This window comes from Thermobia domestica, unplaced genomic scaffold, assembly GCF_964235325.1.
Source record: "Thermobia domestica unplaced genomic scaffold, izTheDome1.hap1.1 HAP1_SCAFFOLD_194, whole genome shotgun sequence".
NCBI lineage: Eukaryota > Metazoa > Arthropoda > Insecta > Zygentoma > Lepismatidae > Thermobia > Thermobia domestica.
The window spans coordinates 202,869-274,957 of NW_027655922.1; the positions used below are offsets into that span (position 1 = coordinate 202,869).

Genomic DNA, 72,089 nt, shown 5'->3' on the forward strand with positions numbered 1-72,089 from the left:
AAAGCACATCTGATAGTGGTGCACGAGTAAACAGAGTAGCTTTGCTAAAGTACGTGTCCAACACCAAAGCGCCACCACGGGCAACTCGTCGTCATGAACTACATCTCCTCGTCCGTAAGAGTAGCAGTTCGACAGTAGCGCAATGGTAAAGTGTTGATTCAGTACACGTGCGGTCCGGGGTTCGAGCCTTGGAGGGTTCAGATTTTTCAATAATATTATGGTACTCTCTTTTCTATCGGTTTCAGTTTAATCTGCATGTTTTGTATTTGCAATACTGTTATAGTGCTAGTTGTGTGGTATGTGTATTGTGCATTCGTTCCGAACTAGGTTAGACTTCAGAGTTTGTTGTGGACACGGTCTGGTATCTATACGCGATTACTTTTCCAGCGAGGTACCACACGATAGGGGTTGCTATTCAAAATTTTTGAGTTACCCCCAGTAACCCCCTTTAGCCCCCCTTGTGGGGGATTCTCCTTCTCAACATAATGTTGCCTTTAAAATTCCTTGAAGGTTTCAGGTTTCTATCTGCCTTCGTTTCTTCTGGAGATGAGCTTTAGTGTTACTCGTTGAACGCACTTCGACCGTCCTTTACGGATGGCCGCCATGTTGGCTACGGACATGCTAGCGACTTAAGATTTTCACAAGTGGTCTTTACTCGTGATTACCTTTCAAACGAGGTACCACACGATGGGGGTTGCTATTTAAAATTTTTGAGTTACCCCCAGTAACCCCCTTTCGCCCCCCTTGTGGGGGATTCTCCTTCACAGCATAATGTTGCCTTTTATGTCCCTTGAAGGTTCCAAAAGGTTTCATGTTTCTATCTGCCTTGGTTTCTTCAGGAGGTGGACCTTAGTGTTATTCGTGGAACGCACTGTGTATGTATATATATATATATATATATATATATATATGTGTGTGTGTGTGTGTGTGTGTGTGTGTGTGTGTGTGTGTGTAATAGTTCAATATGTGTTACGAATATTGGCAAAGTATATGATTTGTGAGAGAATGGTACGTGATATGACGTTTTAAGTGCTATTTTCGAACTCAGGAAATCGAAATACATAAAGAACACCTACTATAGCGATAAAAGTTTTTTCACTGTTGCACTGTGATATCGGAGAAAAATCCTTCTAAAATTTAAAATTGAATCTCCCATAAAGAAAACGAACATTTTTGTTTACGCCACCAAAAGAGGGGCTAAACAATGATTTTCTTTCTAGATTTAAAATATTCAGACATTTCTCAGTAAGAATGCCAAATTTCACGCTAATAATGTGAAAACTTAATCTCCTTCCAGTGCTGTAGAAAATTACACGAATATTGGAACAATATATATATATATATATATATATATATATATATATAACTTCAAGTGGAACTATATTTTCACGTAGACTTACGCAGGAAGATAAAACAGTAACTTTGGAATCACAAATGAAACACGTTCAATGTAAGAAGGGTACATTTTTAATTTCAGTGCGCTAACAAGAGGAGCATGACTCGTCAGCTTTCCACTGCTACAGAAATGTCGTTCAATATAAACCTTTTACATTTAACTAGCAAATGAGATTAGATAAACTTACATATCACAATATATCAAGATTAAAGGGTTAAACGTTTTCTATTTTATGAAAAATAAAATGTAAGAACGAAGTGGATCGTATCTGGAATAAAAAACATTGTTTGTACTTAGGATTGTAAAACTATCAACACACTACACTCACTCTGCTGAATTAATTTTTTATTTTCAACATATAATCACATTTTCCATTCATATCACGTCACTTCGAGTATTAATAGAAAAAAATCTTTTCTTTGCGTATTTTCGCCTCAAGTCTTACAGAAATCAGTGTGTGCTCTCAGAAGATATAAACACCAGTTGCACGTCAAGAAACATCTAAAGAACATTTTACAAGATATTAAGTAACACTCAAGGAAACAATATTTCTAACTCCTTTTTGAGCGAGTTACCTGATTTTAACGAGATATTTGTCCAAATGTAGTAAATCGTATATATATAATAAATTTATGTTTGTTTATTCCCATACACATTTAAATACAAATGCTATCTGAAATACATCTTATTACAAAATGCGTTCTCTTACATTCGGATAAAAATGTGTCGTGTATAATAGACGTAAACCTTCATCCATCAACCACTAAGATGGATGAGGTTTTACGTCTATACGTGGTATCTTAATTGAGGTTTCCGTCTCCTTTAGCCTAACCGGCATAATCGTGGGACGTAAAACTTAAAGATTTCATTTCATTTCATTTCATTTCATTGTGGTTTATATGCATATTGATTCCCAGTATCCTCAACCGTAGGTTACAATGTATATTTCCACACTGATTTCTCAACAAACCCATTTCCGTATTCCTTTCACGCACAGGTCTCTCATTTGTATGATCTATGTGTTCTCACTCGAAAACTTTCACCAACTTTCTTTCCACACTCTTAATATAAATTATGTATTTAATACAATATGTATTATCAAACTTTATCTTCGAGTAAATGTTTAACACGCTCTTGGCTGGTATGAGTTTCTTACCTATATGAATATCGCTTTTGTAGTCCTACTCGGTTTTTCCATCAATGCCAGTCCACATTTCTCATACATACCAGGCTTATCTTAAGCTTTCGTTACTACGAGACATGCCAAATGTGACGGTTAAATTACTCCCCACATTTCTGTGAGTAATATTATTTACCAGGATGTGTTAACATGAATTGCCCAACTTCAATATCAACTAAATTTTCTTCCGCACTTATGGATCTTCAGTTTCCACGTGTGTCCTGCTATATACTAATATCGCCTAAATTGCTTTCCATACTCTTGGGATGATTGATGTTCTTTACCTCTATGTATTAACATGTGTCTTATCAAAGAAGATTTGCCAATAAATCCTTTCCCACACTCTTGGCACGTCTCATGTTATTAAGTTGTTTGTATTAGCACATACTTTCAAAATCTGAATTTCGACGAAAACCCTTCACACACTTTTGGCATGTTTGAGGGTATGCACCTGTATGCATTAACATGTATTTTGCCAAATTTGTTTTTTAAATAAATCTCTTTCCGCCCTTTACGCACATGTCATTATTTCCACCTGTATTAACACGTGTTTTGCCAAATGAGTTTTTTGACTAAATCCCTTTCCACACTCAAGGCACGTGTAAGGTTTACAGCTGAATGTATCAACATGAGTCTTGTCTAGTGATGAGCAGTGGAAATATTTCTGTTTAAAAGGAAAAAATGGGAATATCCTCGGGTTTTTCCCTTTGCAAATAAATTCCCGGTAAAAAATTTATTTCCATTCCTTTATTTTCCAAATTATAAGAATCATATGACTAATGACTTTGTTTTTATTTATTATCATTTACTCCTTGGTCTTAAATACTTGAAGATTAAAGATTGAAATTCGTTGACTCTATTTTATATAATTGATTAAAAATATGTTTTAATTTCCATTTCCAGTTGCACTAGAAAGTACCAAGGTCCTAATTTATGATTCATCAAAAGGAATCAGTTTGTAAAAGTAATCTAGTAATTAAGTAGAGATAGAAGCGAAGTACTGTCTATACACGCCGAACCACCGTCAGTAATAGATGTCGATCTGTCAACTATCTCTGACTCGAATTTCGCTCTGAGAAAGAATTAGATATGAAAAAAGATCTCCCGGGGCGCGGTGGCTCAGCGATAGAGCGTTCATCCCAGATGTTTGGGGTCCCTGGTTTGATCCAGCTCGCACCGTGTAGACTTTGTGGTGTACAAACTCCGTGCTCGTGTTTTTCGGGATTTTCCCGTTTCCTCCCACTTTCTTCATTTCACCATTTCATTCGTCATCATCACCGTCCCCTTTAGCCTAACCGGCATAAACGTGGGACGTAAAACTTACAAATTTCATTTCATTTTTTCATGAAAAAAAGATCTTTCTAAACGTAAATACATTAACATTTAAAATGTAGTTTACATATCACAAATTAGGGTTGCTTCTCAGGATGTTCCATTAGTACCGGTGTTTTCAGACCTGTCTCAAGGATTTGTTTGTTTCACTTTATGTATTCATGTACCAAGATTTTTTGGCGAATTTTTGTAACACTGTGTATAGTGTTCGAAATAGCGTATCATCTAAAATTAGAGATTTAATAGTACACAGTAACAAAACACAATATTCCTAAAATCAACATTCTGTATATATGCCGTCCCATACACTGGAAACCATACGAATTTCTCGGGAGACTACGAATGCCTTCTGGCACTTAGCATCCTAATTTCTTTGTAACATTTAAAAAATTAATATGATTATAATATTAGTAGTATGGTTAAGTTAAGAAAATACACTTACATATAAATTTGGTCTCTAGCTGCGTAAGGGTATGTGGACTTTCTATACCAAATATTTACTCGCATAAAACATTTTGCAATTAAACACGCATTCATGCGTAGTTTCTAAATAGCATAAAATAACATAATACCGTTAAGAACATATACTTCAAAGAATCTTTTTGAAACAACACTAATAACTATACTGTGATAAAAACTAATTTAATTTTAAAATTATATAATATAGTAATACAATTATCTTCGTATTTGCACATAAATTTTCAGAAAATTCCCATTTTTGGGAAATATTCCCCAAATATAATTTCCCGAGAACTTACCCATCACTAGCCTTGCCAAATTGGATATTTCACTGTGTCTCTTTCCACACTCCTAGCTTGTTGCAGGATTTGCACCTGCATGTATTAAAACATGTTTGGCCAAATTTGATTTACTACCAAATACCTTTCCACACTCGTGGCAGAAATAAGACTTTGCACCAGTATGTACTAACATGTGCTCTGTAAAAACTGACTTGTGTCTAAATCGCTTTCCACACTCTTGGCATAAATAAGGTTTTTCACCCGTATGTATCAACATGTGTGTTACCAAAGACGAATTTCTAATAAATCCCTTTCCACATTCTTGACATTTAGCAGGTATTTCACCTGTATGTATTAAAACGTGTTTTGACAAATATGTTTTACTACTAAATGCTCTTCCACACTCATGACAAGCGTAAGAGTTTTCCCCAGTATGAATTAGCAGGTGTGTTGCCAAATGTGATTTTCGACTAAATGCCTTGCCACACTCAAGGCATGCGTGCGATTTTTCACCTGTATGTATCAGTGTGTGTTTCGCCAAATTTGCTTTTTGACTAAATGTCTTTCCACACACACGGCATGCGTCCGATTTCTCACCTGAATGTATTAATATATGTCTTGCCAAATGTCCTTTTTTACTAAATCCCTTTCCACACACTTCGCATGTTACATGTTTTGCAACTGTATGTATTACAACATGTTTAGACAAATAAGATTTTCTACTAAATGCCTTGCCACACACATGGCATGTGTGAGAACATTCTCCAGTATGCATTAACATGTGTGTTGCCAAAGACGACTTGTCACTAAATCGCTTTCCACATTCTTGGCACATTGCAGGAGTTGCACTGGTATGTATTAAAACGTGTTTGGCCAAATATGTTTTACTACTAAACGCCCTTCCACACTCATGGCAACTGTAAGAGTTTTCACCAGTATGAATTAGCATGTGTGTTGCCAAATATGATTTCTGAATAAATGCCTTTCCACACTCACAGCATGCGTGCACTTTCTCACCTGTATGTATCAATGAATGTCTTGCCAAATTTGCTTTTTGACTAAATCCCTTCCCACACTCACAGCATATGTGTGGTTTCTCACCTGTATGAACCAATGAGTGTATCTCCAAGTAGGAATTACTGCAAAATTTCTTCCCACACTCTTGGCACGTAGGAGCTGTAGTACCAGTATGTGTTAACATATGTGATGCCAATCTTGATTTTTGACGAAATCCCTTTCCACACTCACGGCAGACGTGTGGTGTCTCACCTGTATGTATCAGTGTGTGTCTCGCTAACCTTGATTTTTTACTAAATCCTTTTCCACACTCACGGCATGCGTGCGGTTTCTCACCTGTATGTAAAAGTGTGTGTTTTGCCAAACCTGAGTTTTTGATAAATTTCTTTCCACACTCTTGGCATGTAAAAGTCTCTTTACCAGCATGTATTAACATATGTCTTGCCAAATTTCCTTTTTGAGTAAATCCCTTTCGACACACACAGCACGTGTGCGGTTTCTGACCTGTATGTACCAATGAGTGTAATGCCAAATTTGATTTTTTGCTAAATTTCTTTCCACACTCTTGGCACGTAAAAGATCTTTCAACGGTATATAATACGTGCCTTGCCATATCAGATTTCTTTCCAAACAGTAGGCCTGTTAGAGAAGGTTCAACCCGAAAATGTAGCCTGTAAAAATTCGTTAAATATGGAAATTGAGATCGAAATAGTATGATACACCATGGGAATATAACGTTTGATTCCAAAATATAGAGGAATTGGGGAAATAATTGTTTCATATTATATTTCTTATTATATCTTAAATGTGAAGCTTTGCAAAGCACTCATACTTAGCATTTTGATAAAAAAGGGTCTGATACTATTGTGCCATTAACTGACATCTTGTACAAAAATGGAATCGAGAACTTTCGAGTTGTTTCCATATAATTTATTTTCAGAAAACAAGAGACTATCTTTCTTTTATTAGCTCAAATTATAACTACATTAATGTCTCCGATATACGACTTTACTCAAGAACATAAAAAGAGCCATATATTACATTACGAATGAAAATCTCATTATAATACGGAAAGAAGAGAGATTCGATATCACTAAAGGTGTCTTTTTTTTTTTTTGGCCGGAACGTTTCATAATTGTGACAGATTGTTGCCATTACCACTACGAGATGAGGTTACTATAATAAGAAGGGAACAAAACAAGAATATCAGAATTCTTAAAATTTTTCTGACTGTAGTCACTCTAGATGGTATATTTGTCTCCTCTAGTTCATTCATACTATCGGAATGATTTGAGATTTAAGTGCATATCATATTTTACGTCTATTGGAATATATTTACGTGGTTAGATGTTATATAGATATATTTAAGCAAATTTCAGAACTAAAACATTTTTATAAACATTTCAATTAGTTGTAAGTTTTCATAGCTTCGTACAAAATACCTAATATTATGATGAATTTGACAGCAAGTTGCTGAGGATATGCACTGGCTTGTTCGTCTCCCTTGGGCTATTCCTATTCGAGACTTCAAGAATCTTTAAAGGTTTCTATGCTGTAACCTTCTCTCATGCTTTAAGTACCTCAAGTTATTTTACCACACACAGAAATAAGTACTGTATTTTGCGTTTTAGCACAATATTCAATTTAAATTTGTAATAATCTGATATAATGTCATTGGGGGGAAACAAAATTCTATACTCGATCTCCAACACTGCAATTCCTCGAAGTGTCAAACAATATTTCCCATTCTTTTATTTGCATCATTAAAAACTTAATGGTTATTGTGTATTACTTTGAAAATTGAAAGGGCGTGCCGGGATAAATATTGCCTTCTGCATATTTAAAAAAAATTAAAAATCGTATAAATTTCATTATAAAGTAAGGCATCTGAACTGTATGAAATAAATTTTCTTATATTCAGTGCCTACATTCAAGTGTTTTTTTTTTTCCTCTTCCTTTCATCGATATGAGAAGATTAAAAATATATGTCAAAAATGCCATCTCCGGAATCTCTGTCGTTACAGAGAGAAAACTTAAAACATAAGGATATCATATAAAATAAACTGTCGCGTGCAATATTATTTTGGGAAGTATTGTATTTAAGACAGAGAAGAGGAACAATGTGCATATTAGTTCGCAGTACGTAAACTAAATATCCAGCTTGTATGTATTTAACTCAGGAAGCGGTCCCTTAAAATTAAATATTAATCTCCTGTTAGCGCTATGCCTGAAATGGCTAATTTCTCCTTTCTTTTTAATTGTTCCATTACAATGAGATGCCTTAAGTAACAGAACGAGTTTAATTGTTCAACAAATCAAAGTATCTGATGAGTGGATTGTTAGGGAGGAGAATTTTTTTCAAATAATATCATTACTGAAGACTAGTGGACAAGCAATCTACGCTATAAAGAATGAACACGGTCAACTTGTTTAGTTATCTTAATGTAACTGTTGCCATATAATACGAAAATAAAATAATGTAGAAACATATATCGCACATCAACCGACGCAGTTCTATGATCAGAGTTTTTGTGACAGAAAGAAGTATAAGAAAACTGTGTTTTCATGCGGATGCTATGAAATTTTATTCAGCTGTGAACCCATTTATCTCAAGACAACATTAACATTTCTTTCGATAATTTAACATGGGCAACCTCTGAAACTGCACATCTGGCATTGAAGTTAATATCATTTCAGGAAGCCAATTGATTTTCATAAATTTCTTCCACACAATCTCGCTTTTCTGTCTTAATATGTCCCTTTACTGATCTGGTGTATACTAATTTTTGGGAGAATTTTGAAAGAATTACATTTTCTTTGTGTGGAATTCGTTGGTGAGTCACAGAAAAAGGTTTAAGAACCTCTGCACTAGAATATTCAAAGGAAGAATTTGTAGACACACTTTACTAAGAACATCTATGTAGTTTCAAGAGCTACATATATAGCTTTTTTCTAAAAGATAAGCTTGTGGGAGTAAAACTAGTATGATACTCTTTGCCTAATGTTATGATGAACACTGACCATTTATAAAACACTTATAACACCGAGACTTGAAAAAGTTAACATACAAATTACAGCTTTACGATCTATCTCCTTTCCTTGCCTTTACCAATACATTCTGAATAAGATAGGTATTTTATTTATATTATCTCAGTAAATATCCCTCATTATGTTAAAATTGTGTCCTGAAACTGCTCAACATTTCATTCCAGTAACAAGACGAAAACCGAGGGGCAATACGAATCAGAATATCCACGGTTGTATTTAATGAATCATCTAAGAAATTCGAAGATTGAAGTGGCCATATTGCCTCAGTAGTAAAGCGTTCACCTCTAATGCATGGGGTCCCGGGTACGATCCCAACTTCCGCCAAGTGAACTTTGTAGCCGACAAACACCGTGTGCGTGGGTTTCCTCGGGTTCTCCCATTTCCTCCCATTTTCTTCATTTATTATCATCACCGCTTCCTTTAGCCTTGCCCGCAAAACTGTCGGACGTAAATATCAAAGATTTCATTTCGAAGATTGAAGCTCTGCATAGATTTCTTAACATAGTTTTGTATACGCTGCACTCTTATGGACAAGTGTGTGTTTCGCCGGCTACAACCAGATAAAGAAATTATTCCGCATACCTTCGCGAAAGCATGAATGAAGACCGAAAGTAAAATAATTGTACCAGCTGTGACTTCCATTTAAACTTTTGATAGTAATTTACACTCTATAATTTTATCAGTAATGTTAAACACCAAATATATATAAAATATAATATCCCTTTTATCGTTAAACATTAGTAGATATTCGGCAATATACGAAACTCATTCACGGTGTGATTAACCGAAACCAAAAAATCATAATCTCAAAAATAAAACTTCTCTACTGGACGTCATCCTAGACTAAACCAAGTCAACCTGAATTCCTGTCACCCACTTTCATAGAATCTTGTTCAATATTCTCTTATACATTTTCATCTATGAAACCACTTACACAGCTTTTCCTTTGACAAGAATTCTACGATACTCATGTGTAATACTGGGACGCACAGGGACGCAAGAATCAAAGACTCATGTGGTTCCCAGATGCCTTTCCCGGAAGAAGTTAAAATGCTCAACAATACCATACTTAGCTATGAGAGAGGGAGTTCAAATTAAGAAAGATTCCACGGAACTTGTTTGGTTCTTTTTCATGTTATCTGTTTACATTGTATTTTCGCGCTTCACAAATAATTAATATGCAACATATAACTGAAAATCAACAAAAAATTAGTTGAACTAATTTGTTCTTTACCAACGACAATGGTCACAAAAAGCCTTGACACTGGAAGTGACCATTTTGAAGAGTAAATCGCACTAGAAGCCTCCCACTGCAAGGTGTAGATAGAATACTAACGAATAAGCATTATGTGGCGTAAAATGCCTCAAGCAATTGTAAAAATAAATTAACACCAGCACGGGTCGAGAAAGGTATATATAATGTAAATTCGATAGCAAGAATTTTAAAAAAATACTTCGCTAACATGTAAACGGAAAAGAGCATCTTTTATACAAGTGGAGTAATAAGGGAACCCTCTTCTGTCCTTTCAAAAACGGGTGTAACGACGAAACCGAAGAAAAGAAATATTAATATATAAATCGTGTTATATGTACATGTACAAATCTACTATAAATTCGTCACCTATAATTACTCAAATACTTTGAAAACACCACTTTAACATGAACAGTGAGCACTTGATACTATATGGTTGAAAGACCTCGTGGTAAAGCAATTTTAAGAAATTATTTTTAACGTTTATACAAAGATAAAGTTTAAGACCAAATAGATAAAGGATTTTGCCATTGTTGTGCCATTAGACTCTCTAAAATTTTACACAAATATGGGATGCGGCAGGTATTTGAGAACGAAATAACATCCGCGGTAAAAAGGATCAAGGACTGAAGATAGAGCATTTAATGATCATTAAACGTTATGTACAGAACACGTTAAGACAGACCCAATAAAGGATATCATTAAATGAAACGGCCATCTGTCGCAATAATAACCTCTAAACGGTGTTGAAACAATGAACACGCATGAATGAGTTGGGCCCTGCGAATGTTTTTAATGGAATCCACAAAGGCTGCCCTGAGAGCCGCAACAGTGTTGTGTGGATGCTAATTGGAGACCATCTCGACCACGCTCCAAATGTAAAAGTCTAAAGGGTTGATATCACAAGAGCTGGGGGCCATATGTTTGGAGTGATGTAGTCCTGAATATTCGTGGCCAATCATTCTTTGGTTGAATTGGCCGTATGAGCGGGAGCGGCGTCCTGCTGAAAAACATATGGCCTGCCACGTGCTAGAGCAGTAGGGTTGCACAACTGGTTTCAACACATCGGTGTAAGCAACGGAGTTGACTCTTGACACTTCGACAAAAGAAATAGTGAGGCATGACGTCACCTTCACTGTTCACGACCCCCAGAACCATCACAGAGGCGAGGAACTTGGTGTGCATGACGGTTGGAACACCCTCGGGTGTTTCACACAGCCACCGACCACTGCGGTTTGCCTTCTGGTCGGGACGAAGATTTTCTAATTCGAAAAGAACTAGAACATATCTGCCTGTTCCGGATATTTCAGCTTGTTCAAACGGCGCCCGGCGAGGGTCAATTTATTCTTCCTGGTTCACGCGGACATGAGCTGGCCTCTTGATGTCACGTACGACTTGTAACGGATTGTCTTCATGCACCACGCGTCGAATGGTGTCCTCGTCAACTTGCTTCTCCATTGCAAGTGACATCATGGGCTTCCCTGAGTCCGCTTCGACAAAAGCTGGGACGTAAGAAATGAATTCAGGCGTCCTGGTTCCATCCGAGCGCTGACTATGTAGTTTCCTGTGGGAAACGGTTTGCACATCACCACTGGCGGTCTCTATATCCCTCTGAACTTGGAAAACGAATGACCGGGCGCCTTTGAGGAAAGCAGCGTTCTTGAAATCGGCGTGTCCTGCAGTCAAATAGGCGATCACTGCATGCCTCTTCATTTCCTGGGTTAGTCTAGGGTTTGCATGTCTACCTGCAACAAAAAAAGATGCGTTACAGTGACATACAGAATACTGGGTCACTTATTCTGTTTGTTCTCAAATAGCGGCCGCACCCTCTATTAAGAAATAATATAATAAGGCATAATTCATTATGACATTTTAGCCTTAGGCAAATTTTTATCCCTCGCTATCCTATATTCGCTAATGTTTTAGAATAATATCCAGCATAAAAACCACCCATCTCGTCAGTATGGAAGTATTTCAGGATAGTATAAACCATTTCCTTTGGGATGACTATCCTCCATACAAGATCTCGTCTGCCACTAGACTTCTTTATTAAAATTCCATTCTTGATACAGAATTCATCCTATCTTTGGCCGCGTTACACTCCCTGGATGATGTATCGGTGTTCTGAATCTTCCCATTGATGTTCCTTTAACGGCTTGCTAAGCAAAGGTGAACTCCAAAAATTCGCGTAACTAATCTTGATTGGTTCTCCTTCAAATTCTTCAAGCTCTTTTATTCCAGGATCATTGGTATAAAATTCCACACCATTGTTCCTGCGCGAAATAAATTCCCCCAAAATGTTTTGCTTATTTCTGAGGTAAACTACCTTCAAGCCATATTTAGGTAGTTTTTGAATCAATGTCCCATGCTTGCGTTGGAGCTTGTAGCTCCGCAACAACCAAGTGAATGATGAATTAACACTGAAAACAGGAAATGGCTTTGTAAGGTACATTTCAAATTTTTCAACTGGAACAAGATGCCAACATACTTGAAGTTCATATAAACTTTTCGACAGATCTCATGAAGAGATAAAAAGATATTCTTAGAAAAAGAATAACGCTGGTCTAAGAAGGAAGTCATCACCACATTGAGAAAGTATAGCAGTGTTTTTTATATGTGCAATCGACATCAATAACAAACGATTTATTCATATCCGGTGTGTTTAATACAACACGATCAACAAAGGTTTGCTTGATGTTATTTCCATTATTTCAGCATAGTCTTTAATATATGTTCAGAAATAATTGAAATACTAACATATACAGTACCTTTCCTATTTTTAGGTCGGTATAAATTAAGAATGCTTTTAATCTTTGTTTCACCGCTTCAAAATCGTATCCAAGGAATTTATTTTATTTTGAGAAAGCTGGAGTTTTATCTTCATTTTCTCCATTTTCTAAAGCATTCTCCATTTTCTAAAGCATTCAAGAATTTCCTCCAATACTCTCTTATATGTTTTAATGTCTACTGCATGAATGTCGAAATCATCTTGAAAAGTTCAAGATTATTACCTACTAGGTTTCCGAAGATTTTATACATGAAACTAATAAAAAAATGAGCGCTAAAAACGAAATCCCATAGTTAGAACGAGAGGTTCTAATAAACGGTTTCGGTAAAAATGTAGTATACTTTCTACTACCCTCGGATATACGACATTTGTGAAATGAAGACTTTAAATTAAATTTTCCGTATATAGTATCCTTCCTGAGTTCGCAAGCGTGACCTCAACATGTGCTGAAAGATAACTATTATCCTTAACTTTCTTATTTATTTCTGTATACATCATAACTAACCTTTTGGTCTCATCTTTATTTTGGACAAGAAAGTACGGGGATGAACAAGAAGAGAAATCGACCTCACACACTACTCCCTTGTCAACAAGCTCATCAAAATATTCATTGAGTTCTTTCAAGTTTCGGCTCTGTAACTTGATAAGAAGTGTGAGGAACTGGAGTTTCATCTTCCACCTCTATCTCGTACGTGAATCTTTTGATAGTAACTAGGACCTCAGTGATAACACTATATTTATAGCGAAGATTTTCCAACATAATAAGGTAAATCTGGATTTTGCTCTACCAGCTATACTGAAAGTCCAGAAGTATTACCAAAATTACAATTGCCAAATTACAGTCATCAAATATTTCATTATTAGTACTTAAATTATTATGGAAATATACATGACGTTCACTATCTAGTTTATTTAATGTGGTGTAGTCCTGCTGTCCGCCTACATCAGCTGTCATGTAGGAATAGTGCTGGTTCTTTTCTGCTGGGAAGTGTCTTTCCCGTACGATCCTTTGTCCATTGCGCCTCTCACTAGAGTGACTCCCGATCGCATCGGAGTCGCTGGAATGAGATTAGAACAAGTAGTTTCCGTTGGGATAAATAATCCCTTGAAAAAACGATGAGCTGTAAGTTCTTGCATTATAAGTTCACGCTGACTAAAACTGACTATTCCTCCGCCTTCCATTTAAAAAAAGTTACTCCCTAACAGCAAATCAAACTGTGAAGTTTATAATGTAGAAGTTTCACTAAATTCACAGCCTTGAATTGAAAATTTAATCTCATTATTCTCCTAAAGTTCAACCAAATGACCATCTACGGTTGTAATCACTGATTCTGCTGGTGTAGGTTTTATGAGAAGACGACACAAAATTTGCTGTAAATATTTTCGACAAATAAGATTAACAGAAGTTGTGTCCAATAAACAAGAGTCTGAAATACCTGCAATTAGCAGTATAATGTATAATATTTGTCAGTCATTTTTCATGTTGATGAGTGCTTTTGAAGATGGTACTGGAGAGTGGATGTTTTTTCCACTAACACAAAACCATTGAGTGTGTCTGAGACCATTACACTTATAACATCTAACAAAGTTACGTATCTCAGGTTGCAATCCTGACACTGCTTTTGAGATGTAGAGCGTATTGGGTTTTTTGCGTATGCGTAGCAGGTGGCATTGTTTTAAGTGTTGAGTAGTCTTTTTTTATATTTTACAAAATGATCGTGTTTCCTCATTGGTGAACAATTCAGAAGCTGAAGATCGTATGGTTTCACCAAAACAATTTTGATAAATTTCTGGCAATAATAGAGTGGTAACAATATTACAGAGTATATGCTCAGTGTGTCATACGAAGGACATTGAACCACACGGATTTTCTATTTGAAGAACTTTCCAAGTTCTTCCCCTTCATTCATTAATCATAGAAATATTTTCACGATAGAAATATTTTCGTAGTTACTGTGTACAACCTACCGAAGAAATATATTCAGTTAGCAAATTAGTGCAAATTTCATCCCAGTCGTTACACCGAGTAAGTTATGAAAGGTTCTGTTAAATTCAACCCTAGTTTGGCTTAGACTAGCTATGACAACAGGTTCCAATTCTAGGTCAAACCTTCTTAGCAATTCATCTAATCTCACCAGAAAGACAAAGTAAGAATCGCTATCAGTGCTATCTACTATAGGTCATGACTTAATTCGTTGTTAAAATGAACGGAAAATTCCGTTGAATAGCAGGACGTGCCATATCTGTCTGCAATAGGTCCATCTGTGCCAATAAAGGCGGAAGTCTTAATTCATTATTAATGTACTCTTTACATTGTATTTCATTTTCATTCCTGCAAGACGCACTTCTTTCATTTTTCATGAACTGACTCTGCTTACTTTCTACATTGGGAGTACTTCTATTTTGATATCTTTAAAAATAAATGTTACTTTGAATTACGTCTCGACTTTGCCCAAGATAAATTTGGCTTACAGAAAGTACATACACACCAGGCAGCATCGGAACTTGGAGCAGGGTACTTTTGACTCGCTGACGTAGGATTCACTGGCCGCGGTAAAATTACCACGACGTGGACACGGGTACCAAACTTGTGAAAAGTTTTCACCGCAAACGGCTCTACTCGAGCTTGTGTATATTGTTAAGAACAAAATTGCTCCCTTGGAACTTGCTCATAATGTGCAACAAAATATTGTCCCTTAATATTTGTGCATTTTTCTTCAGCATATGGCTCTCTTGAAACTTGGGTATTCGGGTAACCCATACCAACTTCATTTTAAGTATTAACACTTTTACTAAACTCATGTTTATTACATTCATAACTAACACTATTATTACCAACATTATTGTCATCCGACTCAAATGAAATTAAATTATGTTCACTCACTTTCTGTTCATACAACAATGTTTAAAGACGTCATATATCATCAAGAAGACAGTTGCCTTTGGCGCGTGCCTTCCTTCATGGACTTTGGATTTCGCAGAATTTTATTTTTATGTAGTGCGCATGCCTCTGCAATTTTAAAAATAGACTGAGGCCAGGGGGGCAAGAAAGGTCTATATCGTGTGAATTGGATAGCAAGAATTTTCAAAAACAATATATTTCATTAACATGAAAACGTTAAAAAAAGGATTTTTTACAAGTAACAAGGCAACCTTATTCTGTTCTTTTAACAGTAGGTGTTACGACGAAATTGAAGAAATATTAATATATACATCGTGTTATGTGTACATGTAAAACTCTTTAATGTAAATTCGTGTTCTATAATTACGCAAATACTTTCAACACACTAGTTTTAACTGTAATATGAACAGTGACCACTTCATGATATATGGTTCGAAGGCCTCGTTTTAAAGCAATTTTAACGAGTTATTTTTAAAGTTTACACATAACCAAATAGATGAAGGATTTTGCCATGGTTATGCCAGAATAGTACAATGTGACTCTTTTTCACATTTTTCGCAAATATTTAGATATAATAGAGCAAAATTAATTATGAATTTTTAAGACTCAGGCAAATATCTATCCCTAAGGACTTACCTGTGCAATCCAAAGTGATTTGAAATTCGGTACGGCACTAGTACCGCAATTGCCCACTAAGCAGCAGCACACATCAGACACAAGAGTAATATTAGATTATCTCCGTCTTTTGGCAGAGTACGATCATAATGCTCTTACAAACATAGTTTATATATATAAATAGATACAAATACATTTATTGAGCCTATTACGTTACAATAAATTCCTGTTAATCTACAATTATCATATCATACATGTAACTTTCGTTTCTCCGTTCATTGTTTCATTTTCTAAATTAAAATAAAAGATAGTTCAGTTTTACTAAAGTCTGAGCGCATTATTATGTAAAAACTGAAAGAGCCTATCTGATTATGTACTTATTAGGTGAGAATGTGTCACACACATACAAACAAACGCACGCACACACACATAAATAAATAAATAAATATATATATATATATATATATATATATATATATATATATATATATATATATATATATATATATATACTATATGATCAAAAGCCTTGATGACAGCTTTCACTCTCGTAAGCATAGTTTCAATCAGGTGCTGGAAGGTTTCTTGGGGAATGGCAGTCCATTCTTCATGGAGTGCTGAACTGAGGAGAGGTATCGATGTAGGTAGGTGAGGCCTGGCACGATGTCGGCGTTCTAAAACATCCCAAAGGTGTTCTATAGGATTCAAGTCAGAACTCAGTGTACGCCAGGCCATTACATGGATGTAATGGTCCTGTAACCACTCCGCCACAGACCATGCAGTATGAACAGGTGATCGTGTTGAAAGATTCAATCGCAATCCCCGAATTGCTCTTCAACAGTGGGAAGCAAAGAGGTGCTTAAAACATCAAAGTAGGTCTGCGCTGTGAGAGTGCCACGCAAAACGACAAGGGATGCAAGCCCCTCCAAGAGAAACACGACCACACCATAACACCACCACCTCCGAATTTTACTGTTGGCACTACACACGCTGATAAAGGACATTCACCATACCCACACCCTGCCATCGGATCGCCACATTGTGTACCGTCATTCGTCACTCCACAAACCGTCTTTCCACTGTTCAATCGTCCAATGTTTACGTTCCTTACACCAAGCGAGGCGTCGTATGTTATTTACCTGCGTAATGGGTGGCTTATGAGCAGCCGCTCGACACTGAAATCCAAGTTTTCTCACCTCACGCCTGTCATAATACTTGGAGTGGATCCTGATGCAGTTTGGAATTTCTGTGTAATGGTCTGGATAGATGTCTGTCTATTACACTTTACGACCCTTTTCATCTGTCGGCGGTCCCTGTCAGTGAACAGACGAGGTCGGCCTGTACGCTTTTTGTGCTGTACGTGTCCCTTCACGTTTCCACTTCACTATCACATCAGACACTGTGCACCTAGGGATGTTTAGGAGTGTAGAAATCTCGCGTACAGACTTCTGCCGCAAGTGACACCCAATCATCCGACCACGCTTGAAGACCGTGAGTTCCGCGGAGCACCCCATTGTTTTCTCACGATATCTAATGTCTACTGAGGTCGCTGATAATGAGTACCTGGCAGTAGGTGGCAGCACAAATCACCTGATATGAAAACCACCTGACACGCGTGTTTTGGGGGTGTCCGGATACTTATGATCACATAATATATATATATATATATATATATATATATATATATTCTATAGAAATAATGTACGTTGAAGTATGCAGTACGTAGATTATCTCGTTTGATCCACTACACTTTTAAAACGTGCTTTAACTTTGTTTAAAGAAGCCAGTTATCATTTTAACCCTTGCAATACCAAGGTGTTTTCTATAAGGTAGCATACCAAGGGAGCTCGTTGAACACATAAAGAAAAAATCATTTTTAAATTAGATTCTCAGATGTGTTATTAAACAACCAGTTATAAATGAAATAGTGTCCCGGCTGGATGAGTGATTAAGGTCGTAGCCTTGCAATCAACGGGTCTCGGTTTCGGTTCCACAAGCAGGAACCCAAGTGGTTTCGATCTCACGTTAAACTGTAGGTCCTGTCCTCTGGACGTCATAATCATCCCATGGAAGGAACTGGCAAACCATCATGGGTTCCTCTCGCTTAGGGACATTCGGATACATGACCTGCATTCGGGTAGAGCACCACATCATCATCATTATAAATGAAAATATACATGTAGGTAATACAGATAGGTTACATTCACTGATATTATTACGCGGTACGGCATACAAAAAAAAAACAATATTCGACTTCACAATATTAGCACTGAAGCTATGAAAATACTGCAATGCTATAAATCAAAACATCTAAATCGCAGAATGTACAAAATATTAATTCTCTTTTCAGTACTGCAAAATCACCGACCCGTTCAACAATAACAAAGTGACGATTATCAGTGTTGCCAAGCCCATCAGTGTTGCAAAACATTAGTATTGCCAAGTCCAGACATGCCACTGTTTATTTGTAGAAGAAAAAAAAAACACCATGCCGAAACGATATCTTAAATCAGAACGAAAAAAAGGTAACATGCCCTACCAAGGAGGGGGCTTGTTGAACACACTTCGCATTATTGCCCTATACATAATAAACGAGAACCGTTTAGAGCAAAATCAAGTAGAATTCTTTTCTTAGCATTCCATTACACAATGTTATGTTTTTTCGGATTTTTTTTTTTTTTTTGTTCACGCAGAGAAGCAAAATTCACAATATAATAGGCTATGGGTTCGACGAACCCCACCCCCTTGGTATCGTAAGGGTTAAAGAAGAACGATTAAACGCACTCAAAACACTCGTAATCCGTCATTCACTATCTGGTGGAGAACACAGTCTCGTAAAGAAGTTAGTAATACCTTCGGTCACATTGAGATATTAGTTATTTTATATTTTGGGAGTAGTGTGAACCAGTGATGACTTCCAGGGTGGCTTTGGGAAAAAATTTTCTCTCTCTCCAAAAGATGAAATTCTCCTCGGTACATATTTAAGCATCTTATCAGTATTCTATCGGTACTATTTTATCCCCTCATAGTTCGTACTATTACTGCCAAGAAAATCTTTTGAGTTTTACTTCCCACAGTTATGCCGGATAGGCTAAAGGAGACAGTGATGATGAGAAATAAATGAAACGGTGGAATGAAGAAAGTGGGAGGAAAGGGGAGAACCCCGAGGAAACCTATGCTAAGGGTGTTTATCCAATAAATGAAAAGTCCACTTGGAGCGAGCTGGGATTGAACCAGGGACCCCAAGTACCCGAGGTGAACGCTCTAACACTGAGCCATCGCGGCTCCACGAGGTAAATGAGAGAAATACAATATAATAAGAGATTTTAATATAATTCTGATTGGTGACTTTAATTTATCTTTGGTAACAGACTCAAATTTTCATTTATTACAAGGTGGAACGATATATTCTTATCTCGCTAATTTTATGTCATTGAACAACGTTAAATCTATAAATAACATAAAGAATCGATTTGGCAAAACATTAGGTCTAGTAATAACAAACCTTAGTGAAAATATGAATGTATATAGAATATCAGAACCTTTTGTAGCTGAAGATTTATATCACCCAGCTTTATTAATTCAAGAATCGATAATTGTTAGACCATCTTATGCTAGATGCAACTCGATTACAGTTTATAACTATTCTAAAGCAGATTTTTTGAGTTTGTATCATGATTTACGGGAATTTTGTTGGGATGGAATATATAATTCGAAAGATCCGAATGAAGCATTGGATCACATTTATAGGGTCTTTAACAACATTATTGAGAAAAATGACCCTAAAAGGAAGTTATATAAGAAAAGATCATTTCCCAATTGGTTTTCCACAGACATAATTAAAACTTTGAAACAAAAGGAATATTATAGAAAGAGAAAACAACATTCTGAGTATAATGAAATTATGTTTATTGAACTGCGTAAGAAGTTGAAGAAAATTATAAAAATAGAATATAATCTGAATTTACACAATCTTGAAAATAATCTTGATAACAACCCTAGTTATTTTTGGAATTACATTAAAAGTAAAAAACTTAACAATCGAAACATCAACGCTATGACATATCATGGCTCACTTTTACTGTCTACACGGGAAATAGCAGATAGTTTTGCACAATATTTTAAAACTGTGTATGCTGCAGAACCTTCATCATACGAAATTCCAAGCACACATCACTTGACAGTACCTAATTGCTTAAATATTGATATCATACATGAAGATGAATGCAAGGAATCAATAAAGAAATTAAAATCAAATAAATCCAGTGGACCTGACCAAATACCTCAGTGTATATATATAAAGGATGTCGCGATCTAATAGTGAAGCCTCTGTGTTATATATATAATATCATTCTGAAAACTCACATATTTCCTGATAAGTGGAAGCTTAGTAAAGTTTGTCCCATTCACAAATCGGGTAATCCTGATGTGATTGAGAACTATAGGCCAATATCATTAATTTCAGCACCCTCTAAAATATTTGAACAGATTTTGTACAAAAGAATATATAATCATGTAAAATCATATATTTCTGAATTGCAGCATGGCTTTTGTCCTAAAAGATCTACAGTGACAAATTTAGCAACGTTTACTCAATTTATATCTAATGCAATTAACAATGGTAACTCAGTTGACGTAATTTATACAGATTTTGCTAAAGCGTTTGACAAACTTGATCACTCTATCTTGATCAAAAAATTGTCTATGTATGGTTTCTCTAATAGTTCGTTGAAATTGATCATATCCTATGTATCAAGTCGAAAACAGTACGTTTCCTATTATCAGACTAATTCAGTACAGTATGAAGTACTATCAGGTGTACCACAAGGTTCCAACTTAGGACCATTATTTTTTATGTTATTTATAAATGATCTACCGCAAACAATTAAGTCATCTCATTGTTTGCTGTTTGCAGATGACCTTAAAATATATAAAGTAGTTAACAAAATACATGACGCTTTAGATTTGCAGGCTGACTTAAATAAATGTTACAAGTGGAGTATAGAAAACAGATTGTTTTTTAATGTAAGAAAATGTCTTGTTATATCATTTTCTAGAAAGTTAGTAACATATAAATATGAGTATACGATGAATGACGAAATACTACGAAGAGAGGATAAAGTGAAAGATTTAGGTGTGACAATTAGTTGCCGTCTTACATATGAAACCCATATTGAATCTGTTATTAATGATGCATATAGAACATTGGGATTTATAAACAGAAATACTGTTGATTTCAGAAATATAAATGCAATTTGCAGTCTATACAATAGCTTTGTAAAAACTAAATTAGAACATGGATGTATAATTTGAGTTCCCTGCTATCAATATTATATAAAAAGGATTGAACAGGTACAAAATAAATTTCTAAGATGTCTCTTTTATAAAAAACATAAAAGATCATCCTATCAAGAAAGAATATCGTATAAAACCCTTTTAACGGAATTTCATTATGATAGCTTGTGTGATAGGAGGGAATTAATAGATTAAATATTCTTGTACAAAATAGTTAATGGTTTGGTCGACAGTCAGGAACTATTACATTCATTAAATTTTAGCATTAGGAAGCACAGTCTACGAGTTCGATTACCTTTTGACTGTTGTAAGTCTAATACACTCGTACATCAAAACTCCCCAATAGCAAGGATAACTAGAAAGCATAATCTATTAGTGAAAAAATGTTGTGGTGTCGACTTTGCAATGAATATTGAATATTATATTAGAATAATAAAAGAATACATTAATAAGCAAAACAGTACTTTTGTAGCTAATGAGAACCTATTGATTTGCAATGGTATTTGGACCATGTATATTTAGAAACTACAAAACAAATATCAAATACATATGAAATTATATATACGAATATCTACGGTTTGCACTTTGTTCATGTATTCATTTAATACACATTTATAACAAAACAATGTATTTACTCTTTTACTATGTAATGTATTGAATGTATGTACTATTTTCTTTCATTATTCTGTATATGTTTGTTACTTTTCTTTTCACTTTGTTTATTCTTTTCTTTTTGTAATGTCCGTCTTTATTAGTTTTACTGTGTAATTTTATAAGAAAAGTACCTATAAAACCTATTGTAAAGGGAGCAATAGCTCTGTAATAGGTAATAACGATAAATAAATAAATATATGTTTTAAAAGAATTAATACTCGCAATATCAATTTATGTTTCTCATAAATATTATAAAATGTAACCGAATTATTTCAGTCAAGATTTTAAAAAATATCGAGAAGATAATGCTAGTTTAGAATCAAGAATAGAAAAAATCGAACAGAGATATGGAGAGGTTAAAAATCCAAATTGTAGAGTTAAAAGATATGGCAGCACCATATACTAATGACACTTCAAAAGACAAATTGTTTAATCATATAGCAGAGAACAAGCTTTATGATCCTTTTCCTTATTATGCTATCCAATGTCGAAGAAGTCTATATATACCGCTTGCTGATGCATATGAAAAATACCCAGATCATGAAGTAATATACGAAAAGTTTAGAGATCCTAACAGTGTTAAGCTGTTTAATTTAATGCAACAAGAACTATATATTCGTAAAGGCAAGGGTAATGAGTTTTAGACACTACTATCAGAAGAGTTGATTAAAGAAATTAATTAACTGTATGATTGGTTATTATGTTTAAATATGTTTGCCAAGTGTAGATCTGTACAACGTTTATAAATACTAATCACAAAAGCATGAACTAATTTTTCTCCAGTAGCATCAAATGCCACACTCTTATAATTTAAATGGCTTTTAAATAAAACGGAGGATGACCAAGGACACCTATGTTTAAATTCTAAACCAAAACGTACAGTTAAACGTTGATTAAGTAAAATGTTTCTCCAATTTATTCTATCAGCAGAATATCTTATGAGATCTTCCGATAAAGTTTGATGTGATAAATGATCCCAATTCAGTTTATCAGCGTCTTTTCGTATATATTCTTCTGAAAGTGGAGCAACGTATAAATTATTTCTAAATCAAGTTTAACGATATATGTACTTAAAAAATCTTTAGACATATTATAAATACATACTTGTTTCCAGTCAATTTTATCAGCAAATTATCTTATCAAATCTTCTGATTAATAAGGAGTTCCACTAATCCATGTCCAATAGAACCTACCTGCAAATTCTCTTATAAAATCTTCTGATAAAACAGTTTTGATATATATTTTTTATTTAACCTTATCTTTATATTCGCGTATGAAATCTTTTGTAACTCATATTCGTCTTCATAATCATTATAACATATAGAAGACCAGAGTTCAACTGTTAATACGTTTAGCACCTTATCTGATAACTTCATAACATGCCAAGAAAGAATATCTTGCACAAGTCGTGTGTTAATATCAATAGTATCTTTGAATAAATGATCTAACATATCAATAAAAATGGAAAAATAAATTAACTAATCATTGGTAGTTAAATAATCGCAGATTCGATTAAATACAGGTGTAAGAGATAAAATTTGATTAGAGTGCGGAATATCTACAATTCTGTAAATAAATATAATTATTTTCATTTTTATATGTAAATAATTCATTTTCGAAGATTTTCTATATAACATATATGAATAAACATTGTGATTTAATACATGATTAACTTAGATTTAACAATAGCATTAATAGAAAAAAGAATGTTGCTAAAGGAGCAAGAAAGAAAATTAGGTAGAACATATACACAAGAATCAAATTGGGATAGTGAACCTGTAAATGATAATATAGGTTCCGATAAGGTAGATTAAAAAAATTAATTAGTTTTATATTAAATAATTTGTGATTTTATCTGGTATTCTCTTAAAAATTGAATTTTTAATTTAACAGGAACTAGCATAAGGATTTTAACAGGTCGCGGTTCCATTACTGTTAAATAACAGTTTTAATAGCACTGTAAAAGTACTGTAAGAAAAATGAAACTCATATCAAATGGTGAAAATAAAATACAAGAAGATGAAAGATTTAAGTAAACATACTATAGTAGAATTAAAAATATATGCAATGAAAGAGGATTAAGAAAATATTCTCGACTAAGAAAAGCATAAAAGATTGACCTTCTTAAATAACATAAATAACATAAATAACTGTGTTGTCAATTTGGCCATCTTATAGCCAAACCTTGCCATTTTCAAAAGAAAGTTGCAAGAGAAATTGTCATTTAGCCATTGACTTTAATTTTAGCCATTTCTAGCTATTTTTCCGATTTGTCATTCATTTTCTGAAACAGTAATAATAGCTAGGACATCCTAAATTGCATCTTTCTTTTCTCTTTTCACGTTTTTCTTCACACACACACACAAACAGACACCTAAACCACTCTCCATTTTCTGAAATGGTCTAAAAACCCTGGTTCTTCCCGCCCAACCCTCTGAATGGCTGCGAACTTCATGTTTTCTTGAAAAGCTTCTTGGCTAACACTATAATCTTTCTGTTGGTTGACAGGTTCAAAATTTGACTGTTTCTTGTAGAATTCTTTCATTTTTACAAGCAAGGTGAAATTCATTTTGCTTGAATTTTTCAAGATGAGAGATGAGATATCAAAGAGAGGTACACTCAACTTAAAAAAGGAAAAATAAAAGAAATGTATATACAATACATAACGCATAAAGCACTTTTTAATACAGTGATATATCACTCTGCGGTGATATACATTCTGTTAATTTATCCTCTACGGTGTATATAGTGGCTCTGATGCATTTGATTAAAATTCTTGACTTTTCATTTTTTACATTGTCTTTTTTTACTTTAATAAATAGAATTTGTAGTAGGAAGGGTACAGAAAATTTCATGATACATATATAACTTTCTCTTACGAACGCACGCACATATAATATGTATGTACAGTTTTGTTCAAAATATTTGACACCCACCGTTTTTCTGATGGCAATATTTTGATAACTATATGTAGAAAATTCTAATACTTTGACTCAACATAAAGGTTTAAAATCGATTAAACTACATACAGGTTTGTTTAATTCCAGTTGTCCGTAAGAATACAAAGTTTTTCAAAGAAAGGTGGATCGCCATAAATTTTTGAACACGACTGTACATATTGTAAGGGAAAGGAAATTTTGCAAAGTTATGAAATATGAGAAAATTTAAGCTTACTTCAGAGGACAGAGTGCAAAACAATCACATGATAGAAAAAAGGTTATCATATTGTTTATATTAAATATCTTTCTGCATTTGATAGCCTACGGAAACGAAAGATATCAATTATAATAATAAACATAATGCAGAGAACCTAACTTTCTAGTTATTTCTAGGATGCAAAACTTCGAAAAATGTCGAGAATGAATCAAGAAAAGAAAAATATTTGGTTTTGGATTGATAATTATATCGAGTAGGTTAAAGGGGGTGTATGTTTAATAAAAGGGACGATTATGTCAAGATGCCTCCTGCCCCAAGATCCATATTAAGTGTCACTAGTAAGATCTCGTCTTACGTCTTTCTCAATAAGAATATTTACGTTAATCTCTTTCAATAGTTCTATGTAGCACTTCTTACAAGACGAGAAATTTTTCATCTCTAATTTCATGTCGAAATAAAGTTGAGAAGTACATTTTCAAATTTGAGACGAAACGGGAAATATGAAAATTGTTCGCTTTCATTCTCATTTTCGAGACACGAGACATTTCTTAATTCTCATGGACAATACTTGTACAGTCGAGTCTCATGGGCAGCATTATACCCAAGTGCGGATCCTATCCATGAGCTGGCCTTGTCGACTGAGACATTCTTTCAAGACAAATACAGATTTTGGACGACTTCCTTTCTCACTATTGTTGACAATGTTGGTTACAATTGATTGAAGTGTAAATTAACGTCGTATGCTGGAAGTTCGTTAAATAAATAAAACGTAAGTGTCCATGTGCTACCCACTTCACTGTAAATCGGATGCACCGCTGACGAATCTTTGTTTACTTTTTGGCGAGTGTTTGATTTAAAACTTGATTCGAATTAAAAACCGAGGTATGGGGACGGATGGAAGTTGTCTTAAATGGAAGAAAATACTGCGTCAATTTTCGTTTCGCGTTAACACGAAACGATCAATTTTGTGCAAATTAGAGATTTTTCACTTCTGTCCTTCCTGAGATATTTGATGTTGAAAATACACGATTTTCGAAATTTCGAAATATTTAGAAATTTCCAAAAAATCAAGTATATGGTTCTCAAATCTGAAACTTCCTTAGGGGTTTCCCTGTTACTTCGTCTCTATGTAGACAAAAAATTGAAGGTGTCATTTATTTTTTTTAAAAAGGTACATTCCGAAATGGCCATTTCTAAGTTTTCAACCTCAATGTTAAATGTTTCTGTTTTCGACGTCCTAAAGTACGTCTCAATGTGCAAAGAACACAGAATGTTGTCCATTCTATTATTTTTCATATGGTTTTGGTTTGAACTCATTATCTTTAAAGCCTAAAAAGTTACAGCGTTTAACGGAATGCACTAAGAGTTCAAAATACGCTGAGGCGCCTATCAAAATGGGCGCTACCACAAAAGCTAGGCGGCTAAATAGTAAATAAATAACCGTTTTTAACTCCCTAAATGAGGTACAAACTTAGGTAAAAAATTAATTAAAAAACTAAATTTTGTCAACAACCACCATTGGTCGATTTCATTTGGATTACCCCATTCCATAAACAAAGTTTAAAGAAAACGAAAAAAAGAATATCTAATGAAGTATTGCAAGTGTTGGAAATAGATATTAATACGAAACATAAATCTAATGAAATAAATGCATTTAAAAGTACCTGCAGTCCTCAGCATTGCTTCCTGCTTGTCGCTTATCCTTTTCTTGAACGTCCTCTTCTTGATCGTTCTTCTCTCTGAAAGTGCCAGATATGTGACTGCTAGACTCTTCCGTGTTGTGTGGAAATTCGATAGATTTTTGGTCGACAAGTACATTAGATGTTGATAAATCCTCAACCAAACTTATTGCTTTCGAAGTTAGTTTCCAATCTGATATTGTTTCATCCTCATTACTTTGTGAGCCAATATTCTCCCCTTCCGTTGCACTCTCTCGATCCATATATTCCATACTTATATTAAGAGGATCCTTATCATCATTAGTGTAACTAGCACTTAATTTATAATTACATTCTTCAAATGAATTGTTTTCTGTTTTTATTTCACCTTTAAAAAGAAAGTGTTCTATTTCCATTTCAGGTTTATTAAAAGCGAAGTTGGAATAACTTAAAGCGTTTCGCTAGCATAAAAGCTGTTAACGTTGCGAATTTTACTCTTTATCCATACATGTAATGTTCAAGATAGACAAGCAAATCTGAAAGCAAGAACAAAAATGTAGTTTATTATAAAAGAAATTAAGAGCGGGACTGCAAAGGACAACTGTAAATGCACTTTAGGTGAAATTGAGGTAGTGGGTGAAAAACTTTGAGATCTGACTAGAGATGTGAAAGGTACTCAAAATTTTTTTTAAAATATCCGAGATGTGGAACTACTCATACCAAATGTCGATATACGTAAGTCCCTAAATACTAATAAATAACTTTTTCTTTTGTTTATTTTCTCCCTCGTTAAAGCAAAATCTTATCTACTGTTTCTTCTACTTTACATACAAGTATATTATACGCCAATATTATCTTTCCTGTGTATTACTATATTTTTGCTACAAATAAGTACATATTATCGAAGTACGATTCTACTGTTTCCTCTTTTCCTCTTAAATAAAGTTATGCATTCTAACGTACGACCAGGGTTACAGAACGATAGAAAACGCCAAAACAAAAATTAACTCTGCTACACTATTAGCTCATATTTCTTAATTAAAATATCGAAAGCAATGTTATAAAAATTTTCTACTAAAGAATTGATAACATTTTCACGACATACTGCAATATTTTAAAGACAGATTTACTTGTTCTCTTCAGGTTTTCGTGTTTTAACAAATGTACGTAGCGTAAGCAATTTCTCGTTAAATTTATTTCGTCGTCGTTGTTGCATACCTAAATTTCCTCTTCTTACATTTTTTCGTTTTTTTCCCAGTCTTTCATTATAATTGGATATTTGTATTTTTTCTAGTAGCGTATGGCATTTCTTTGTTGATCAGTGCTATTCGTATTTACTTATACTATCAGTTATATGAACATCGATCTACTGGATAATATTGGAACCTAACTCATGAGTTCTTACCAGAAATGAACCAAACTTTCGTGCAGAAGCCACACAGACAATGCACAGGGCATATAGAGTCCTTATAAAGAGACGTAAAGGAGCATTAGCCATTTAATTTTTTGTAGTCTACCGCATACCTAGCTCAAATTAACCCGGGAGAAGTCGCACTATTTTTATAACGCGAGAACTCGCACCGGTCTTTTAGACCGATTCTAATGAAAAAAATTGTAACCCGTAGAAAAAGCTTATATTCTGTTAAAAAGAGTACACATAAGAATCTTTTATTTAAGATATTGATATGAAAGTGTTTAATACCTTTTCTGTTCTTGCGGAGAATATGCACAGGAGTTACTTTGTGATCTGTTAGAAGCGCTTTTGCGATAGAGATGGGCGTTTACCAGATGCCGATTTTTATATTACGTCTACTATTAAAAATGGGCTGGAACAGTCTTTCAACTATACTCTTGGCCGTTATTAATATAAAAGGGGCCATTTGGCTGCTTGCCACTGCACACTATGTTGTACGAGTGAAACGTACGACATTCTGCTAGCACGAATAATTTCAAGCCATATTCGGCTGGCTTGTTATGAATATATTGCCTAAAGTTGAATTTCCCATGAAAAGCTTCAAGGATTCGTTAGACATTCAGGGGTGCGTAGTGTTCCTTGCACCTTTGTACAAATCCGTCAAATAACTCTCTAATGGTAGCTAGGTTATGAAAACTCTTTATTTCTTCATGGTTTGTGACATCGTCAAAATGTTATACTCGCAGAGAAATTGAAAGCTGCTGAGGCAAATGGTCAGTTTGAATCTTTCTACTTCTGTCTCATCATTAGCTCATAGGTCCCTCAAATTAGCATGATTACATTTCAAAAGACCAGCCAAAAAAACCAATGGGAGCTTTTAGCACTGACAAATCTGCATCTTTAGCACCTCGTTCTCTAGAAAATTCTTTTCTATGCCCATTATAGCAAATATTGGTATAGTGTACTATCTTCACAAGAACACTAATGGAAAAAATAAGTTCCACGATTCCAATGGAGTCTCAACATTTCGAGCTTGATGAATAGGTCTAGGTAAATGTGATACGTTTTACACAAGCAGGAAAGGACTGTACAATGTTGTGACACGAGAACTCGCACTGGGTCGAAACAAGCGAAAACAAAGAATATAGCTCTCTAATATTCGTGGAGACAGTGAACAAGCTTACTCGAAAATGGGAGGTAGAGGAGGGTGCAAGGAACAGTCACTGCTCACCATGAACCTGTGGCGCGTTTACGAACAGCGGTACCAACTGAAACACACCATCGGTCTTTTCCCCACGATGCGAGTCCTCGCGGGTTAGAGAAAGAACAAACCTAGTGTAGCCCTAACGATATGGCATATTTTACTCAAAAGAAACATTTCTTATAATGATATTCAGTCTCATGGTATTCTTGTTTCGGGATATAGGAATGTTTCTCGATATTCAAAACATTAAAATCAATATCACCAAATGTTAATACCCAACAACTTTATAAACATAGGTGCTAATCACGAATTACATTTCTCTTCAAGATTAAAGTAAAATAAAAACGTAACGAACCTGTTACCTTTCTACTTAACCAGCTATTTAAATAAGTTTATTTTACTAAAATAAATGCCTCTCGACATTAATACTCTTTTGCGATTTGAACGGTTATCTTTCTTATTTGGATCCAGAAACCAGCCATTTTTCTACATTACTATTAACACAAGTTGTTTCCGATCTATAGTAACGATTTCAAACTGCACTAACCTTAAGACAAACCATTGAGACTGAACATTTTGGTGCCCTGCATCTGAGCAATTGCCCGAAATTGAAGCTTTAACTGTAGGACACAGGCACGCAGTGTAGCCATGCCAACCCGCAACCACTCCTCCTCAAAGGCTTTCCATAGCCCTTCATCGACGCACGGACTCTTGTGAGACAAGGCTCGTTTCAAGAGGCCGAATGCACAGAAGTCCATCGATTACGCAAACAGGGAATTTCACTTGAATGTCTGCGAATGAGTGGCACAAATTCCAGTGTCTGCTCCCGTTTGTTGGAAGAAAATGCAGGTTGAGTGAAACGTGCGACTTATCGCCTTGTCTTGGTGCACCCACAAACGATTCTTGTCTCTCTCGTAGATGCGGAATGTCATGGCGATAAACGGGTATCAGGACGTTAGCCTGATAATACTCCAGATTCACCGACGTATTTTTGGCTACACGATGTATGGTCAGTATGTCTTAGTAGGAGTAATCAATAATGAACATCAAAACTGTGCCAAACCCACCTTACATGCAGTGAAGCATTTTGAAAGACCATCGCACCTGTGGCTCGATAAACAATTGCAAATGGCTTGTAACAGTCATGCAGATAAACATAAGCCTTATTCAATATTACAACAAACTTCCACGTTTCACCGACGAAATACCGCTCACACGGCTTACGACAGATGATGCGACGTTCCTGGATGTGTTTTGGCAAGAGCTTATGAACATGCCCCTTCCGTCCCTTTACAAACCTCAAATCGCGGTGAATAATAGTATGCACTGTCTTTAGTGACGACTGTAGCCCGTTCCTAACACTCCAGTGTGTGGTGAATTCTCCCTAGTAACCATAGCCCCAACTTCCCGAATTCTAGCTCGTGTCCGGTTAGTGGCAAGACGGGGATTGGCTAGTTTTTGCTCAAAAGGAATCTTCCCATACCTCGTCTTAACTGCCGTTTTCAACACCAGTAACATTCCATTTTGATCACAGTGAATCCACGCTCCTTGCACAGTTTGATACTGGCACTATGACGGCAGTTCATGTCTCAAAGGGAAGCTAAGTAGCCCTCTTTCAAAAACACATTTATTTTCTGCGGAATTTGTCCTGATGTGCATTTAACACACCTGTTGCGCACAGTCAATGATCCAAGGTGCCAAATGGCAGCATTCTTTTTTCCCGCTTAGTGGTGCTGCACGAGGTGTGTAATATCGTAACCATAAGTTGGAAACAATCTCAGTAAACAGTAAATTAATTTCACCCTACTTTAAAAAAATTAGTTCCAGTCAGACCTAAATTTTCCTTTTCATAGCATAATAGTCAAATAAGCTCTTACAAAACTGTCAAAGGAGCTTCTTATTACCACAGTGAGTGATTCCTCTCGGAGGTAAGAAATTCCTCGTGGGATTTTTCCAATAGGAGTCAACTAGGATTACCAGTGCTTTCGCAATATTTCTTTTACTCTCTGCGAGAAATCCTTGAATCTATTACTGATATATTAATTACTCGAATGACATACTAGCACTTGACATATTGTATGTCATTTAATGCATGGCTTATGTGTTCCACAGCTTTTGGGGACATCAAACGCCATCCAAAATAGTATAAAAATGTACTAAATTAGGCCAGATTCTTTTAGGTGCTCCTTTTCTCTAGTTTCAATTCATTTCCACACTTACGATAAACTCTTCACCTGTTTAGTAGAAAATGCCTTTCACGTAATTTCAACAACTGACATTCATTGTTTCGGAATAGCTCAATAAAAGACGAACACGCTGTGTCACAATCTTGTCATTTACGCACTACTTCCAGACTGTCTTTCCCATAAATCATAAGAACTCAGACTACTCCGATTACTACTTCCTTCCGACTCCATACATAGTGCAGCTTGTAACAACTAACAAGTATTTTCTTAACTTCAACTATTCCCCTCAGCTGACTTTCCCAAATTCTACCTTACCAACGAAAATAAACTCTCCTATTCATTAGATAAATTAGGTCGGGCGAGACAGCAGTCAGCCCCTCTTCGATATTGCCATGTTTTTCGAAGGTAAAATATGATAAACCAGAATAAAGAGGAAACGTAAAATATTCAAGCTGCGTATGGTGCATAACTTTTGAATTTCTAAGTTCCGAGATCTGATTGTCTTAATATAGGAAAAGATTTCTGTTTAAATGAAGGGGTCAATAGTTTAAAATATAAACTAACCTAATAATAAAAGAAATTAGCTGAATTATAACTTTACCGATTCGCCAAAACTGGTGGCATCTATCAAATAAACATCAGTCTACGAAAGAAGACCAGCGTTCTTACGAATGTCTCTGTTTCGTATTAACATTATTACCACTTATTCGCAATAGCAAAGTCACTGATGACCCTTCTCCTATGAACGCACATCCAAGCTGCTGAGTGGTTTCGACAGATTCGCTTTGCTTAACACGGTTACATATTATTCGTGTTGTTGATTGCCACCTAGCACAAGTTCATTGACTGAACCCACTATTAACCATGAGCGATTGTTTTTTAAAAATATTTCTGGTGAAACCAGTGAATTTTATCTGTGGTAGGTCGGAGATAGTCATATAAGCCAGTGAAAAATATTATGCAGGATAATATAAAAAACCGTAAAGGATAAGAAGTCTTTCGTTGATATATATACATCTGACAAATCTGATATATATACATCTGGTAAAATTGAACTTCAGCACAATAGTCATAGGAACCATTATCCAAATTAGCTCTGCAGGCTTCTCACAACTTCGGTCGCCCTAGCTCGCTCAGCTATATTTGCTGAAGTGACAATGGAGACCTTATATTTGCTAGACTGGGGAACAAACAAAAAGATAACCAAAATCACTTGTTTTGCTCACTTCTACCTATACACAGTGATTTATTTGTGGATTCTGTAAAAGGGGGAAATATTTATGGAAGATTGTGTTCCGTATAAGAGAAAAATATCAAAGTCGGATTGGGACATTATTTATAAACTAATTTACTTTGAAATTATGGTACTAGTTTGATAGGCGGTCACCAAGTTCGTATTTTTTTTTTATTTAAAAAAAAAATTTATGATAAATACGGGTAGGTACCGGTACGTTAGACAGAAAATGATTAGGCAGGTTAGATTAAAATGCGTTACTTGATACTTTTCGTACTGTTGCTGAGGACAAGTATCCATCATCCAGTAGAAGCCCTACAGCTATATTACAACTGCACAAATTGTAATAACAAATGTTCTACTCCAACGGAAAACGGTTATGTTATGACAAGAATTCTTTTTACCAATTTACATCTTGCACTTAATAAATTTAGATTCAAAGATGTGTGTACCTACTACTGTTCTGTTAAAAATAAGCTTTTGGCCAATAAAACATACCGGTATTAAAACGAACCGAGAATTGAATGAAGAGTGTAATCTGGTCTCTGAGGAATCATGAACATGTATCAAACTATTACAAACATGATGCTTTCCTTCATTTTTACACATGAAACATAAACAGCGATTACACAATATATATATACAGTTTTAGTCTCAATATTTGAATCTCATTGTATTATTAACTTCCGTAACAGAAATAACAGAACAGAAACGGGATTTTACTTATTTTCACTTTAAATTATTTTATTTCGGAATTTCATTTAAATCAACGATTTTTATTTAAAAAAAATCAAGTGATTTAAATCTTGATCTAAATCGTGATTTTAATCAGACTGATTTAAATCAATCCACCCTGGTAGAAACTCCTTTAGATTTTTCCTATAATATCGTTTTGGAAAGATTCTTACTTTCACATATATTAATTACGGAGCTGTTGTTACCTTTAACACAAATAAACCTAAAAATATATTGCTACAGACTTGATTAACTAAGCTATAAATATACACATTGAGAACAGATCTATTTGTTTGTTTGTAGAAGCGTCACAAAAGTGGCGCAAAAGAACGTTACCACTGTCTTGAAAAAGACTTATCGGCAGTTCACAAAGGTAATGAAACGTGTAAAATGTAATATTTGATTAGTAGAAAAATGATAAAAAGTTATAAGATGAGTACAAGGGTATATGACATGTACAAAGTAATAAGTACGATAAAGTAAAAAATTCGTGACAAAAGTAATGTCACAATCAGGAGAGAAGTATGACACAATAGAGTAAAGGTAAAAATCCGGAGAGAAGTTCGAACAGTTAAACAAGGCTGAAGGCCAAGTTGGACGGGACAATCGGTAGAGAAAAGTGGGAGTGTAAAATGAATGAAAAAAAAAAGTGTTGAAAAAAGAAAATGAAATGAAATGAAATCTGTGAGTTTTGCGTTCCACGATTATGCCGGTTAGGCTAAAGGAGACGGTGATGATGAGTAATGAATGAAATGGTGGAATGAAGAAAGTGGGAGGAAACGGGAGAAACCCGAGAAAACCCACGCACACGGTGTTTGTCCACCACAAAGTTCACTTGGCGGGGGCTGGGATCGAATCCAGGACCCCAAGCACCAGAGGTGAACGCTCTACCACTGAGCCTCCGCGCCCCTGTTGAAAAAAGAAAAGATTGTATTAATGTGTAAAGGGAAAAAAGAGTGTAAGTGTGATGTATATGTACAAAAAAGCCCACTCAACTGTCGTCCTCACAGAGCACACAAAACACCATGCACTCGCCGTAGCGGCCACTGACGATCTCCCGAGAACAGATTTATCAGACACACTGGAGAATTAATGCATCATTAGCGCGAAGGGTTAATCGAAATTCGCATGATACTCAGCCAGTTTTTCCTTCATTTCTGTAGCTACAAATCATTAATACTTGCACATGTAACATTGGAGTAGAGAACTTGATCGAGGCCCATTCCATTGATTTCTTGCATTTAAATAAAATGTGGGTACACGGTAAACGATAGACGATTTTGGGCAATGACATAGGTAGTTCTAATATCGCAACTGATCTTCTAACACGAGTTTCATTCACAATTTTCCACTTGTCTTATGCATTTGACATTGAAACCTTTATCTCTTCTCTATCCCTTCGTTCAAATATTAACAAACATTTGTTGTGTGCAATAGGCTTTTCGTGATCATAGATTTTATTTCTTTATTTTATTTATTTATTTATTTTTCTTATGGTTTTGCAAGTAACATCGTTGCCCCATTCATGTTGCACATCTAGTCCTCTTTCTGTGTGAATACTGAGTTCACAAACGGAAACACATATAGTACATACACAACGCAAATGTCATTATTAGAGCAACCAACATTATGCTGTATGGTTAATTTCATTATTGTTTTACATTAATTGTTTATAATGTATAATATTTACTATACATTAAATACTCTAAATATCTTGATCTATTTATTAATATTTTATGATATTCACCCTTTTAAATTATGGCTTTTTTGAGGTATTTCGTAGACTTCCACTCAATCATCTATTACGTCAAGACTATTTATCGTAGAATCATGGTTCATACCCCGTTTTGTTTCTAGTAAAGCAGTGCTTCCAACTGCGTCCGTAAAATTTCCCTAAAGTGTACCAAATGCGAAAAATTTCCACTCAAAGTGGGAAAAAGTTATTTTCTTTTTAAAATGCTAGAGAATTGTGAGTGGTTTTATTTGAAAGACTGGTTCATGACAAAGAAAACGAGGTACATATCATGACTTTAGAATAAATAGTGATAATACTGTAGATATTTTACGGTAATAGTTAAGAACAGCTACTTCTCATCTCCCGTGCACGAGGATACATCTTACTGTTGCACTACCTAAACACCCTAAGTACAAGGGCAAGAACTCAGTCTATTACCTACTTTTTAACATCCTAGATAGTCAATGAACAATTCCTGAAAGTATGGTGTTTCTCGTCCTTCCCTAAATGGGAAGTACGGCTCCTTAACTATAACCTATTTTACTACAGTAATTGATCAAAAATGACTAAAAAAAGAAAAAATAAAGAAATCGAGATTTTTCAACACACGTCTGTTGATTCTAGCAACATGAGTCATACCTCATTTTTTTCAGCGTAAGGCAGCCTTTCAAATGGTACCACTCAAATTTCGTTATCGTGTACTTGTGAAGAGAAAATGGGGAAAAGTGAAATTTTATCCTTAAAAAATCCCTTTTTCCATTTCGGACGGGATTTTCCCGCTTCTGGTACACGATAAGGAAATTTGAGTCGTACATTTCGAAAGCCTGCCTTATAACAAAACCATCGAGGTACAAACCATGATTCTAGGGTAAATAATATTGTCATGGATTTTTTTAAGAAACTTCTCAAATATACCCTTTCTTTAAACGCATCGTCCATGTTTGTGACGTCACAGACCCCAGACAGAGCACGCGAGGCTGCAAAATGCCCATAAAATATTTTCTATGATCCTTCCATATTTGAATGAATGCAAAAAACTCGGTCTAAAAAGCTTTACTAGAGTCTTATAAAGCAAATTCCGAAGGTCGACGCCATGGCACAGGTGTTCTGCCATCATAATTTAAAAGGGTTAATCTATATCGGATTACACCGAAAAGTTTAGGGAAATAAAAATAAGCTTTTCATATTTGCATTGTTATGTACTCAAAGATTTTGCATTGTAAATATTGGTTTTAAAAGCATTAATACAGTATGTTAAGCATGTTGTTAAACAGAATTTTCCAAGAATAGTTCTAATAGAATTTTCCAAGAATTGCGCTACATATTTTAAATTATGCCTTATGCTTTATTTTCTAAAATTATGCTTTATTATGATTTTAAAATTAGTTGCTTCTGGACATTTAGACAACCACAACCATGGTCAAGGTACGAACCATACGTATAAATTGCTGTTATGTTTATTATGCTTTTGAGTTGCCCTAGTCATTATTATTTTGTTCAGGACCTAGTCAGGGTCGTTTAATTTTCCAGCTCGCAAATTGCTCTTGAACACATATGGAAGGGAACAAACTCCTGGGACGAGAACCAATCTATTACTAATACTACCCACCGAATCATTTTCATTTTCTGGTAAAATGTCTGTAATGTTGTTTTGGACATTGCGCTATCTTCAGAAGAAAGCCTCTTACTTTGTGTGCCGAGATTACTTGCTTTCTCATCGTCAGGAGCTTTTCTTTTATTAAACTATAGTTTAATATTCATTTCCTTCTGTTCCTTTTAACATGCTTGTCAAGTAAGAAGCCACCAATTTACAAGCTCTGTAGCTGCACAATCGTGACTGAATTATTATTATTATTAATATGATTATTATAATTATTTTAATTACTGTGCTACTTAGTTTGAGAATGATAAACGATGGTACAAGCTGGAAGACATTTTCTGAAGCATTTCTATAAATAAGAGCATTCTAAGCATTTCTGGCGACAATAAACATACTGAAATTAATAAAGAATTGCTACTAAAACATGAAGTTGAATCGACTTCACTTTAAAACAGTTTGGATAGCCTAAGAAAAAGGAAAATATCTTCCGAGCCTGGGAAGACTGAATTAAACCTAGAGATACAGAAGTCTAAACTTAGAAGCAGCAACTTCTCAGGCTTTTCTGGCTACAAATAAATCTCTATATATATATATATGTATATGGTGCTTGTTTGCTTTTGGTGCACCATATCTTGGAAGATTTACAGATAAAATTCAATACTTTGCATGAAACGACATATTGATAAAGAACAAATTTCAACAAGCGATAGAAATAAATCCGAAATAATACGCTTCTATCTTATGTTTACAAGTGTAAAATTATTACAAGTGCTTTACGACGGTTAAAATACGTGAATGCAAATGAAAAATGACTACATTGGAAACTATTTTTCACCGGCATTGCATTTCTACAGAGTGTACAGAAGACGTATTTTATGTTTACAAGTGGAGCGCTACTAGTGTGAAACCATGGTAAAGGCTATTAAAACTATTACCACTGCCAAAACCTACATTTTTCTCGCGATCTTCGCTCATGCGTACACCCGCCTTACCTGGCGCGCATGCTCCCTTCGGATGCACCAGTTCGCGAAAGCTTGGGCTCCCCAGCTTCGCCCTATCTTGACTCGGTTAGATAGTATTCGTGCTTTTTTAGTGGTCATCTAGCAGAGTTTTTTTTAATACATAAAATCTTCGTATTTCATACGCAAATCGTAAAAAAATAAAATTTCAACAATTGTTTATGATTAGTGATGGGGAGCGGTAATATTTCCAAAGGAAAATAAATGAGAATATTTCCTGGTTTTTTGGCATATTAATTCCCGGAAAGGAAATTATTCACATTACTTTATTTTCATTTATTATTATTTACTTCTAGATTTTAAATAATTTAAGGTTAAAAACATTCAAATTCGTTCACTGTACTTTATATAGCTATTCAATATGATTTTTTAATTTCCATTTCCATTTGCACTAGAAAGTAACGAAGTACTAATTTATAAATGGTGAAGAGGAACAAATTTGCAATCTAGAAATCCTGTAGAGGTCAAGTACCATCAATACTAAGTTAATTTGTTTCGGACCTGTTAAATTCTTTGCTTCTTTTTACATGTACCAAGCGTTTTTGGCGAGTTTTCGTAATACTGTGTACATTGCTCGACATAGCCTATCTTTTTAAGTTAGAGATTTAATAGTACACAGCAAGAATAAAGTAACAAAGCACAGTGTACCTCAAATCAACATTCTGTATCTAGGCCTATATGCCATTCCACACACTGGTAACTTAACAAATTTTTCGAAAAGCTACGTACGTTTTCTAGCAATTACTTTACCAATTTGTTTAAATATCTTATTGTCTACGTGTTAATGTTTTCTATGACTGGGTGTTATTTACCTTAACAAACAACAATTCCTCGCTGTTGGCACCTCCTTCTCACTTTACTTCACTAACATCATGTGAAGAATAAAATCTCCCCCTTTATATGTTCCCGGCACTAACGCCTCTCAAAAAAGTTTGCAATAAATGTAGTCAGGTAGGCGTTATCTATTTCTTGCCACATTGCATTCAAATACCAGAAATCAAACTATTGCTGCTGGCGGTCTTCGTGGCCGAGTGGACTAGCGCTATACGCTAAGAATAAGAATAAGAATAAGAATTATTTATTGTCGCTAAACAACATGATGTTGTAATAGACAACGTCAAAATTTAAGTTTGCGTACATATAATATTTACAATTTTAATTAATCAATACAATATTTTATATTTTACCTAGTACTACTTTTCTATTCTAATACTGAAATTTCTTCCGTAAATTCTGAAATACTATATATACACTTTTTTAAGAGCCACTTTTTACAAAAACATTTAAAATTTTTAATCTCCATTTCTCTCACTCTAGGTGGCAATAGATTATACAATTTCATCCCTATATATTTATAACTATTTTGAGTTTTGCACAGCCGTACATGGGGAATATTTATTTCATTTTTGCGCCTTGTATTGTGTGAGTGAACACTACTTCGAGTAACATAATTTGTAGTTTTCTTTGATCGTTTTTGGTGTGAGTTCAAACCCGGCCGAGGAAAGTTTCTTTACTCTTCTTTTTTACATTTTTATAACACTTTGTAAATTAAAATAATATGAAAATAATACTCAAAAAAGTGATTTACTTACTTTTGTGCAGATAAGTAGTAGTAGTAGTAGTAGGAACAGGTTAGAAGCCCCGCAGGCCTAGTTTTGTTCTCCTTGTACTCCGTGACCAACTTAAAACAACTGGCTAGGATAGCGCGTAAAACAGCTGGCTACAGTAGCACGCAAAAAACGTACTTCCGGGAGCATTACTCTCCCGAGTGGGTCGTCAATATTCCTTTTACCGTGTAAATTTGAGGTATTGAATGGTCTTGTTCAAGCTTTCTTTGACGGTGTACAAATAACATTATGTTCAGAGGATTCTTGAAAATGTGTATTCTGAACGGTATTATGTATTTTTATTAATATTTTATTATATTTAGAGAATACATTTAAATGTATATTTACTTACAATATGTTGTATGCAAGTAAATATGTGAAAAAATGGTATAGTAAGTCCACATACTTTTACACCGCTAAACAGTTTAAATTAAATGTAAGTGTATTTTCTAAACTTGACTCTACTATTGATATTATAAACATATTAAATTTTTAAACGTTTTAACAAATTAGGTTGGGTAACTGTCAGAAGCCACATATCTCACCATGCCTTAGAAGATACATTTGCGCGTACATATTTATGTTCACAATATTTGCAAGAAACTGGCCTAGTTTTATAATTTAGCACTTAACATTGCCACACACCACCTTTCTTGCTATCTGTTTCTCCAAATTTCATGCGTTAATTCACATGTAAGAGAAGTTCGAGGACTTTTTGAGAAATTCGAGTCAGAGACACGACACAGATCATCGTCTATTACTAACGGTGGCTCGGTTGAATTGATAGTACTTCATCGCTATTTCTACATAATTTTTACATTACTTCACAAAGTGGCTCCTCCTCATCATTTGTAAATTAGTACTTTGCTACTTCCTAGTGCAAATGAAAATGGAACTTATAATATCATATTAGTTATATAAAGTACTGTCACAGAATTTTATCTCTTTAATCCAAATTATTTAAAACCTAGACGTAAAACATAATAAATGAAAATAAAGTAATTAGACACATGGTTCATATAATTTGGAAGATAAAGTAAAGAAATGGAAATAAATTCCTTCCCGGGAATTTATATGCTAGGGACAAAACCCGGGAACATTCCCATTTTTTATTTTCCTTCCTACCGGGAATATTCCCACTGCCCATCACTACGCTGAGACAATGATAAATCCGAATCCTATAATAATATAAAAGTATACCAAAAAATCCCTTCACAGAGATAAATATCATCTTCTTCTTCAGGTTGAGGCAAAGTTTATCTCTGTTTTTTGTACTGGATTGGTTTTGTATCAACTAGTTGCAAAACTGTGGATGAAATTAGTACAGAGAATAACACTTTTACGCATGGCACAATCTAAATCTCACCATTAAAATGAAAGAAAGTGGTTTGATTTTCAAGTCGTTCCTAAGACTGTTCTTGACTTTATTCAGCTGATTGAATACACGCTTCATTTCCTGTGGCCCTGCATAGCCTAGTCGCTAACGCTCTCGTCTTCGGTGCGAGCGGCCCAGGAATCGACCCTCGGTGAGGGCAGTTTTTCAGGCCAGTCATCCTAAATCAAGTTTTCCTTTATTACGTCGTTCACATCAGGCAAATGCAAAGTTGGTACCTAACTAATTGGTCCCAGTCCGCTTCATTCCTTCCCCAATTCTTTCTTCCTTCTTTCCCTTTCCCCGGATAGTGTGCTCGCCGAAGTACGTCATCCCTCAAAAGCGACGGGCTAATGGTCATAGATGTCGAAACCCCAGGAATCTAAATCCTAAACGCTTCCTTTCCGCGTTCAAATGACCAGCTTTAAAAACATTAGCTAGTACTTAAGAAAAAAACGAAACTAATTCTGAAAATAAATTCTCTCCTCGGCATCTGTGTAGCGATTTACTTCTTGAAAAATTCTTCAATTGAAGATTTATGTTCGCCAATGGTTTTCAATTTTGTCGATATTATCTTCAAATTTCAGAGTGAATGCTGTAGCTAAATCTATAAAAGATGTTTCACGGGTTTTCAAGTCTTTATTGCCACTGGAAAGCGACATTTTCTGAAGGATGTCTATATTATCAGGAAGTCTATTTTGAATTTCTTTAAAGAGTTTTTTTACTAAAACTTACACGTCCTCCCCGAAAATTTCGTTCAACGTCTCAGGTTTTGAGCTCATTCTCTGCTCTGTAACCACATTATAACCATCAATACTATATTTTATGGGGACAATTCTAGCAGTTTTTTTTTTTTTTTTTAATGTTAAAACTTACAATTAGAAAACGCATCAAACTTCAGGAAATTGCAAAATGACACAGGGAATATATCAAAAAGTGGCTAAACTCATAAAGTGGCTAAAAGTGAAAAGCATATGACTAGAAAAGCCACTAGTGACTTTTTGGAAAAGTTGTGGCTAGCCAGGTTCTCAAAGTGACCAGATCTAGCCACACAGTGGCTAAATTGTCAACCCTAAATGTCGGTAGATGTTTTACAGACTAACCAACTACAATAACCAAAAATTATGAATTATCGTTTTTAAAATTATCGTATCTGGAATATTAAAACTTTTAAAAACATCTTATCTTCGTTATGTACGTGAGAATTGTAGGAACAGGGAGAATACTAATAATAATGGCTATAATATATAATAAAATTATGTAGTAATCTGTAGTTTCGAACTCCAAATTGACGTTATTGGCCACATTCTTTTTAAAAAAATAAAAATCCTTATAAACAACACTCTGAACAACAGGAATTATTTACATCTCCTCGTAAACATAACTGAATTTAAAGACTGAATGCATAATTCCCATTTGTCAATTCTCAAATCTTTATTAATTTATGTCAGCGGGGATGACTTAAAATCCTCAGTGTGTGAGTTTTATAATTATCGAATGCACATCCAACACTTATTTGTATATTCAAAAACTGAAAAAAGTGTCCGTTCTAAAATGTTCGTATATTCATCAGTGGTGGCTAGGACCATAATTATCAGGGTAGGTAAATTATAATAAGGTAAAATATACAATTTAGTACACGACAAAACTAAATTTAGCAGCTTACATTGAGCTGTAGATCTGATCTATGCACCGATCTTTCCTACTAGTATAACATTTTAATATTCTCAAATGAAAATTCTTGTTTTCCCAACATATCCAGAAGTTGACGCTCAATAGACACTGTAACTAGAGATAATGGTGTCTTGTGCAATGGTGATCCTTACATAGGATTTTAGTCTCTTCAATTAGAAAAGTTAACGTTAACTATTTTTGTGTTTTATAGCAAAAATTACTGAACTTCTTTATGTAATTTGCATTTTGTCATCAACTCTATGAACAATTATGTTTAATAAAGTAGTTAGTCGCTCATTATGCAAAACGTTCCGTTTTCTTTTACATCACTACGTTAGAGATGGGCATAATCGAACGACCGTAGTCGATTCGTTCGATTTTTCTCATAGTTCGAACGAATCGATTATTAGTTCATAATTCGGACGATTCGTTCAGATGTTCACAAAAGTGTAGTCGACGAAATTTTTTCTACTATTCATATGTTCGTTCATATAAACGTTCATTCCTAAATGAACAAATCGTTCGAATGGCTTCTTGTAGAAGAAGAAAAAGACATCAACTCTCTGTAACTGAACTGTGGTTCGTTCAGCACGTTTTCTCCTGCATGTGAATAGGCGGAGCTTAGTAGAAGAGGGAGAAAGCCAATGCAATTCTCATTTTGAACACAGCGCGGGGAGTTCTCGATCAGTTTTTTTTTTTTTTCATTTGGTCCTTGTAATCGCGAGCCTGTCTGCCCCTGTCCCTGTCTTTCTGTTATACTTGTTGCCTGCGAAGAGGAACAGGGAGGGAGGGAGACAAACAAAATAAATGTGAAGAGTGTCATAAATGGGAGAATAAAATACACCATTCTTTAGCAAGCGTTTGCCTCTTCTTATGCTGAAACCAAACCACGCTCAAAACAAAACCATCTACAGTAATGAAATAAAACATTTCTAACTTTGAAGTGAACTCTGTATTATTAAATAATGTAATGTATAATTTCTAAGTACATGGTTGTATTAATTTACAATGGTGGAAAGTCGAAAGCCATTTTTTTTAAAAAATTATACTTCAACATTTCTGCAAAACAATTTTAAAAATTCTAAACTACTTCTAAGTATGCATAAGAACAATACCATGTTACGTAACAATGGCTCCCATTTAGCTCAGTTTGAGCAGCATCGACAATAGTGTTGCCACGAAACGAGATTTTAGGCTGTCTCGGCACTTCTCTTGAAAATGCTGTCTCGTTTCGAAAATTATTATGTCTCGTTTTGTGGCACTGGCATCACTAACCTACAAGAAATCATGTTATGGTACTAGAATGCACACAAAACAAAATTTCTTGATTTTATTGTATTTGATAGATGATAATTTTTGAGATTGACAATTTTCTCGAAAACGATTTTATTATTTTTTTAAAATAAATAACAGTTTGCTGAAGATACTTGAATATCAATTAGCTGTAATGTGAAAATTAATGATACAGTGGCGCGACAGGATTTCTTTTTGGCAGGGCTCCGAGAATGGTTCGGAGTACGTAATGCAAATGTTTCTGTGTATTTGCTCCTGCAATTATACTGAGTTTCTTAAAAATTATAAGTTCTGAGGGAGGTCCGGACAGACGTATGTCTTAAATTGAAAAAAATAAAAATCTGACTCAATATGTATGGTAAACTTCGGACTCGTGGAAGGAATATATTTTCGGACTCGTGGAAGGAATTGTTATGGTTAGTCTTTAAGAATTGTCTGAAACAGTGAGTTTGACGTGTAGGGGTAATGCAACCGATCAATGCAAAAAAAAAAATCATTTTCTGGGTGTCACCGTGGTAGAGGGATGCTCCCCTATGGTTCGAGAAATCACTGGCTCGATGCCAGGCCATGCGACTTCGTGGTGGATGACAATGTGCTCGAGGTTATCTCGAGATTCTCCAGTTCTCTCCCACTTCTCATTCCACCTATTTTTTCACTATCATTCACTTGCAGTTTCATCCGTCTCCATAAGTCATCAGCGGCATACCTGTGGGACTAAAACTTCATTTCAAACGCTGTTTTCAACCCAACGTATATGCGAAATCATAATAATAAATAGCCAGAAAGAATAATAATAATAAAATACCAGCAGATTCGACAAGACTTTTTCAGCGACTCGCTTCTCTTGCATGTAGGCCCACGAATAATTCCTACAAGGTTATATATATATATATATATATAGTGGCGGATCCAGGATATGATCAAGGGAGGGGCTAAACCATAGTTTGCTGTTTTATCCAGTGTAAAGTAGGATTGAAGCCCATTTTATCCAGTGTATACCTGAGCATCAAGGGGGGGCTATAGCCCCTCCCTTAGATCCGCCACTGTGTATATATATACAGGGTGAGTCAAAATAAGTGTTACAAGCCAATATCTCGCGAACTATACATCATATAAGAAAAATATTAAGAGATAATGTACAATATAGAGGGGCCTAAGAAATGAGTCAAACATTAGGTTTCCCCCGCCCCCCATTTTGGGGGGAGGGGGGTGAACGTGAAATTTTTAAATGGGAACATAGGTCGAGTGATACCTCGTTCGAAAGAGCTTGAAAAATTGAACAATTTTTGTAGGAAACAATTTTTGATATGGGGCACCGTTTTCAAGATGGGCCCCAAAAATGGTCTTGTATCCGATAAAATTTCCAGTACTTATAAATAAGTGTTACAATCCAATATCTTGCGAACTATACATCATATAAGAAAAATACTAAGAGACAATGTACAATACAGAGGGGCCTAAGAAATGAGTCAAACATTAGGTTTCCCCCGCCCCCCATTTTGGGGGGAGGGGGGTGAACGTGAAATTTTCAAATGGGAACATAGGTCGAGTGATACCTCGTTCGAAAGAGCTTGAAAAATTGCACAATTTTTGTAGGAAACAATTTTTGATATGGGGCACCGTTTTCAAGATGGGCCCCAAAAATGGTCTTGTATCCGATAAAATTTCCAGTACTTATAAATAAGTGTTACAATCCAATATCTTGCGAACTATACATCATATAAGAAAAATACTAAGAGACAATGTACAATACAGAGGGGCCTAAGAAATGAGTCAAACATTAGGTTTCCCCCGCCCCCCATTTTGGGGGGAGGGGGTGAACGTGAAATTTTTAAATGGGAACATAGGTCGAGTGATACCTCGTTCGAAAGAGCTTGAAAAATTGAACAATTTTTGTAGGAAACAATTTTTGATATGGGGCACCGTTTTCAAGATGGGCCCCAAAAATGGTCTTGTATCCGATAAAATTTCCAGTACTTATAAATAAGTGTTACAATCCAATATCTTGCGAACTATACATCATATAAGAAAAATACTAAGAGACAATGTACAATACAGAGGGGCCTAAGAAATGAGTCAAACATTAGGTTTCTCCCGCCCCCCATTTTGGGGGGAGGGAGGTAAACGTGAAATTTTCAAATGGGAACATAGGTCGAGTGATACCTCGTTCGAAAGAGCTTGAAAAATTGAACATTTTTTGTAGGAAACAATTTTTGATATGGGGCACCGTTTTCAAGATGGGCCCCAAAAATGGTCCGGTATCCGATAAAATTTCCAGTACTTATAAATCGGAAACGTATGAGTAGGAAACGATTAAACTAAAAATGAAAAACGGAAACATCATAGGCAATGTGGAATGATGTTGTCGTGGTGTCCGCAGGGCCTTAATAATGGGGCTCCGGGACCAATTTCAAAATTATTAATGGGAATATACCTGTAGGTTGAGTGATACCTTGTTTGATAGATCGTGGAAAGCGAAACAGCTTCGTACGAAATTTGTTTTCATTTTGGGTAAGCCTGTTTCAAAATGGCCGCCAAAAATGGTTTCACATTCAGATAGAAAGTGCAGTGTTCAATTTGAGTATTACACGCCAATATCAACGCAACGAACTACGCATCAAATAAGAAAAGTGTTAAGAGTCAATGTACAATACAGAAAGCCTGAAATTTGTGTTAAAGAAGTTCCCTCGTCCCGCTTTTGTATGGAGGGGTGTACATGGAATTTTCAAATCGCAACATAGGGCGAGTGATACCTCTTTGATAGATCGTGAAATACCAAACAGCTTACTACAAAAGTTGTTTTGATTTCAGACAAGCCTGTCACAACAGCATTACCACAACCTAATATCCTTGTAAAGTAGTAGGATAACGTTTAGTAATTCTACGGGTATGTGCGATGTTAAAAATTGTAATTTCAATCACTGTAAAGCAAATAATTTCAACACTTACCATGTTACAAATGATGCTCGATATGTCCTCCATCTTGCTCCACACACCTCCGTAAGCGGCGGCATAGGGATGTTCGTACATCATGTAGCATCTCTGGAGTGACAGATGCACACACACCTTGGATACGCGCCTTCATATCATCAGTAGTTGTTGGTACGTTGGACATTACCCGATCCTTAACATAACCCCAGAGGAAAAAATCAAGTGGGGTTAGGTCAGGAGATCGTGGAGGCCAGTGAATAGGACCTCGACGCCCAATCCATTTATTCGCCATACGGTGGTCCAATAAGGCTCTGACCTGACGTGCGTTGTGTGCTGGAGCACCATCATGTTGATACCACATTCTTATACGTTCAGCGAAAGGAATATTCTCTAACAACTCCGGGTATAGTACATCACTGATAAATGCGGCATAGGTATCACCAGTAAGACGTCCATCAAAAAAATATGGCCCAATGATATGGTTACCAAGGATGCCACACCATACATTAAGAGACCACCGATGCTGATGAGCAACTTCTCTCTGCCATAGTGGATTTTCCCTAGCCCAATAATGCATATTATGTCGATTTACGTGTCCTGTGTTTGTAAATGTAGCTTCATCGCTAAACAAGATGGTGGATATGAAGTTGCGCTGTCTGTTTTCCATACCTTCCAACCATAGACAAAATTGCAATCTGGCATGAAAATCATTGCCAGATAGTTCCTGATGTAAGATGATATGATACGGATGAAACATGTACTCGTGCAAAATACGCACTACAGATCTTTGGCTAACTCCACTGGTCTGAGCGAGATATCTCGTGGTAACATGTGGGTCTACATGCACTGCTGCCAATATTCCTGTTGCACGTTCTTCATTGGTTGCAGAGCGGTAACGACCCCTACCTCGTCCCCGGACAAGACTACCATGTTGCCGCAAACGTCTCTCCAATCGCAGAAATGCCATGTGAGATGTTTGTTGGCGTTGGGGATAGCGCATTGCATACATTCGTGCCGCGCTACGATAGTTTCTTCTACATTCCCCCAACACCAGCAACATATCTACACAATGATCAAACACCGCCATTGCTCTATTCAAACGCTACCCAAACTAATAATATCAATACGATAGTGTTCGTTTACTTATACGGAAAACTTATCACCAAAGTTTATATCCCGTTCTTTCTACGTCTGCACACTTACATTTATTATGTTTCCATAGCGATTACATTAATAGTTGACAATCAAAAATAATCTAAAGATATTTCTTTGCAACTTTCTTTTCTTTGTATAAAACGGCTCAAATAATTCGCCTCTGATCCTTTTTTTTTTTATAAGATGGTACAGATTGTTAATGCAATATACAACGTTATCGTTGTACTATGTTCCGAAGGCCATCGGTTCCATTCCCCAGGCAATGACATTGACGGGCTTTCCTTACTCTAACTGGGCACATGCTGAGATGTTGCCTACAAGTAGGGCCTAATAGGTACCTTCCTATCCCTTTCTCATAGGATTGTAGTGATTGAGGAACGACGTCTTTTTGCGCATACGTATTAGTATTATTCATTGTCTTATTATTTGCATTCATATTATTATTATTATTACTAGTTTTATTATTATTTTTCGTATTCTTCTTCTTCTTCTTCTTCTTCTTCTTCTTATTATTATTATTATTATTATTATTATTATTATTATTATTATTATTATTATTATTATTATTATTATTATTATTATTATTATTATTATTACGTTATAGGTCGATTTCGCCTCCGAAAATTTTACTTGTTATTCACTTACAGTATGATGATGGAACCTCGTGTTCGACATATTTTTAGGCCTGTTTGTATTGTACATGGACTCTTAACACTTTTTATTTGATGCAATAATTCGCGTGATATTGGCTTGTAACACTCAGTTTGAACGTGAAATTTCTATGAATGTGGAACATAGGTCGAGTGATACCCTCGTTCTAAAAGGCTTGCAGAAATTGAAACAATTTTTTGTATGGTAAACAATTTTTGAAAATGGTCACCGTTTTCAAGATAGACCCAATAATTGTCCTGGGCAAGAGGACAGAAAATTTCCAGTACTTATAAATCGGTAAACGCTAAGTAGAAATACATGAAACAAAAAATGAAAAAGGTAAGCGTTTACCTTTTTCATTTTTTGTTTCATGTATTTCTACTTAGCCGTTTCCGATTTATAAGTACTGGAAATTTTATCTCTTACAGGACCAATTTTGGGGTCTATCTTGAAAACGGTGCCCATTTTCAAAAATTGTTTCCTACAAAAATTGTTCAATTTTTCAAGCTCTTTAGAACGAGGTATCACTCGACCTATGTTCCCATTTGAAAATTTCACGTTCACCCCCCTCCTCCCAAAATGGGGGGCGGGGGAAACCTAATGTTTGACTCATTTCTTAGGCCCCTCTATATTGTACATTGTCTCTTAACATTTTTCGTATATGATGTATAGTTCGCGAGATATTGGCTTGTAACACTTATTTATAAGTACTGGAAATTTTATCGGATACAGGACCATTTTTGGGGCCCATCTTGAAAACGGTGCCCCACATCAAAAATTGTTTCCTACAAAAATTGTTCAATTTTTCAAGCTCTTTCGAACGAGGTATCACTCGACCTATGTTCCCATTTAAAAATTTCACGTTCACCCCCCTCCCCCCAAAATGGGGGGCGGGGGGAACCTAATGTTTGACTCATTTCTTAGGCCCCTCTGTATTGTACATTGCCTCTTAATATTTTTCTTATATGATGTATAGTTCGCGAGATATTGGCTTGTAACACTTATTTTGACTCACCCTGTATATATATATATATATATATATATTTATATATATATATATATATATTGAATTTAACAAAAGAAAAAATCATCGCCAGTGGAGTAACTTGAAGCTTCAGTGTCCCACAATCCTTATTTATGCACACTTAACTTTCTATACATTTTCTTTATATTTTGATCCCCTGGAGCTCTGCGTTACGGGGGCGCTATTTACGCCTATGCATATCGCAATGACAAGGAACGGACATGAACCTGTCATCCGGATATCCGAATCAAACCTAGACCATTCGATAAACATAACAAAGATATGGTCATGCACAAAAAATTAGGTGCCATGGACAACAGAATAAGTCCCTGGGGCCCATTAACACTGTTAGTATAAAGAAAAATGTAGACTCCCAGTGAAATAGCTATTGCATCAACACTATTCATTGGAAAGTCATAGCTTATAGTTCATTTTCTTCAGCATGAAACAAGCTTTCTAGAGGTGCTATGTATTAGGGCCCATAACGTACCTGAACAGGGAAAATTTGGAGAATGTCGGGAAAATTCCCTCTAGAAATCCCTCCCATCAACTTTGAACCCCGTTTGGAGTGACCCCGGGTAAAAGCACACAATCCAAATGTATCTCGAAAAATACTTTAGGAGATAAGAAATATGTGTACCAAGTTTTGTATTGATAGACAGAATAAGTATAAGGGGTAAGCTTGTATTGGTATAGAAGTTTTTGTGTCATATCTATTCCGCCTATCAATACAAAGCTATGTACACACATTTCTTATCTCCTATAGTATTTTTGAGGTACATCTGGATTGTGTGCTTTTACCCAGAGCCACTCCAGATGGGTCTTAAGTTGATGGTAGGGATTTCTGGAGGGATTTTCCCGACATTCTCCAAATTTTACCTATCCAAGTACGTTATGGGTCACAGTACATAGCACATCTGAAAAGCTTGTTTCATGCTTAAGAGAATGAACACTAAACCATGACCTTCCAATGAACAGTGTTGATGCAATAGGTACTTCACTGCGTAGCTTTACTCCATTGTCCATGAGATCTAATTTTTTGTGCATGAACATATCTTTGTTATATTTATCGAATGGATTAGATTTGGTTCCGGATGACACGTTCATATCCGTTGCTTGTGACATATGTTGTATGTGTGTGAAAGTCTATTTTATATTGCTAATGACGATGTACCTCATTAATATGAATAAAGGGTCTAATAGTTCTAGGAAAAGGTTTGCATGTTCGGGAAATCAATGAAACAGGTCTCTGTTTTCTAATAAAAATAGCATAGTCCCTTTGGCAGAAGAAGGAAAGGCAGAGGTAGAACGAGCGATCACTTACTTCATCTTCATTGAAGAAAACTTCCTACACAGCACCAACTTCATTCTTTCAATTGTGTCATTATTTTGTTCATGGTGGGTTGAAAGGGAAAAAAAAAACTAACAAGGGTTCCCTTCTTCGGCAATAACAGTTTCTTTACCTCCCTCCCTCTTCCACTCATGCCTGGAAATCTGAAAATGGCGCGAACATTTATCAGAAGTAATAAATCCCAATACGGAAGAGCCTACTGGCATAAAGTTGACTCAGAGCGCATGCGCCAGTATCTGTAATCAACTTTAGCCTGACTGGAATATGAACGAATAATCCAGCAGTCGACACAAGAGTCTTTTCCGACGGCATTCTCAAAATGAACCATTCGTTCGAACGAATCGTTCGAACGATCTGACGAATAGTCGACTGGTCGTTCGACTATACCGATCGTTCGATCATGCACATCTCTACACTACGTCGCGAAAATGTATCAACGCAATATATTACTCACTATACATGTCATATTGTATATATATACCAGGGTCACTACGAAAGTTTTGAGATGTGAAATAACTTATACTTAAAATCAATTTAACACTTACATTTTCTCAAAGTATTTACCATTACACTTTACACACTTTTGCATCCTCGAAAACCACTTTTGGAAGCAGTGTTTCCAGACTTTTTCTTCAAGTGTTGAAAGTTCATTCTCGTAAGCTGCTACAGCTTCTTCAGGGCTGCAAAACCTCTTCCCACGCATGCGATCTTTGATCCTAGGGAACAGAAAAAAATCACACGGGGCCAGGTCAGGGCTATACGGCGAATGAGTCATAAGATTAACCTCCGTAGATTTTAAAAACTGAATTGTGATGTTGGCCGTGTGTGCGGACGCGTTGTCTTGATGAAGCAGGATCCCACGCAATCCAGTTCTTGGACGCCGTTCCCGAAGCTTCTGGAACACTTTTGTTATGCAAACAGTTCTGTACCACTGAGCAGTAACAGTCCTTTGTTCTTCAAGTGGAACAGTTGCAACATGGCCAGATTTGAAGAAGAAAGTTGCGACCATCTTCTTCCCCACACTTCGCAGTCACTTCATTTTCGTGTGTGGATTTTCCTCTGGAAAGATCCAAACTGTAGACTGGCGTTTATTTTCAGGGTTAAATTCATAGATCCAAGTCTCATCACCAGTAACAATGTCAGAGACGCGTCGAGAATTGCCTCCATCAAATCTTGCAAGCATTTCTTCACACCATTCTACACGCATGCGCTTCTGCTCTTCAGTCAAAGTGTGAGACACCCAACGAGATGAAACCTTCCTAAGCCGAAGATTATCATGAAGATTTTTTGTTACTGCTGGCGATCCAATGTTCACTGTAGATTCAATGTCCTTGAAAGTTGTCCGAGTATTTTCTCGAATCATTTGTTTCACAGCGGCAATTTTTTCACCTGACACAGGTGTTGCCGGACGTCCAGCTCTCTCTTCATCTTTAAGCGATGTCCGGCGTCTTCTGAATTCAGCAAACCACCGAAAAATTGTAGCACGGGAAGGAGCAAGGTCTCCAAAAGCCTCCTGCAAACGGTCAAGGCTTTGTGTCTCGTTCAAACCACTTTTGAAATCGTAAAGGATCATTGCCCGAAAATGTTCCCTTTCGAGCTCCATTCTAGACAGCCCAATACTGCTCACTTCAACAAATAAGTGAAGGCGATACGGCCACTCCGATAAGCGAGACGAGTTGAAACTTGCTTCGCTTCTTCGCTCTGGATACCATTACCGAACGCAATTGTTGGAATTCAAATACTGTGCTACAACAATGCGTATCTCAAAACTTTCGTAGTGAACCTCGTATAAACTGCACCAAAACACTTAAGCTTTTAATTCAGGTAATGGAATTACAGATACACAGTGGTGCTATTCTAATATATTAACAACCGGTACTGTATAGAGCTATATATATATATATATATATATATATATATATATATATATATATATATATATATACGAGAAAGTACATAAATAGTTATAATTATCTTTGGAAACAAACCTTACAAGATATACCCAAAAATTTCATTTACTGGATACCACAAATGACAAACACAAACCTACAAATGACAGCATCTTAATACAACGTGATGTGACGAAATTACGTAGCAGTGAGAATATATTGAAAACGAATTGTCCAAGAAAGATGGTTGTGAAAAACTATTGGAAAGACCTTTATCCAGCTATGAATCGAAAATTGTTAATAATTGTAAACCTATGTATGTGTCTCAGATATAAATAACGCCACCACTTTATTCCCAGCTTAAAATTTTTGCTGGAACCAGCAAAAAAATCTTGCTGGAACTTCCTGGTTATTTTGGAAGTTCCCGGTTACTTGCTGGAATATATTAGACCAGCAACAAATGCTGTTTTTAGCTGGGAAAATATCCACAGTTTCTTGCTGGTTCCCAAGATACGTTGCTCGTTAGCTGGAAAATTATCTCTACCAAAATATACTGCATCTCGTGACCTTTGCTGGATACTACAAACTATATGTTTAAAACCAACATTTGCTACACATATCAATTTGCTTCTACAGATATTCATTCCATATATATACACCTAATATAGAAATATCTGTTTTGTACAAAGTAAGAGGAAATGGAATGATATATTTGAAAAATAATTATCAAAGTTATGAGTTTCTGAATGGCTTTTTTGTAATTTTTTCGGTTTTGAAAATAATTTTTTGTTGATTTTCCGTTTCCCGAGAAATTTTCTGACTATCGATGACATTCCTGTTTCTCGATTTTCCAGAAAATTTTCCGTTTTCCAATTTTTCGAAAATTTTTCGTATTTATTCAGATATCCGAAAAATCTTTTTCCAAAAATTTGCCGTGTTCCAATTTTGGTTTTTCTAATTTTCGAAAAAATCCAAAATTTATTTCTGTTTTCTGGGAAAACTTTCCGAATTCCGATTGTCTGAGAAGCGATGTCCATCTCTACCGTTTTCAGAAACTGTTTTCCAGTATCTGGACAATTTTCTGTTTTCCGTAAAATTCTCCGTCTTCCATTTTTAGGAAAAATTTTTCCAAAATTTTCCGTTTTTGGCTTTTCCGTAGCTTACAAGAAAAAACAGCATAGCTTGCTGATTTGTAGCATGTGATGCTGGTAGGGTGGAAAATAATTTGGTATTCCTTCAATTTAGTTGGAAACTATAAATATGCGGAATGCAGAGGTGTAGCTACGGGGGCCCATCGGGGCCAGGTCCTCCCAAATGATTAGCTTTTAAAACATCATCGTGAGATTACCTCTCTTCAATCATTTTAAAATAACAAAGTTAAGATATAATTAATAATTTACGGTTAAATAGTATTTTACCATACCAATCGAAAAATAATATGGTATCCCTTTCTTATACCGATCGGAAAATAGTATGGTATAATTTTTTGTGACAACAGATTACACGATCTACTGCAATTTGTATTTGACAGTTTGGAGACAAACGTTCTAACAAGTACCATAAAATAATGGTACTAAACTAAGGGCTGTGTGAATAAGTATAGTGAAATGGTCCCAGATGAATCTTGGAACGACAAGTGGGTGCTGTGTAGATACCCCCAAGATACATTAATCCCTCACCTTTCAAACCTCAACTCTCATTGGTTCATGAGAAATGGCTTAAAGTGGGAAAAGTGCAATTAATTTATTTCTCAAGAATGACTCGATCGATTTTAAAAATTAAACTAAAAAATTAACAGCTCCCCTCAACCATTTTCCCCTTGAAAAAATTCGATTCAATATTTGGGCCCCTTTTGACCTATGAGAAAAATAATTTTAGATGTCGCTTTAACCCTACATTCACATATATTTTTTCCAAAATTGTATCACGTGTACGCCATGATCAAAATTATCCAAAACCAACCATACCACACCTATAAGGAAGCAATTGCGAAAAAAAACAGCTTTTGATGTAGCTTTAGCATATTTGTTACGTGAATGAATGAGAAATCACATCTGAAAAGCACCAAACTCACTGAGGCCCCATTTGATGGCCCGTGGCGTTCCCATCCCCATTTGAGCCAAAGTGAAACTGCTGATATTGGTGTTATGAATCAATCAGGCTGGACATGAATGTGAGGTTAAAATTGTCCTTAGATCCCCGTAAGTATCCTATTTGAGGATGCCTGAAGTTTCAGTGTGAATGTTCATGTAAAAAATTAATGTTACCTATACCTACAATGCCAAATCAAACTGAAATAAAAATAACCATCAACAACAACATAATGTAATGCAACTTTGTTGTAGTGTCTCCTATAGGTCCTGAGAGAGGGGTTGGGGACAAGAAATAGAGTAGTGGGAAGCTGCAACATTTGAATAAAATGTACATTCATCCGAAAAATAGAAGAAAATATAATGGAAACGAAAAGTAAATTGCATGTAAGAAGTACAAGTATTTCAATGTGTGAAATGAACAGGGATAAAAAGAACATTATAGTATTTGCTTCAGTCCTTGTCACTGCTTTCATTTATCAGTACACAAGTGTTGTTGTGATCGAATATTTTGCTCAGTATTTGTACTGTTTTCAGATCCTCGACAAATATCTTCCATAACTTAGGTAACAAATAATGGCTGCAATATGGGAGCAAGAAACAATTGTTCGCAATCCATTTCCACAGTCGCAACAATACCTAATGATACATTTGTAACCTTCTGTATTTGGTTTTAGATGAAGCATATGTATGTCTTGCTTTGTATATGTCTTGAATGCAATGTCGTTTTCAATATATTGTCGTTGTCTTTAATATACCGCATATTAATATTACCTCTTTCATCCAACATTTCAGCCAAATAACATATTGCCTGTTTATATTGGAAGGATCCACAAAACAGTCCTTTCAAATATTTTTCGGTCATTATAGGAAAATCCTCAAGACCCTGTGAATAAATAGGTGTAAACGGAAGTTCTCTTCTTCGCAATTTCTTTTGTTCAACAAAGGCTGCAAAGATGTTTTCTTTTCCTGAAGTTTTCGCAGATTTCATGAATGCGGTGATTGCTGAGTGGTTTTCACCTGGTGTCACACGAATGAAGAATTTATTCTGTAGAGAACTACTATCCATTTCATAAAGATAGGCCCCTGACTTCACGGTGCTGCCGTGACGTCCAGTCAAAACTTATATTGCATTATCGTACCTCGTTGGAATTGTTGGAATGTTGTCTTTTCAATACTTAAAACATAAAAATTTTCTTTGTACTGTGTAGAGAAAAAAATAAAAATTAATGAAAGAGTGCGTATTTTTTAGTACTTTTTTGGTAGATCAATGTTTATAGGACTGTATCTCAGAAAAGAAATCACGTGAAATAATTTCCTGTGTACAATATGTAGATGCATCCATTAACTGTAAGTTGTGAAAAGTTCAATTTTCACCACTTGATACTTTTTGTGTAATTAAAACAAATGTACGACGCTCTGATCTCCTTTACCATGGTAGGTAGAGAAACGTACAAAACACTGTTCGAAACTTTGGAAGTCTAGTGTTCCAAATATTTGGAACTATTAACAAAAAAGGGTTTAGTTGTAGAGTATTTATTTTTTTTAAAAAAAAAAAGTTTACTTCAACATATTCTTTGCGTTAAGCGGTGAGCCATGTTGCAGCCCAATCTTTAAATTCCCCGCGCTTATATGAAGAAACAGCATACAGTAACTGAAGTGCGGCAACGCTGTCGTGCAGTGTTGTCGCGTTCAGGCAGGGATTTATTTGTAGCCAGGGAAACCTGGGAATTTCCCCCCTTCTAAGTTTTGACTTCCCTGTCTCTGGGTTTAATTCAGTCTTCCCAACCTGGGAAGATACATTCCCCCTTTCTTAAGCTATAATCTGCTTTGAAGTACAATGATTCAACTTCATGTTTTAGTAGCGATTCTTTATTTTTTCAGTATGTTTTGTCGCGAGCTACGTTGGTCTTGTTTATAGCATTGCTTCCCGAAGAATTGTTCAGAGAATTGCTTCTAGTTCCTTTTGAAGAGTGTAAGAGAGGCTATTCCAGCTTGGACTTACCGCATACTGAGGCTAGAAACCGTTTATCTGTAAAAACCCTCGAATCTCTTCTTTCCATAAACGTTAATGGACTAGACATTACTTCTTTCAATGCAGAAAAGTATGCCTACAGCTGGATAAAAAATGGACATCATGCTGCTACCGACAAACCAACTGAAAAAAGACGGTATCCAATGTAAACCAACCTGCTATTGCTTCACTATTCTAAACTGAGGTACGTTGTGAAAATATTGTTAATTTCTAAAGACAGTGTTAGATAACACGCCGTAAGTCATTCCTCAGCTTAACTCAGGGTGAAATCGGCAGTCAATCCTTTCTCGGGACAGGACGTTTGGGCGCGGACGTTTTGGCGCTGCCGTTTGGGCGCAAAGCCGTTTAGGCGCCAGACGTTTGGGCGCGAGGTACATAGTAAAAATCACAATTTACGACATATAAAGTAAGCTAGGCACTGAAAACTAAGCGCCAATCAAGATATATACATTTCCTACACTTCTATCTTTATCTCACCTCATTTATCTGTATATTTTCTATCTCTATCTTATTTATTCATCTAAATTAAATAGTTTAATGCGTTTGTGGCATTTGTTGCCTAACCTCGTCATGGATTGATTTTTCGCTTGTTCACGATTCTTGTACATCTGATATTATGTTGATCTAATTTTTGTAATATATAAGAAAGCTAGGAAATGAAGGAATCAGACGAACTGTTAATAATTTTCTTAATGTTAAATAAAACATATTGCTTTAATTTTTGTATTTTTTTAAAGAAAGTTAATAATTACATATTTATGAATATTAAAATTTGTTTTCTTTCGTATGACGTTTGCCAAACTCTTCTCTTCTTTAAGTCCAATAAAGAACTACCAATAAAAGATTTCAGCGTAGTCGCTAACACTCTCGCCTTCGGTGCGATCGGTCCCGGGTTCGATTCCCGGTGGGGGCACTCGGTCGAAAAAGTGTAACACGCTCTTTCAGGCCAGCTACCCTAAATGAGGTTTTCCTGGGTTTTCTTCATTCACATCAGGCAAATGCCGGGGTGGTACCTAATTTATAGGTCCAGGCCGCTTCCTTCCTTCCCCAATCCTTTCTTCCTTCCCTTTCCCCGGATAGTGTGCTCCCTCAAACGTGACGGGCTAAATGGCCTTAGATGCCGAGAGCCCAGAAATCTAAAAATCCTATATCCTAATCGAGTTGAGGGAAAGATATTTTGCATACATGGTGTCTAAGACATATTTCGCATACAGGATGTCTAACACATTGAGTTTAGGAACTGTAGTATGCCGTATTTCTGGTATCACTTTTTTTTATTAACATTCCAATATAAAAATCAAAACTTAACACACATTTTTTTCGTCCCATTGCAAGCATTTAATCTGCATTAAAGAAAGTGGCGAAAGGGAAAAAAACGATTTCAAAGTGAAAAATAATAGTTAAGTGTACATATATTGGTCATTTAGCCACTAGAAATGTGTTTGACATTCACACTTATTGTGTAACTACAGTAGAAGGCCTGCTTTAAGTTTTTTAATGGAATAGGCTCACTATGTATGTAATGCAGTCAATCATATGTAGTCTGGTCGACTTACATTTGGCTTGAAAAGTTATCAAATAAAAAGCACACTTAACTTTCGTTGAAACTTAAATTTACAAAATTTAATTGTTAATTCAGTTTTTATAATTTTGAAATTCCAGTATTTCTAGTATGTAAAACAAAATCCAGTATAATTCAAGGACTTCCACTACAGTAGACACCTTGTGATATCTTGATTCGAACTTAGTACTCAGCGCCTAACATAACGACTTTGTAACTCGCGCCCAAACGTCTGGCGCCCAAATGGCTTCGCGCCCAAACGTCCAGTGCCCAAACGGCGGGGCCCAAACGTCCGCGCCCAAACGGCGGCGCCCAAACGTCACGTACCGTCCTTTCTTGTGATTTTGTTGTAAAAGCTGTAAATATTGTGGGCTACAATGGCTGTTTCAATTTCGAGAGTAAAAGTGAAAGAAAAGGTAAAATAGTTTTTCCTAGGTATAGTAATTAATTGGTAATTATTTAATACATGCTCATGATTCTTCGGAGACCAAATTACAATCTTTGTTCAATTCTGGATTCATTTTAATGCCAGTATGTTTTGTCGACCAGAAGTTTACTTTCAGCAGAACCGTGCTAGGGTCACACACCCCTGAATCTAATTTTATTGAGTGGCCAAAACTCATTTATGATATAAGGAATGACACCTAGTACCGTCCTTCAACTTCTATTTAATAAAATCAGGTTCAAGTGTATGTGCACCTATCACTGTTCTGCTCAAAGTAAACTTTTACCTTTTATCGTATTTATTGTTCGGGCGAGGAATTTGGTTTTCAAAGACCAGATCAGAACGGACTAAAGAACTATTTGTCATAACAAAACTGTTTTACGTAGGAGTGTGACACTTGTTACAACAAGTTGTGCAGATTGTAATGTAACTATATGGCTCTTACTGGATGCTGCACACTTGTCCTGAGTAGTAGAAAGAAAAGTAGCAAGGCAAGTAACACATGTAATCTAATCTACCTAACCAAATCTTATCTAATGTACCTACCCGTATTTATTATAAAATTGTTTTTAAAAAGGTGAAAAAACTATGAACTTGGGGACCGCCTACCAAACTACTACCATACTTTTAAAGTAGGTATGTTCTAAAATAACGTTGTCCTAACCCGACTTTAAAGTTGTTCTGTTATACGGAACATAATCTTGCATAGACATTCCCCCCTTCTACAAAATCCACAAATAAATCACTGCGTTCAGGAAGCTTGTAGCGCGAAGCCTACTTCATAAGAATGTAATAAGAAAAAAGTACGTATTTATTATAACCTTTCACAACATTATAAAAATAATAATAATGCATGTACACTCATGTCCAAAATTATTGTCGCATGTCTATAAATATGTTATTGTAGGAATATAATTTGATAACGAATTCGCCTGGTATTTCTTATATGTATAATCGGCAAAGACATGTATGTGGCAAATTTCATGTCAAAAAAGCAGTATATAAGAACAATAAAACGAAAATATTTTTTTAAATCCATTTAGTAACATTTTGTTTTACTCATGCTAATTTTCGTATTTATAATTCTTTTCCTATGAAATTTAGAACAAATATACATTTCCCTGTTATACACATCGTACCAGTATTAAAAGTACTCTGCAAAATCATTATCAAATTATATTCTTACAAGAAGACAGTTATAGATATGCGACAATAATTTTGGACATGAGTGTACACATCTCAATGTAATCGAAATAAAACATTGAAGTAACACCTCCAAAAACTCATCTCTTAATCTATTTACTTTATTCACTTTCGTCATGGCTTTGTTGACTCATCGATGCTCCTGCTATCTTCCTGAATACTTATTAACAATGACTCCATTTCTACCTCAAGATCTATCAGTATACACACTTTCAAGCTTACGAATATGTTAAAGGTTAAAAAGAAATGTACTGTAGCCTTCGCAATCACGTGTTCACCCAAGTTCTGCTATCAATTCCCCTGCCGAATGTACAGTAACACAGAACGGGTCCTTTGTTTTCTTTCAACGAAAGAAAACAATGCAATGAGTAGGTGACGAAGGCTGTATTTGCGTCTAATCACGTCGCACTGATTAAGTCTTCAACACTCCCCTTCGGTTCGTAGGCGTCAAAAACTTACACACTCACTCACCACTCACATCATATGGGTTCATTGCAATGAGACGGACGAATAGGTCCTAGGCATTTATATTTTCCTGAGTATATCTCGTGCTTTTTGATTATATATATATATATATATATATATATATATATATATATATATATATATATATATATATATATATATATTCCTTTACGAGCGGCGGTATTACAAAAAGAAGAGGCAAAATGTTTAGCGACAATGAAATTGCAGACCTGATGAATGACTCCAACTCAGACGATTATGAGTTAGTAATTAATAGTAATGACATTGATTATTCTGTGCTCAGTGGTGTGTCCGGGAGTGAACTCTGTTTCTGAGGCTGCGCCGGGAAAGAGAGAGAGAAAAAACGCGTCGTTCCTATTCAAAGGCAGATTCTGATAGCTTGGAGCGATAAAATTCAAGTAAATGCAAAACCCCTGTTTAGTAGTGTCCCGGGAATTGAGCAAAATGCTGGGCTATCTACAGAGTATTCCGCATATAAAGTGTTTCAGCTGTTTTTACCAATGAAGTTTTATAGTAAAAAGAAAAGTTGAGTTTATTTTGGGTTTAACGTCCTGTTCAGCAGCGAGGCTATATGAGACGTGAACCTACAGATTAACCTGGAATCCAAACTACATGTGCTCCCGCCAGGAATAGTAGTAAAAGAAATGAATCAATATGCAAAACAGCAGATTAAGATAAAGAAAATTTACTAAAACAAAAATCTCTGTTTTCTAAATTAAAGCGTGTTACTTCAATTGAAAACAAGGAACTTTTTACACTAATTATTCATATGTGCCTTGTACGGAAGCTAGCTTTATGCGATTTTTACAAATGAACTACGCAAGAGCTATTAGTATGTCTGTCAAGTGGTGGAAAAAGCTGTATTTTCTGCTGTTTCACTTATCACACATATCAATGCTCACATACTGTACAGGCAGAAAGCAGGAAAACATATCGCATTTCGAACTTTTTATGCGAATGTAGCAATAAACTGCTGCACTCATGCATTCAGCAGGCATTGAAGTATAGGGACCTTCACCCGGTAGAAGGCTGGTAACAAGGGGCCATTACCCATACAGAGTTTCCCCACAATATCTGCAAATTCTAACAGAAGTAAGACAAAGGAGATGCAAAGTGCGTAGCATCCGCACGGTGAAAGGAAGTTTTTAACAAATATTAGCGCTTATTGCAGGGATGCAAATATCCACTCTCCCGGGGCGTGTGCTTCATCGGTGAGGGCGAGTATTTAATATCATACGGAAGTTAAGTAACTTATTTTTATTATGTAATGTGGGCTAGTAACTTTTTCTTGGACGAGTAAACTTTTGTTGCTTATTTGCATCCCTGGTTTATTGTCTGATATATAAAGTTGGACTTTGCATGGAAAAGTGCTTCGAAATGTACAACACTAAAGAGAAGTACTGGGACTTCTAGATCTGAAAACAGATTTTCTGTGAAGTGTAAACTCAATATTATATATCAACTAAGGTTGTATCATATAATAAACTTCGTGTGTGTATTTGTTTTTGTGCAAGCGCATTTTACACTGCGTGCAATAAGTGAAAAACTGAAAAAAAGCAACAAAGTTTCGAGGACCCTCACATGCAAATCCAAACACGATAAGAGTTTGCTTTTCTAATTTTGAACATTTAGCACATTTACTGTATGTCCTGTTAATTTCTAAGAAATTGATTTAAAATCTGTGGAGAAATTACATTTTAAAAATATCTCTAACATGTAAGAAGTGCCGGAGAGTGTGTGTGACAATTTTAAATACCCGTCCGGCTAAGAGTGTAGACGCGCCAGAAAAATGTGGCAACGTAGCACTCCGTATAAATTGCGATAGCGAAGGGCGCAAAGCAGAGAAAATCATAATGTCATATTTGTGATTGTTTATCTTTTAAAACAAGTCAAAACATTTTGGTTGAAAAAGCTACTTTAAGATCTTTCTAAAAGTTTTTTTTAGATTGTTAATACACCGTAGCAATTCAGAGATAACGATGTCTCACTTTTTACTAAATAACAAGAAAATTACGACGAGTTGAGTAATGAAATTTTTAGAACTTACAGGTAATATATGCATCTACATATCGTGCACAGGAAATTATTTTATGTTATCTCCTTTCCGAGATATAGTCCTATAAAAATTGATTTACCAAAAAAGTACGTAAAAATACGCACTTATTCATTAATTTCTATTTTTTTCTCACTACACAGTACAAAGAAAATTTGTATGTCTTAAGTATTGAAAAGACAACATTCCAACAATTCCAAAGAGGTACGACAATGCAATATAAGTTTTGGCTAGACGTCACGGCAGCACCGCGAAGCCAGGGGCCTATCTTTATGAAATGGATAATAGCAATTCTATAATCCGGGCCGATACTACCTATCATTTCATTGTCAAATATTTCATCCAACATACGATACTTTTCTTTCAGCATTCCATGTGTAGCTTCAACTGACCAACGAATTCCAGTAACAAACCTAGTACCAAATGTTTCTGCAGTGGACAATTGTAAGTTTTTTTTTTTTTTTTTTTTTTTTGCGTTTAAATGCAGCCATAGAAAGTTCATAACCTTTGCCCTCAATATAAGTTTTACAGGATCTATATTTTAATCCATTGACAACTAATTTACTAATATAAAATGTACAATTCTGATGTAGATTGGGGTCTTACCCTACAAGAAAAATTGCAACAGACGCTCCTGGCTTTTTTCGCGGCAAATACACACAATCAGAGAGATTCATTGTTTCGTGTTTGTTTTAAAGTGACAAGGGTGTTCATTCCCAAATAAATTGACAAATATCAACAGTTTCACTATATCCCAAATTAGGGATGGAGACGCCACAGACCATCAAATGGGCCTCAGTGAATTTGGCACTTAAGATATGATTTCTCATTCATTCACTCAATAAATATGCAGGAGGTACATCAAAAGCTGTTCTTTCTGCATTTTCTCCCTTATAGGTGTGGTATGGTTGATTTGGCTAACTCTGACCATGGCGTACCCGTGATACAATCTTGGAAAAAATATGTGATTTAGGGTTAAAGGCACATCTAAAATTTATTTTTTCATAATTGTGCTCATAGGTCGAAAGGTGCTCAAAATATTGAATTGGATTTTTTGAGGGGGGAAATGGTCGGAGAAGCTGTTACTTTTTTTTTCAGACAACGCCCTTGTATACACCTATACTTACAACTAAGTTTGAGCAAAATCGATCTAGCCATTCTTAAGAAATAAGTTAATTGCACTTTTCCAATTTTGCGTTATTTCTCATGAACCAATGAGAGTTGAGGTTTGAAACATGAGAAATTAATGAATCTTGGGGGTACCTACATAACACCCACTTCTCGTTCCTAGATTCATCTGGGTCGATTTCACTATACTTATCCACCCACGCCCTTTTTAAGTGCATTATATTTTTATATGCTGTAACTAGTGTTTAAAAAAAAAACATTTTTATCACATGGAAAATTTGGTGAAAACGTTTTTGTTTTTTTTTTTTTTTTTAGGTTTTCAGTTTTGATTTCATTTGCTTTCTTTAAATGCTACTTGGTGTAAAACAGAAAGTGAGATAGCTCTTAATAAAATAATTATGTTTTTTAAGTCACGAATAATAAATAAATGTTTTTGTCAGGAAATCTTAATGAAATTAAGTGCAATTTCAAAGAAAATCAGTCTTATGTATAAAGGTAACCAAGAAAGTTCTGTTGCCTTCTGTGGAGGTCTGTGTTCAATTGATACACCGTGAGTTGAATGCGAATGGAGATAAGGCAAAGGTCAGCTGTTAGTTTGGGTATCTCCAACATGCTACCTGGTTGTGGCAGTTAACTACCACCGAGAGCTTGCGTAAGGACAGAATAAACTTGGAACCTCCACAGAGAGTCATAAGGTGTGATTGCTACACAAGTTCCAACTGCAGTCAAACGCCGCTGCAGCGGGGCGGAAGATATTCCTGGCTTTTGGTGAGGGTACCGTGACTACGTGGACAATGCAGCGGTGGTTTAATAAGTTTAAGGACGGTGACGAAACGCTCGAAGACGCACCACGTGTCGGAAGACCAACACATGTCTAAATTAAGATCTTCAGGCAGCAATTGAGGCGAACAGTGGCCAGACATGTGAGGACCTGGGACTACAATTCAGTGTGAGTGGCGAAACCATTCGGCAGCACCTCCATCAACTGGGAAAACACTACAAATTGGGTCAATGGGTCCTACATGATTTGCATTCGGGTCAAAAAGCAACGCGAGCAGACGCCTGTGTTTCTTTGCTGTCTCGTCTGAAAAAGCAGTCATTTCTGGACAGGGTGTTGACATGTAATAAGAAGTGGATCCTGTACGAAGCTCCACAGCGCCGTCATCATTGGTCAGCATCCCATGGACCGGTTCCAAAACAGCCGAAATCAGCACTTCACCAGAAGAATGTCCTCTTGTGTGTTTGGTGGACTGCTCGCGGCATCGTGCATCGGGAACTGCTACTATCTGGAAAGAGCATCAATGCAACTGTGTGCTGTCAGCAGTTGAGGCGTGTTCAAGAAAAACTCAAAACTCTGGAGCCAGCACTTCTGAATCCTAAAGGGGTCCATCTGTTACAGGACAACGCCAAGCTCCACGTGGACAACGCCCGGGACACTATTCTTCGCCTTGGATGGGAAACACTTGCATCCGTCATATTCCCTGGATATTGCACCATCCGATTATCATCTGTTACCTTCCTTGGACAATCACCTTACAGGATCCCTAGTAGAGGTGCAAAATGCACCTGATACCATCTTCGCTTCACGGCCCACCAACCTCTACCGCGATGGAATCCATGGTCTTGCAGAACATTGGCAGAAGGTCGTCGATGGTGGTGGGGACTATTTGTGATCTTCCAGGTACGTCTTAGGTGGCATAGGGATGTTCGATGGTGGTGGGTGAGAAAGCGATAGAACTTTCTTAGTTACCCTTATAGATAGGTTCTGTGTACAAGGGGTTAAATTGAAATTGTTACATAGGTGGCCATTTTCCACTGGGCTCGCTCGGGCTCGCGCTCACTTGTCTCAACTGAGCTCGCACTCACTCGGGCTCGCGCTCATCTCTCTGGACTGGGCTCGCACTCACTCGCGCTCGCGCTCACCTGTCTCAGCTGGGCTCGCGCTCACTCGCGCTCACTTCTCTCAACTGAGTTCGCACTCACTCGGGCTCGCGCTCATCTCTCTCGACTGAACTCGCACTCACTCGGGCTTGCGCTCATGTCTCTCGACTGGGCTCGCACTCACTCGCGCTCGCGCTCACTTCTCCCAACTGGGCTCGCACTCATTCGCGCTCGCGCTCACTTCTCCCAACTGGGCTCGCACTCACTCGGGCTCGCGCTCACTTCTGTCCACTGGGCTTGCACTCACCGGGGCTCGCGCTCACTTGTCTCAACTGGACTTGCGATCACTAGAACTCGCGATCACTTATTTTTGCCACCCTTCCCAAGTGGTTTTGCCATGTAAATACTTAAGCATGCAGCACGACCGATTATGGGTTTTTTCCTGGTTTCCAGGTTTTTTATCCCTCTTTAAAAACAATAAAATCTTTCGCGCTTTCCTATTTTCTTGTTTACCCTTCCTTCCTTCTATCTTACACTATAGCTACAGATTCGCGTGTAAATGTCTTCCGGAAAGATAGAAACCGCGACATACACCCACCGACATAACCTATAGGTTACTAACTGCATGGAGGAGAGGCATGTAGAATGTTGGTTGATGCCTTACTCTCTATCCAGGACGCGGGCTTTCCCGAGGGCGTCCTTTTTTCTAACTTTTCTGTTTCTGTTTCTGTTTCTCCCAACTGGGCTCGCACTCACTCGCGCTCGCGATCACTTCTCCCAACTGGGCTCGCACTCACTCGGGCTCGCGCTCACTTCTCTCCAATAGGCTTGCGCTCACCCGGGCTCACGCTCACTTGCCTCAATTGGGCTCGCGGGTATATGATGAGTATAAAGAGGTAATAAAATCTAGACTTTGACTAGCAGTAGGCCTAATTCAGTAGAAAATAGAGCTATTAATGCTATATATCAGTTGTCAGATATAAAAATAAAATAATAAAGATGTTGCAGGGTTTAATGTATTAAACGTGGGCGGACTTTGAGGAACTTGAAATAAAATGCTCCAGATATTTAAATCTGGGCTTTGACTACTAGTAGGCCTAGTTCCTCAATAGAAAATAGGCTATATAACTAACGTCATATAGGAGTTATCAGACATCAGGATAAAATATTAAGAGTGTTGCAGACTTCAAGTCTTAAGGCTGTCATCACACTTGCAGACCAATACTCATTAAATGAATCTCTTTCTTATTTACTAAGATCAAAACAACTTATGAAAAAAAAATAAGCTTAGTGTTAGTAAATACGAAAGAAACTTATTTCAGTGATTGTCTGCAAGCACGACGGCAGCATTAAGAAGCAAAGCCTATCTGAGTATGATGATTTCGTAAAATTAAAAAAAAAATCATCAGTCCTGTTAGCAAGAAAATTCTATTATGTAAGTACTCATGCCTTATCATGAAATTATTTTAATGCAGTTGGTGAATTGTCAGGCTTATAAGAAAAATTTAGTTCGAAAATTTCCAGGGCCAAAATTAGGCTTACTGTCGCCCATGCTTCACACATTAAACTTGCAACATCCCTATTTTATTCTGATATCTGATAACTGCTATACGACATTAGTAGTTCTACTTTCTACCGAGTTATTTGACCTATTTGTAATTGTAGTCAAAAGCTAGATTTTAATATCCAGGGCATTTTATTACAAGTTCCTCAAGGTCTGCCCACGTTTAATACAACGCAACGTCCTTATTATTTTTTTTTATACCTGATAGATAAGTCATATAAGATAGTAGCTCCATTTTCTGGTTAGGAGGTAACTAACACTTGAATTTCAATATTCGGTGAATTTTATTACAAGTCCTTCAAGGAAGCTTATGTTTGCTATCGGTGAGCTTTTGTCCATCACCAATCAGAAGAAAGATGTCGGGATTTACTTTTAATGTAGGTCAAGAAGTGTTGTGGGTCTTCGGTTATATTATTTTCAGCATTAAAAATAAAATCATTATGTGCTATTGCTATTTCACGCTTCACTTCTCTACGTAGTCTGCAGTACTCGTTATAATGATATTGGTGATTAGTCGTTCCCCTCCTCTTAAGCCATTTAAGTTTTATTTTTTGTATTATACTGTTACTAAACCAGCTAGGGTACCTTTTTTGCGTTGGTCTTTTCATGGGAATGCACTTCTCAAATATGTCATAAATTACTTTATAGAATTCTTCTACTGCTTTATTTGGATCCGTATATTCGTTTAGATATTGCCAATCTATTCTCGCTAACTCATTATAGAGATTATCATAATTTCCTTTCTTAAAATTGAAACCAAATATGTTTCTTTTGTTTTTTATTCTATATGATTTAACATGCGGAAAGCTTATACAAATAGATGGGTGGTAATTATCTTCTTTAATTAATGGGTGTGGTTCTCTTATTACTGTTACATTGGAAAGATTACTTATTACTAAATCTAATGTTCTCCCTAAGCTATTTGTAACATTATTGAGTGATTCCATGTCATAACATAAAACGATAGAGACTTTAGGATTTACTCGTTGACTGTAGAAAATCAAAGTTTGTTCCAGTTATTTCAGGCAAATACATATCACCTACAAGGAAAATAGTGCTACCTATCGTACAATTACTTTCGATAAAATGAAAAAATTATTCGTATAATGATAGATGAGAGTTTGGTTCAAAATACACAACACAGATATAATTAAAGCAGTTTGTAATTAACCATAGTTTTCACTAGAATGCCTTCTGGGTTCTGGTCAGTAACAGTCACTTGACTCACTTCCAGGTTCTGTACTGCCAGCAACACCCCACCCCCCTTGCTTTACCACTTGTATTATAGTCCCTATCTTTATGATACACTAGGTATCTGTTATCGAAATACTCTGAATCAAAATAATCACAAGACAACCAGGTCTCTGTTATTACTACGATATCATAATTGTTCAATGAAATGTTGCTGGAAAACTCACATGCTTTGTTCCTAAGTGATCTCGCATTCATATAATACCTTAGAAAATTATCATTTTTTTGCGTTATCTACAACACACTTGCTGTCATTATTACATAACACATCACTGCACTCACTTTGAGAAGTCTTACCTTGTTGAAGGTCATTCTCCCTTGTTTGTCAAGCGATGTTTCTTCCTTTAGGGCGTGGTTGACCTCTGCCCCTTCGAGCTGTATTCATTGTTTGTCTCAAAGCTGGAAACTCTTCATCACTCACCTCCACAGGCTCTGCAGGTGACCACACACTACAAGAAGCACCTGCAACTGCTGAATTTTTTGAAGCGTCTCCATTGTTCACACTCACTGAACACACACCAACTGTATCACTTAGATTTTTGTCATCTGTGTTTCGTAGGTCTCGATAGTATAAGATTTCCCATCAATATACAACTTATCGAATTGCATTCGCACCCTTTGTCCGTGTGCCTTGGCTTGAACCCGGTATTCATTGAGTTCTCTTCTAATGGCTCTAATACTATAGGAAAAATCCTGACTTATATGCACAGGTGTCCCCTTGGCACGATATGCATTTTTCAGTATGGCCTCTTTCCTTTTGTAGTATGCAAATTTAACAATGATCGGTCTATTTTTGCCCTTACCCATTCTGTGAGCTCGGTCTATATCAAGCGGGTTCAGTTCTATTTGGAGTTTGTTTTTAATAAAAGTCAAACAACATCAAAATCGAGTTGTAATTAGGGGTAAAAATTAATCTGAAAAGGTTGCGGAACGCATGACGTCATGTCATCCCTTGTGCCTATCTTTGTCCACTATATTTTTAGGAAGTGGAGGGACGCCATAGATATTTTTGGAAGTGGGAGATGACGTCCCCCGTGTTTTCCTTCACTTTTACTTCTGGTTGCAACAAACGACACGCCATCGTTTCAGGGTAGCTTTTGAAAAAATACTTTAATGAAAGAAGGTGTGTGTGTGTGTGTGTGTTTTTTTTTTTTTTTTTTTGTATGTTGAATTGCTATCTTTCTTTTTTTTAATAGCCCATTGACTTATATGAGGAAGTATTTTTCTTTTAAATAGACGAGATTTTACTCATTCAATTTTACTAATTTCTTCTTCTGGCCTATTTAAGGGTTCCTTGCTTTAAAAATATTCAATGTAATAATATTGTTTTAGTTTTTATTTATATATATTAAAATTACATAATACAGTGGTTAAATTTCGCATAGAATACATATAAAGATCTCAAGAAGAAGTAGTCAGTAAAATTAACTGGCTAAAATTCTTTGTTTCCTCATATAAATTAATGGGCTGAATAACCATTATGATGCAAGTTATCAACATTCTTAAGAGCTACTCTTGTTTATTGGGATTTAAAGAAGCTATAATTAAATAATATATAATTATTTCGCTCGACTTTTGTATGAACGCACAGCTTCATTAGTTGTTAGTAAATAAATTTCCTACTTCGCAAGGTCAAGTAGTTTCCTTATTGTATGATCACACACACACACACACAAGAAGCTTGGGTCATGTAAGTTGTTACTAAAAGAACAAAAACAAATACCTGCCTCAAATACCATCCTCTCATAATACCCATGGAAAAGTCGGTTCTCTATCGAAAGGTGTTTGAAGTCCTCTGGACAATAAAATGACAGCTCAGACCTCAAGAATGTGATTTTTCATTTTGTAAAGTTGTTTAATTCTTCCTTTACAATTCTGCACATGGAATGAATTTCCAATTTTTTTGACTCTAAAGCAAATTAGTCCACGTGAGTGTGAAGTGAGCGCGGGCTCGCACTCACTCGGGCTCGCGCTCATCTCTCTGGACTGGGCTCGCACTCACTCGCGCTCGCGCTCACCAGTCTCAACTGGACTCGCGATCACTAGCGCTCGCGATCACTTCTGCCAACTGGGCTCGCGCTCACTCGTGCTCGCACTCACTAATCTTATCTGGGCTCGCACTCACTCGGGCTCGCGCTCATCTCTCTCGACTGGGCTCGCACTCACTCGGGCTCGCGATCACTTCTCCCAACTTGGCTCGCACTCACTCGCGCTCGCGATCACTTCTCCCAACTGGGCTCGCGCTCACTCGGGCTCGCGATCACTTCTCTGAACTGGGCTCGCTCTCATTTCTCTTAACTGGGCTCGCGATCACTCGGGCTCGCAATCACTTCTGTTAAGTGAGCTCGCGCTCACTCGGGCTCGCACTCACTTCTCTCGATTGGGTTCGCGCTCACTGGGGCTCACGCTCACTAATATCAAGTGGGCTTGGGCTCACTCGGGCTCGCGCTCAATTATTGAGCCCGAGCCCGGTTGAGCGTGAGTGCCGAGCTCCCGAGCGTCGGGCTCGCGAGTTTGGACACCTATGAATTGTTATGCACAAAGATATAATGGTTGGTCCGGGGCAGTAGTTCTTAGTTAAACAATAAAAATACCAGGAATATAATTTATGAAGAAAAGGCAATAAATAAATAAATTAATAAAATTAATAATAATAATAATAATAAGCTAAAACAGTTCTTTTAGTTTTCTCGAAGAAAATCAAACTTTTCCGGTTTTCTCAGCCCTCAGAAACACTAGCTGCAACACATTTTTTTTTTTTTATTTTGTACATTGCAGCTGGCCCCCCTTGAAAGAAGATGGGCCCTTCCTACAAAACTCTGCTGGCTACACCTCTGGGGTATTGGAACAATATTTGCTAAATAGATTGATTTTTGCAAATATTCATCATATCCCCATCAGGATCCTGCCGCCTATAGTCGGACAATTTGTGCATGCCGACCAGATGCCGCGGTCGGATTGCCGGCGCCGGACACCGGCGTCTTTCCGCTCGATTTTCGACCGCGACGAGCAAAAAGAGATTCGTTCACCAATAGAAAACAAAGAGAGTTAGAAGGTAATTTGTTACTTTAAAATACGAATTAGGGCTTATATTTCCCTCGTATAAAGCTTTCTCGAAACAGTCGGCAGACAGTCGGACGACGACTGCAAAAAGAGACTGCCGGCAATTTCTTGAAAAGCGACGTCGGCACGACGTCGGCGAAAGTTGCAATAACGCGTACCAGCGGCAAAGAGTCGAATTTTGGAAAATGAATAGAGCCTGTATCTTCTTTAATGATGAAGTAA

At 36.1% G+C, this 72,089-nt stretch overlaps 1 protein-coding gene across 2 annotated transcripts; it reads right to left on the bottom strand.

The window, feature by feature from the left end:
• Positions 1–1,460: 1,460 nt before the first annotated feature.
• Positions 1,461–39,076, bottom strand: LOC145676523 (uncharacterized). 2 transcript variants are annotated; one of them, XM_081747345.1, is made up of 3 exons: positions 38,973–39,076; positions 27,040–27,569; positions 1,461–6,336 (listed from the first exon to the last, which is right to left on the bottom strand). In XM_081747345.1, exons 2-3 carry the CDS (start codon positions 27,447–27,449, stop codon positions 4,719–4,721), a joined length of 2,028 nt encoding a protein of 675 aa, XP_081603471.1. In that variant the 5' UTR covers positions 27,450–27,569; positions 38,973–39,076; the 3' UTR covers positions 1,461–4,718. The 2 variants fall into 2 exon arrangements, with proteins under 2 accessions (XP_081603471.1, XP_081603472.1); XM_081747346.1 differs by lacking the exon at positions 1,461–6,336 and adding an exon at positions 6,345–11,710 and having other exon boundaries at positions 38,973–39,075.
• Between the last annotated feature and the right edge of the window lie 33,013 nt (positions 39,077–72,089).

Excerpts from the sequence above, each read along its gene's own strand:
- LOC145676523 (XM_081747345.1), bottom strand. The coding sequence starts at position 27,449 with ATGGAAATAGAACACTTTCTTTTTAAAGGTGAAATAAAAACAGAAAAC. Across the intron at positions 6,337-27,039 it reads AGCAATGCTGAGGACTGCAG|GCTACATTTTCGGGTTGAAC; the intron begins GTACTTTTAAAT and ends GAATTTTTACAG.